Below are 71,625 nucleotides of genomic sequence, written 5' to 3' on the forward strand. Positions count from 1 at the left end.
ATCCTGTTGGTAATCCCTGTTTTTACTGACTGTAACTGTAACCTAATAAACTCTAAATAGAACACAGTTACCATTCTGTGCATCCTGATTACACGCCTGAGTGCGACTTTGAGTTGCTTCCTAACAACACTGATTATAACTCAGATGACGGCGGTGAGCGATTATGAACATTTAAGGATAATAATTTCTTTTTGCTCTTGTAATGCCAGAAAAAACAACAACAAAACAAAACAGGAAAGCGTTCACGTGCCTGGATTCTGAATGTTATGAGCAGCTCTGCTCTGTGATTGGCCCAGTGAGGCTGCTATTGATCCCCATGTGTTTATTATCCAGAAGAAGAAGGAAAGAAAAGCCTTCGTTATAAATAAAAACATATTTTTTTCTTCTTTTTAAAAAAAAAAAAAAAAAAAAGCCCTTATTGCGCAACACTGACCTTCCTCTCCTCCCCCCCCCGAAACGGCTCAATCACTCATTATTGATCAGCAGTGATTGGATATGGCTCCGACTGATTCACCTCTTGGGCGGAATATTAATTGTGGTCAAACTGCCGACTTCTATTCCTGTATAAAGAGGGTGGAATTGATTTGCCAGGGTTTCATTGTTATCCTTGTGGCGCGCTGTTGTTGTTGTTTTTTTTTTATTATTATTTAGTGTTTTTTATTTATTTATTTATTATATTTATTGGGGTGAGACAGTCTGGGGCTGTGAGACTGAGACTGAGCTGCAGCGACAGATCCGAGCGGAGCTGCGGACGCTAGGTGTCACCCTTGTGACTTTGAAACCGGCCTGAACCTCGATGAGGATGTGATGGAGGCTGAGAGAGAGAGAGAGAGAGAGAGGGGCTGCATGGGAGGAGTGTGTGTGTGTGTGTGTGTGTGTGTGTGTTGGGGGGTGGGGGCGGCTGGTGTCACACTTCTATCTGAATGACTGGAGTGGGGACACTGGAGGAACTTTATATTCACCCTCCACCTCTCCACATCTTTTCTTTTTTTTTTTTGCCAGCAGTTTCCTCACTTTCTATTGGCTGATCCGCGACAGGGCATGAAGCGCTCACGTCACGTCACGTCACGTCACGTCAGGACGAGGCGCCTCGATATGATGTCAACCTGAGAGAGAGAGAGAGGGAGAGAGACAGGAGGGACTCCCAGAAATAATGGCTAATAATTGATTTGTCGCTGCTTTTATTATTATTACTATGATGATGATGAGGAGGAGCGGCGACAGACTGGAGGTCAGAGTCCACCCACCTCGTTATTAACCTTCACGAGCACGCAGCTGACGAACACAAACGATTTAATTACACTGAAGGCCGTTTGTTGCGTTTGGAATCTTTATCATCCAACAGGCTGCTGGTGACGCGTTTATCCAGAAGGCACTGAATATAAAAGTCGATCTGTTAACCTCAAATGAACTGAGGGCAATCATTACCCAGCACGCTTTTACATCTTTTTTTTATTTTTTTTATTTTACAGATTCTAAAAGAGAATGATAAATATGTAACTCCGTGTGTGCCACAGTGTTTTTTGTGTAATTGCTATTATTATTATTATTTTCTTTTTGTATTTTTTTTCTCCCCGTGACATCCAAGACAGAAAAAAAACAAAACGTGGGTTATTGCGTATTGATTTCGCCTTATGGCAAGAGATTTCCCTCTTTAAGCTGCAATGTTAGTCCATCATTGTAAAAAAAAAAAAAAAAACTCCTCCTGCACAAGAGAGAGAGAGAGAGAGAGGAAGAGAGAGAGAGCCACGTTGGGGTGAGAGTGATGTAACAAAATGCGCACGGTTGCAGGAGCCACTATAGATCACCGGGGCTGCGCGGCGCGGCGTGTGGTGGCACCCCGGCGCGCTTTAACGCTTTGGCGCGGCCGCACAGGTGGCCAACACCAAACTTTTCCACACGCGCGCTCACAGAGAAACCGATCGATTCTGATTCTTGAGAGTACGACTTGTGGACTCGTCGAGAGTCCTGCAGCAACAAGGACAAACCAGAGGAAAAGTTATCCATAGCATCTCCTCTGCTGAGAGAAATACTCATACCACCACCACCCCCCTCCCTCCCTCCCTCTTTGGCACCCCTTCCCTCAAAGACCCCCACGGGCCCCCATAGCTTTTTTTTATTTTATTTTATTTCGGATCCGCCGCCTCTAACGATCATCTAATACACAGCCCCGTGTCTCAACTTGCGCGCTTGTAATTGCCCGTTGAGTCGTCCATCTGCAGAAGAACAGGTAGTTGGCCCGTGTTTCATTGCTGTACTTTGCCCCACCCACCAGCAGCTCCCAGCCCTCCCGTGTAACCCCTGATTGGCTGAGGGGATTGCGGGTCCTGAGACTGAGCGCTCGGCTCGGAGCTGCGCGTCCGCCAGTGTGCACCAGTGAAGCGAGAGGAGCGCTCGTCGGAGTCAACTAGACAGCCTACTGGCAACGAGTGGTGATTTCTTTTTTTCTCTCTCTCTCTCTCTCTCTCTCTCTCTCCTCCTCTCCTCTCCACTCCTCTCTCTGTCTCTTCTCTCTCCCTTGCCTTCAGCCGGGCTGGATACAAGCGCCCGGTGCTCCTACTTCTCTGCTGCAGCCTCAACATGAGAAGCGTTTTGTACATACAGTAGAGGCTCCTGCATCGGGTTTTTTTTTCCCCCCTCTCTTCACCGGCTACATTTTCATCGGATTTTTGTTTGCGTGAGCGTTGCGAGGACTAATTATCGGGATACGTTGCAGCCCACCTTCTATCTCCTTTTTTTCCCCCCCCTCCGGAGGAAATTAATTAGTAAGTAAAAAGACTTGCGGAGGGGACCGGAGAGCCAATCTGCTGGAAATAAAAAAAGGACAAAAAAAAAGGAAAAGGTAATCGGGACTTCAGTGATGTGATGAGACATTCCTGCAACTGCACCCTCGTTCTTTAGGCTCAGATATCCGGACTTGAAGCTGTTGAATTATTTTGTCACTGCAGAGCCTTTCTCTCTCTCTCTCTCGCTCTCTTTCTCCCCCTCTCTCTCCCTCTCTGTGTGTGTGTGAGAGAGCAGTTTGAAAGCCCATAGCTGCCGACCGAAGAGGACATTTCACCACTGCTTTGCAAAAAAAAAATCACCCAAAGATGAAGATGTTTATCCAAAACGCGTCCTGAACGTCCGCTGGCACCGAGGCGGAGAATTTAACGCAGGACTTCTTCATCACTTCATCCGCTCGGAAGATTTTTTGCTGAAATTTTTCTGGACTTCATTATTATTTTTGTGCGTGTGGCTCACTGGAATTCTCTTTTACGCAGTCCGAGCCTCTCTCTCTCTCTCTCTCCACCTTGACTTGAGCAAAAAAGAAAAGAAAAAAGAATGGACAGTTCATCGTGAGTCATGTGTAAGAGCAGTTTGCTGCTTGAGACGAGCTGCGGGGATTTACACGGCTAAAGCCAGAGCTGTGAGGAAGGTTCAGCATGTTTTCACATCTCTGTCGTCCCCAATGTTTCGCCCGCTGCAGTAGACCGGAGGATGTGCTCTGCCTGAGAAGAGTAAAATAGGCGAAGGCACTTGTTACAAATTACAGCTCTCTCTCACACACCATGATATAATTTACGCACACACACACACGAGCTATTCGTCGCCCATACACTTCTTCTTCTTTTTTTTTTTTTTTTCTCTCCCCGGACACTTTAAATGAGATGATTCATTTGGAGCCGTTTTCCTGTTTTCCTCCGACGCGCAAATCTTTGTGCGTAAAAATCTTGGTCTTTTATTAGGCAGAGGAAGAAAAGAGAGAGAGAGGAAAAAAAAACAACAACCAACAACTCAACAGGTACAATGCAAACCAAGGAGATGGAATTAATACAACTCATTGCTGTGCTGCTCTTGTTTTGGGTCGGGGCTGAGGCTGTGATCAACCTGAAGTATGGAATAAACGAGGAGATGAAGCCCGGGTCGGTGATTGGAAATGTGACAAAGGACGCGCTAAAGCAAGGATTTCAGATCGCACCGCAGCCCCCGTACTTGAGGGTTATTTCCAATTCAGAGCCGCGATGGGTGGAACTCAGTCCAGCCGGAATCCTTACAACCCAGATGAAAATAGACCGGGATGTAGTTTGTCGACAGAACCCGAAGTGCATCATTTCCCTCGAAGTGATGTCAAACTCGATGGAGATCTGTGTCATCAAAGTTGAAATTGAGGATTTGAACGATAACGCGCCCAGATTCCCGACGAGCCACATTGACATTGAGATTTCTGAGAACGCCTCCCCTGGTACCAGGTTTCCCCTAGAGGGGGCAAGCGATCCGGACTCGGGGATCTTTGGAGTGCAGTCGTACTCCATCACCCCGAATGAGCTTTTCGGACTAGAAATCAAGACCAGAGGGGACGGGTCCAAAATTGCTGAGCTCGTCGTGCAGAAATCGTTAGACAGGGAGACCCAGTCCCACTACACGTATGAAATCAGCGCGGAGGATGGAGGAGACCCTCCTAAGATAGGCGCGGTCCAGTTAAACATCAAGGTAATTGATTCGAATGACAACAACCCTGTTTTTGACGAGACGGTGTACACGGTGAACGTGATGGAGAACTCCCCCATGAACACATTAGTCATAGACCTGAACGCGACGGACCCCGACGAGGGCACCAACGGGGAGGTCGTGTACTCGTTTCACAGTTACGTCACCGAGAAAACGAGGGACGCGTTTAAAATTGACCCCAGGACCGGGATCATCACCGTCAACGGGGTGTTGGATTACGAGACGGCGCAGATCTACGAGATCGACGTGCAGGCCAAAGATTTGGGTCCCAACTCCATCCCGGCTCACTGCAAAGTCACAGTGAACGTGATGGACACGAACGACAACCCACCTGTCATCAGTTTGCTCTCGCTCAACACGGAGATGGTGGAAGTGAGCGAGAACGCGCAGCGCGGGTACGTGATCGCGCTGGTGAGGGTGTCAGATAAGGATTCTGGGGCGAACGGCAAAGTGCAGTGCAGGCTGCAGGGCAACGTTCCCTTCAGGCTGCAAGAGTACGAGAGCTTCTCCACCATCCTCGTGGACGGCCGGCTGGACAGGGAGCAGAAGGACACGTACAACCTGACCATCCAGGCGGAGGACAGCGGCACCCCGCCTTTACGCGCCACCAAATCCCTGGTAGTCAAAGTCACAGACGAGAATGACAACCCTCCCCACTTCCTCAAGCCACACTATCAAGAGATGGTGATGGAGAACAACCTCCCCGGGTCGTGTCTGCTCGCGGTGTCGGCAGAAGACCCGGACCTGGGCATGAACGGCACAGTGTCCTACTCCATAGTCCCCGGCGAGATTAAGCACATGGATGTAAACACATACGTCAGCATAAACCCATCAGGCCGCATTTACTCCATGAGATCCTTCGACCACGAGTACACCAGGACTTTTGACTTCAAAGTTCTGGCCAGAGACAATGGCAACCCCTCCCTGTCCAGCAACGCCACGGTGCGCATCGTCGTCCTGGACGTGAACGACAACACGCCCGTCATGACGAACCCCCCGCTGGTGAACGGCACGGCGGAGGTGTCCATCCCGAGGAACGCCCTGGTGGGCTACATGGTGACCCAGGTGAAAGCGGACGACTACGACGAGGGGGAGAACGGCCGGCTGACCTACACCATCTCGGAGGGGGACAGGGCCTTCTTCGAGATCGACCAGGTGAACGGAGAGGTGCGCTCCACCCGGATGTTCGGCGAGAACGCCAAGTCCACCTACGAGATCACGGTGGTGGCGAGGGACCACGGCAAACCCTCCCTGTCCGCCTCGGCCTACATCGTGGTCTACCTGTCCCCGGACCTGAACGCGCAGGAGCCCATCGGGCCCGTCAACCTGTCCCTCATCTTCATCATCGCTCTGGGCTCCATCGCCGCCATCCTGTTCGTCACCATGATCTTTGTGGCGGTCAAGTGTAAGAGGGATAACAAGGAGATCCGGACGTACAACTGCAGGTACTGACGACAATCTCGTGTGTGTGTGTGATTGTGTATGTGTGAGAAAGAGCGTGCGCCCGTGCCTTGCCTTTTGTCATGCAGCATGTCGAGGCCCCGGACTGTGAGGACTGCAGATTTCTTTTCACCACACTTGGGAGTGAGGCGGCTCTGCCGAGGCCCCCGCTGCTCTCCGCTCAGGAAAAAAACGTGATTGATTGATTTAATCCGTCCATTGTAACCAATTGGCTCATAAATATGACGGTTCAACTGTCATGTTCAATTTGCGGGTGTGTTGCCGGACAATTAACGTCCCACCGGCTCAATAGCAGTCCCAGACATTTATTATTTAGCGTCCACCATGGCTGATTGGCTGCTACCAGCTTTAATCTAGTGTGATTATGGACAGTCCTCCAGGATCAGTCGCAGTTCTTCTTCTCCTGCACTGAGGGCTGTTCAGACCAACTACATTGAAAAAAAAAAAGTAGACCAAAATGCAGTTCAGGCGATAGATTACAATCTCAGTCATTAACTGTTTACCTGGTTTCCTGTGAAGGAAGGAAGGAGCAGATTATTATTTTCCAGACTTTTGCATCTTGAGCATTCAGGTTTTTTTTTTTTTTCTTCATCAATCTGATCATCAGCCCTGGCTTTGATTTCCCTGTGCCACATTATACTACCGTCAATTTACATATAGATTGGATTTGAGAATATAACCTGAAGCTATCATCATATTTTGCTCCAAACATAATTTTGTTAATTTTCGAGTGAACTGGGGCTATTTTCAAGCGTGCAGTCGAGGAAAAAAAAAAAAACAACACAAAAGAACCAAACAACAAAACTCGACTTGCCAACGTTGCTCCGGTTGTTTTCTCAAAACAGGTCAGGGATCAGGGATTATGATTTTTGTAAAAAACCCCCCAAAAAATCAAACCAGTGACCTTTAGATTGTTAACAGGAAGCAGCCACACACACACACACACGCCGCTCACAGTGCGTTTTGCTCGGCCCTCGCAGCGTGCTGACGTCTCGATCACAACAGGTTCCTCCTGCAGTGTCACGTCTCAGACTTCCACGTCTGATCTGCAAACAGTGATGGACAACAACCAATCCCACATTCAGAGCCGCTCTGAGCACTTTGCTCTGTTCGTGCGAGCCACTCTCCCTGCTGGGAGCTTTAATCAGCACTGATGTGCTCTGCTTCTCAGTCGCCACCTCGAATATGAGGAGCAGTTATCTCCAATTTATTGCTTGTCCTCTGCCGGTCTTGCCTAACTCTGAAGATTTTCCTCCTCCCCAGATTTCGGTTTCGGTTGGGGCTCAGAGCAGACAGACAACATGTTCAAAAAAAAAAAAAGATAAATGAAAAAGAGATGAGGAGTATTTTCTACCCTTTCACAGCCGCCCATTTTCTTTTCCTCTGAATCGAAGGGGGGGGGGGGAGCAGAACGGGGAGAGGGAGGGAGCTGTTTTCAAGATGCAATCGAAAAAGAAAAATGAAAAAGACAAACTGCAGCGCTGCTTCTAAACCAGTGTGATTTCAGAAGCGACGGAGGATTAGGGGGCTGCATTTTAGCGAGGAACAAAGGCCAGTGGGGGCCAGCGGAGTAGAGACGTTCAGGAACACACGAGACACATTCCAGATATTTGCAGGTTTCATTTTCTGAGCTTTAAACGGGGAGAATAAACCACATGCTCCCAGCTCCCAGGGTTAGAAGTAATGCAGGTGGTAGAAGACATCACATATTAAACGGAATATGCCGAGTGGAGTCTTTTAGCCATCGCTATAGAGTGCATAGCATCTGTTCTCCTGTGGAAAAAAAAAAAAAAACAAACTGCAAAGCTGAGCTGAAGAATGGATATTTGCCCCGGTCCGAGGATCCTTTGATAAAACATGGCCGCGTTGCTCATTTGCTCTTATTAAAGTCAAAACACTCGGCTCAAGTTTTTTGCAGCAACCACCGAGAGCGGCTAAATGAATTTGAATCTGCAGTTCTCCTGCACTCCGCGTTGCTAGTGGGCTCGCTTGATGATGAACGAAAAAAGAAAAAAACTGGAATTAGAGTGGGCTGTGTGCTTTGAATATGATTGCATATACCGGTAGTGGTGCTGCTCAGTACCAGTGTGTTCTCTCTTTTTTTTTTTTTTGTGCTTTGCTTCTGTGGTTTTTGGCATGTTTGCATATCGTCTGCCTGTTTGTGACATGTCGACTGTGGAGCATGCAAATGCAAACAAACAAGGGATGACAGCTCCATTGCAAGCCGGGGGAGTGGGGGAGTCACTTAAGTGTGCTGTTCCACCCCTGGACACGGGCAATGAGCCTTTGTCTGGCGCCCATGGTCGAACAGCGCCCTAGCCTGGCATGGCGTGGCGAGCCGTTTGACCGTGTGGCCAGGGGAGGGGGAAGGCGGAACACTGCTTTATTGAGTCTGTTCAGTTTCTTCTACTTGCGCAGGGTGGCGGAGTACTCATATGGCAACCAGAAGAAGTCCAGCAAGAAGAAGAAGCTGAGCAAGAACGACATCCGCCTGGTGCCGCGTGACGTCGAGGAGACGGACAAGATGAATGTGGTGAGTTGCTCATCTCTCACCTCCTCGCTCAACTACTTCGACTACCACCAGCAGAGCCTGCCGCTGGGCTGCAGGCGCTCCGAGAGCACCTTCCTCAACGTGGAGAACCAGAACTCGCGCAATGCCGCCCCCAACCATGGTTATCAGCACCCGTTCACTGGGCAGAGCCACCAGCAGCCAGACCTCATCATCAACGGCATGCCACTGCCAGAGGTGAGATACAATCCGCTGTGCTCTCTCCTAAAAATCCTTGGCTGGTTCTTAGAAGAAAAGGGGAGGCTTGGCTTTTTTCTTTTTTACTTTTTTTTTTTAAATGATTCAAATCACTCACAAAAACACCAGTCAGCTCTGTCAGACTTCTTTTCCATTAATTGTTATCAGCAGGCCCGAGGTGCCGAGATGTAGGCATTTAACGCAGCACCCTTCAACGCATCTCAAGGTCTAGCGATGTTTAGCATTCTATCTCAGCACAGACTGTAGTGTCAGTGAAACGTCCGTCTGCTTATTGATGGAAAGCCGAGCTATTTGAAATGGCATGTGTGACGTTATGTCAGTCGATCCGGGCGGAATCCTTCGAGGCATTTCAAAGGGCCGAGACACTGAGCCTGACCTGTGACTGAGAGCGCTTTGCCAAGCAGAATTTGGAGGCCTGACAAAGTGGATTATTTGGCCTCTCCTACACCACTTGTTTTGTTTTTCTCTTTCCTATTCGTGTGTGCTGAGCTATTGCAAAAAAAAAAAACTCTAAAAAAAACAAACGCAAAAAAACAGGAGCAGGAGTTTGAGCACCTGCCAGATGTATTGACCCGACTAATCAGCCCCCGCTTGCACGTCATTTCAGGTGCTAGCAGAAAGAATAATCACTGCCTAAACGCTTTATCCGCGTGTTGACCATTTGGCTGCGGCGTTACCCGCATGGCCGCCCCCCTGCACAAGCCAGCCACCGAATTACCCCTGACGCTACCATGCGCGGCTCTAGCAGAGCGGCGAAGGTCTTGACTTGAAAGACATATCGAGGCTGACAGAGTGTACGCCGACCAGCTGATCTTTAGTTTATAGATTTTTGGTGTGTATGAACTGGTCTATTGGATTCTTTCGGGGCAGCCTCTCTCTTTCTCCTCATGACCCACTTCTCCTTGATCCCGCGGGAGAAAAGGGGTGGGGGGTGGGGGGGGGGGGGGGGGGGGGGGGCGCATTTCATGTTTGTGTGTGCGCCTGACGGAAGAAACTGTGCATCCGTGTCCGTGTTTGTGTGTGTGTTTCTTGTGTTTGTATAAGAATGTGTGTCCCCGCTCACTCCTGCAGACAGCAGCAAATAAGCTCCAGGTCCTCGCACACGCACACACGCACACACACACACGCATGCACACACTTGTAATTGATGACTCCAATCTCCGCTTGACATTCAGTGAGAAGGAGGTGGAGTGCGGGGTTGGGAGCGGGGGTCTTAAAACAAGAAACACAAGATGGATATTGATGTATTGACTGGATGATCCAGAGAGATCCAGGCACCGATGGATCCTGAGGGGTCAATGAGACCTACTTACAGGCATGCTGATTTACTGGGCCTGTCTGAGCTGGTTCCGACCGAGTGTGTGTGTCTGTGTGTGCGTGTGTGTGTGTGTGAGTAACACAGGTGGAAGGAATGTTGTAGGGGGCTGTCCTGTGGCGTTATCTGGTCAGTGGAGGCAGAGGTGGAGGTGGAGGGGGGGAGGGGGATTCAGCAGGTACACGCAGCGATCCGTATGCTGGGATTGTATTTGCTGGTAGGAAGTGCAATGCAGGTCAACACCAACCTCTTCCCAGCCAATAAAGAATAAAAAAAAACAAAAAAAAAGACTGAATGCGTGCCCGGCTACACAGAGAAATCGACCAACGTTGTAAAAAAGGGTCCAGCAGCATCCTGTCTCTGCGGCTTAACCGTCCAATGAAAGCACATTCGCCGCAGGATTAGCAGAGCCTTTATTTGTTTCTCCTCGCGAAAGAAGTGGAGAGGGGAGACAAATGGGGCCGGAGATTGATTCTGATGATTCCATACGCAAAGGGCGGCAGATAGAGATGCGGGGAGAAGTGGACGAGGCCGAGAGACTTCTCAGTGCCAGGTGTCCGAGCCCCGACCACGTTTTCTCATTTTCTTAGAGGCGGTTGATCGGCTTGATGGAGGCCGGGCCTGTTTAGCATGCAGCTTCCATTGCTGTCCGCCTTGCACATGATGTCGACAAACATCTCTTTGACCCGGTCTTTGCATATTCCCCCCCCCCCCCTCCCTGGACTGAGAAAAGAGGAACGTGTGTGTCGGCGCGCGTGACTGAGAAACTTTAACAGCAGGCGAGAGCGCGCCTCACCCTCTCCGACAGCCCAGCGCCACGACAGTTGTCATTGTTTTCCTTCCTCCCCATTGTGACATTTGCGAGAGGCAGAGGCTCGACAGTGTGCACAAATGTTGCTCTTAAATAAAAAATGTTTTCGGTATAATTACGGTGCCATTTATAGCACAAACAAACAGCGGTGAAATGACTGATAATTGCTTGGTTACAATGAGCAGGCCTGGGCTTGAAACCACTTGACTCTACAAGTCCTCAGCCCGTATCCCATTGACTGGCTAGGACACACGATGGGCTGCACTGTTGTGATTACTCAGGCTGCTTTGTCCCCCCCCCCACCAAAAATTGTTTTCATCCTGAGGGCAACCTCATAATTATCCATGATTCATTTATCCTCGGCGGAAGAGCTTTTTTTTTTTTTGGTTTGTTTTCGCACCGGGGCGCAATGATGTCTCCCTGTTTGTTTATCCTCCAAAAAAAAAACGTGCAGATTAGAGCGACCGCTGGCACCGGCGTGCGGGAATACGTGGTCAGATCAGGCCTCGGGCCGACGGACGTGAAGAGGATGTGAGCCTGTTTGCGAATTCTGTTTCTTGATCGATGCGAAAGTTCTGCTCCATTGTTAGTTTATGTGGGGCAGCGCACATCCTGCCTGCATCAGAGCAGCTGGAGTCGAGCTCTTCCTGCATCAGACAAAGCACGCTGGCACACACACACACACACACACACACACACACGAGGCAGCCTTGGCCAAGATAATAGTGACAGGTCTCCCCAAAGGCCTCATACCTGCAATTGCATTGTGTATATTGTATTCTCCCTTGTGAGAGCGTGTACCGGTATATACCCCCCTGAACATGGCTGTCCATTGTTTTGAAAAGCATCAGCTGTGAGATGTTTGTTAGACCTGCCGGTGGTAGGCACTAATATGAACGCTCACAGGAGAATAGAGCTGTCTTCCATGGCTTAATTATAGTGAATCACTTGGTGGGGGAGACAATTATACAGTAAAGGAATGGCCTTTGGCTAGAATGTGTTTTTGAATTTGTAATGTGCACTAAGGCTTCGCACACCTGTGATTCCAGATAATGAGCATAGCGGGGAAAATAAGTTATCTTACTCTATTGATTAGCCTTATTCGGGGAAGGGATTGCAGATTTTTTTCATTTTTTTTTTTACTCTGATGATAAATGGATCAGAAAAAAGGCGATAAATGAATTGGAATTTAAAAAAACAAACAAAAAAACGAGGGGCTGGGCTACGCGGTGTAAATCGTCCAGTGTCGGGTTTGAGATTGCGCCTCGCGCGTTGAGTTAATTGATAATCGACGCGATCATCCTCCAGACGGCCCCTGCGATGTTCCCTTTAAAGGTGCTGCAGTGAAACCGTATTGCATCGAGCGCCTCGGTGTCAGGTTCTGAGAAAAGAGAGATATGGATAGTACGGTTCGTCTGTGTTTGCTCGGTCGCTCAAAGGAACCTCAATGAGAAAAAATAAGAGTCGGAAAAACAAAACAACTGACAACGGTGCTCGTTTCTCCCTTAGTTAGCGGGGAAGAGGTTGGGATGTTGACGCGGCGGAGACGACGGGGGGAGTGGTCCCGGGGAGGCTGCGCTTCCCTCGCCATCCCTTCACATCGGGACAATATGCATGGGAGCATTCAAACGTGTCATATCGAGCATGCAAAGTAGACGTCATGCTGTCAGCGCATGCTACACATCTGTTGAGAACTGCCAATCTCCTCCCACACACACACACACACACACACACACACACACACACACACACATACTCATGAATACACACGCACACACAGTATTTCTTACGGAGTGACACATTTATTTGAAATATGGGCCGTGACATTATCATTTACAGCGTTACGACCGCCTTGGAGACGGAGAGATGAGAGGCATAATCCGGCATTTTTTCGATAATCAAACATTGTTGTGATTCTGCGTCTAAAGTGCTCTTTATAATGTTGTTTGGATATTGTCATCAGTCCCTGGTGTTTAAGACACGCTCTGCTATAAATGTTGCTAATAAGATTTCCTTTATAGTTCCTTTCGGTTTTAGTGTTGGGTTTTCATTAGACGACTCGAGTGTTAATGGGTGCCGCAGCTCGCGGCTGTATTTCCTCAGCGCGGACGGATCCGAGGTTTGCTTTGTCTGAGCAGCTCTTCGGTTGAACTGGTGCAGAACTCGAGCTTCAGTTTTCACGATCACCTTGACAGACTTCGTCAGGCAGAATCGGGGTTTTGTTTGGTGCCTGGAACGCGCTTTGACTGGCAGAAAGTGGAGAACGCCAACTTGCTGGTTGCAAGTGTAATTGGGAGTGGACAACATGGAGAGCAGAGAAGCACGAAGGGCGTCTCTCGTCTCGTCTCAGCTGTCACGCTGTTGACGCCGGCTGGAACTTCTTTCAGAATCTAAAAAGTTCAGTGCCGGATTTTCATTTTTGTCTGACTGTCAGTTTCACTATTCAGACTTCAATGCCATCTTGGAAGTGAAAAGAAGTCGACCAGACTTGGCATGTTCGGCAAACTAGTTCCCTCTAGACGTTGAAATGAACATCATAATACGGTTTTAAAACGTACAAAGCGATCTCTTCTCACTGCCGGGGAACAAAGATTAACGATCTGGTGAAAAATAAACTAAACTCTTTTTTTTTTTTTACATTTAATGATTAAGCGATACTGAATTATTCTTAATTCATTATACAATGCGAGAAGCTGACGGGCACGGAGCCAATGTGTTGTCAAAAAAGCTTTGAGAGGAAAAAAAATAAAATATCAGGCAGATTCTCTGGTGATACAGAACACGTTCGACTCTGAACAGTTTGTCAATCACGGCGGAAGCGAAACAACAACAGATCTACAGATATTGTGCAATAGGAGGAGGGATACATAACCGCTTGATCTTTAGAGTCAGTGTTTTTTTTCTTTTTCTTTAATTAATTTTTGATGTGTGGGAAGAGTGGGAGGTGCACGGTGCGTTTCTTTAAAGTCGTCTTCCTTTCAAAGGATTCGAGGGAGGAAGCGTTTCATCTCCCGACGCTTCAGAAACGCGCTGATTGAGTGGCAGATGAACCTGTTAATTATTTAGAGAGGTTATTTGTAAGGCAGAGACTTCAGAAACGCTTCAGCTTTTCAAGTGTCAGTGTTTATAAGGTGAAACGAAGTCCCGTCTGTCAGAAATGAATTAGCGGCGGTGACAGCGAGGCGCTCGGCTCCTCCCAGTCGTGTTCAACACGCCAACGCCGCCGAAAGCTGGAGGGTGATTTTGGTGACATTACTCAACAAGATGGTTTTCACTCCATGCACAAACCGGCGCTAGATTTACACTCGGTTGGGTTTTTATAGCCTTGACCCCCCCCCCCCCAACCCGCAACGCCCCATCACTGCATGTCACCCTCGATAGTGCAGAGGTACGATTTGAAATGACATAACGACCCCAGGCGGCCAGTCAGAAGCAGCCCGGCCCGCCGGGTTGCCACCCTCTCGTCAGGATCGGAGCATCCAGCCAAACAGCTTAAGAGTCAAAACACGAGCGGTGGCGTCTGACGTACACATTTCACTGTATGTGTCCTTAACCGCATGTGACTGGTGGGGAGCACGCAGAGGAAGTAACAGCGTAGAGGAACGGCGAGGCCTAGAAAAACGAGGAGAGACGGAGAGAGGAACAGGGGAGGGGAGCGAGGTCTATTTATAGAGCGCCAGTGATTTTACTCAACCTGTATTGCTTCTGCCTGAAACATGTTATTTTTCTCTGTAAAATGTGCCATCGGGATGAGGAGGATGTTTTATTGCAACAAACCATTTTCAGCCTCGACAGAATGCAATAATGTCAGGTTTCTGCTGTTAGCGCAAGATGTCTTCTCCCCCCACCCTGAAAAAACACCCTAAAGATTCTGATTTATTTTTTTAAAAGTAGTATTGATGAACAACGGTGGGTTTTTTTTTAGAATAACTTTTAGAGTTTTTGCCACAAACTTTATTTCCTTGAAATCTACCAGATGAAATCATCAAACGTGTTGATAACATCAGCGGGCTAAATACGCCACGACAGACACGTTTTTTTTTTTTAAGCTGCTTTCTACATCAGTAGGCACAAACAAGCACCCGGTTACATCAAAATAAAGAAGTAAGAACATATGGCGCTAATCAGCTTAATCTGTCATCAATCGTTTTGAGATCATTTCACCCAGTTTGAGACAACATCTCCGAAAAGAGGAAAATATATTTGAATTGACTCTAAAAGCTCCTCCGTGTGGAAAGAATTCACTGTTCTCGCGAAACCTATTAAACATCAAATGAAAGGCGCCAAAGACACAACGACGGCCTCGGCTGTCCACGAATTTATGTCGAAAGAGTTCTACTGGACACGTACCCGAATGCAAAAAGGGCCGTAATGGGCGCCGGGCTCATAGGTTGATTGGTGCTCACGTAAATGAGAGACGGCTAAATGGAGTGAAGGGAAATGGACATTGTGATGATGTTTATCGCCGGGGAAGGGGGACATCATTACGCACCTTGTTAAGCCCCGCAAGCAATGCTGCGTGCGCGTAATTACCCATTTAAATGAGTTTCCTGCGGCGTTGTTTTTTTTTTTTCTTTTTAATTCGTCAAATGAAACTCTCTGACACGAATACGCTTTCCTTTCGTGGAAATCCTTGGACTCCCGACTCTCTCTCCCAACACGGAGGCGGTCAAACGTGTGGAAATCTACCATCGAGAGAAAAAAAGGGATTCGTTTAGATGTTTTCGCGGCGATCGGCGAGAGACTCTTTTCACACATTTCCCAACAAAGTTCTCGTGTTGCAGTTTAAAGTTGGGGTTTTTTGAAGGGAGACTAATAAAGTCTCGGGGAAAACTTATGACAGGAGCTCCAGGATCTCTCATTAATGCTGGCTGTGTTGAAAACGCCTGTAGTTGCATTAATATAGGAGCGGAAAAGGTCAGCTTATATATTTTTAAAAACACATAACCGAAGGCTTTTTATGGCCAAGAGTGAAAATCTCATTGCTGTGGAGGCTCACAATACATTTCCAGCGCACGTCAAGAGGAACGTGCCCATCTCCGTTCCTCTGGCTTAAGAATATTATTAAAACAGAAGCTTTTACACAGAAAAAGGAAGAAAAAAAACATCGACACGCTTTAATATTTGCGTCCCTCCTCGCAGATAAGAAACAACGAGAGACGTGCAATCAGTCTTTGGGGAAATTATTTCCTTGTGTTTTTTTTTTTTTTAATTTTTCCTTTTCGGATCTGTATTGCAACAACAAAACCAAGAATGTTTCCCACAAAGTAAACACAGCGAGAAAAAAATAATTACGATTCTCCGGTAATGACCGGCACGATTTGAGTGGGCCGAAGAGCTAATTTCATCCAAATGTGCAGAGAGGGGAGGGGAAGGAAAAAACTGAAAAAAAAAAAAAAGGCATTCATTAAAATTCATGGATATCAGTCATTTTCTGGTGGCTGTCCTGTCTGAGCTGAACTGCAGGTTACCAGACTTGTTGCCACATTGTTAGGAGATTTCCCAGGGCTTTCTCCTCAGTGCTGATGCTGGGCTTTTTTTTTTTTGAACGACAGGGAAATGAAGAGGAGGGGGGGAGGGGAAGGGCGCCTGTGAAACGTAATAACAATACTCACTGAGAACGGAAACTTTTCCAGCTCTGACACCAGGGAAGAATGACCTTTCCGAGTGTCCTGTTTTTTGCCTAAAACAAAGAGGGAGCAGGAGGATGTTAGTTAGCATTTCCCCCCATCAGATTAAATGTCAGCTACTGCATGCATAATTGTGTAAAAAAAAAAAAAAAAAAAAGGGGGTGGAAGACTTGAAGTGAACCAATTTGCTGGTGGACAGAGTGGACAGATGAATCCTGAGCTCAGTTATTCGCTGCATTGCAGATATTGTCACGGCTCTTTTCCGAGGTAGTCTGCTCGCACTTCACGCTCTTTTTACTTTGGCGAGATGTTCCCGTAATCGTGACACTGAGAAACTTAATTCAGCTGTAAACAAAAAGTATTATCCCTTTTTGTCACATGTCTACCTTTTTATAGAATTTGAAGAAGGCGGCGCAGACAAAAGGCAGCGACCGTCATTGTATTGCACACACAAATGCTGCATTATACCTTTGTTTTGTTTGCTCCGGTGGCGGAGCAGCCTTTCCTGTTTTCTCTCTCTCTCTCTCTCTCTCTCTCTCTCTCTCTCTCTCTCTCTCTCTCACCTCCTTTTCATTTTCTGCAAATTTCATACGACGCCTTTTGTTTCTAGACATAAACCTGGATGCGCATTAGGGAGCGCATGTATGGGATGTTTGATGAGCAACAGAGGCTGTTGGCAGGCGAGCCGCCATAGCAGCAGCATCGGCCGCCTCAGAGGCATGCAGCGGTATGGCTGGAGGAGCAGCAGGGTAGCGTAATTGTGCATTGTTCATCCACAGAACAGAGGCAGAGCATGTAATGAGCTGTAGCGTTTTCACCAAGCCAGCCTAATGGGCTATGACCGAGTGTAGGCCCCTCGCGCTCCCTCCTGCCCTGTGTGGCCGGTGTCTCGGGCCTCTTCTTTTCTTTTCCCCCCTTTTCATCCACCCCGATCAGCGTCAACCATTTCTTCACCCCTGTTATCCCCCTCCTTTATCTCCGCTCCCCCCCCCCCTGCCCATTGTCCCCCTGTCTGAGGAGACGGTGGGACCCCTAATGTGTTCAATGTGTGGCTCCTTTTCTCATTCATGATGTCTGTAAAGCTCCAGGCAGTCAGTCTGATTCGCGCTGACATAAATCAGACCGGCTCATTGATGGAGCGCCGTATGCAGTGTGATTACATTAAAAAAAAGCCCCAAACACGGCCTACAAATAAAAGTTCAGGTGGAGAATGTGCTGATGTTAGGTGAAGGGGGATTTGTTGTTGGAAGTCGGCTCATTTTTCTATCAAAGGCTGTTTTGCATTTTGATTATCTAGTTTTCCTGAAAGCAATTCAGGTGGGCCCTGTTTCGCTCAGGTTTGTTTTCCTGGGATTAGGGCTTTTTTTCAGAAAAAGGGCCTGTTATTTACGCCCATATCTGGTTTCCAGGGAGGCGGGAAAAACCATTTTCTTTGCTCGAGTGATGCCAGGTCAAGTTGGAAAGAGAAGAATGTGTGTCAGGGAAAAGATTAGATATCTGCTCTGGGCTGAGCTCGGAGGATGAAAACACCACTAATGATAATAGTTGTGATTGCCTTGCAAGGGAATTGATAACGACTTCGCCCGCCTCTTTGTGCTCTCTTGTGGCATCAGAAAACAATATTCGGGGGTTGAGTCGGCGTCTGGCTGCGGAGCACAATGGGACGTCAGTTTTGACTTTCTCCTCACGTCCGCCGTTTTGACATACCACAGCATAGGCGGCCACGTTAATGAATGAAAAGCACTTGGCCCTCCGTCAGAGCTCTGAGTTCAGTACTTTCCCCAGTAACCTCCTTAGTTCAAGATTACTCTCCTGTACCTGCTGTCTGTTTGAGAGCTGTTCCAGGTTCAGTCTTGTGGGGAGCGAGGAGGGAAGGCCACATATCTTTACTTGTTAAACGGAAGACTGCTTCAATCTGTGTCCTTCAACAACAGAGGCGCTGCGGGAAGGCCACTGTGGAGCGCAGTTTGAGTGCCCTTATCTAACTCAAGGATTGTTAAATCAAAGCGGGTTGAAAGGACTCTTAATGCGACGACATCGTATACGATCTACTGTATGCATGTGCACACAGGCGGACGGCGGGAGACGAACGCGCTTCCATTCAGATCTTTTTCTGTGAAACATGAACTGGAAATGAATCTGCGTGACTCGGAGTACAATCGTGAGATACGATGTTTGGGAAATTAAAGGTGCAATGTGTAAGAATCTGCCACCTGTTGAATTCAAAACTAATAGGGGCAGTTTATCGCTAGAGTAACCGCTCTCTGTTGCTAACTAGCTGACGTTAGCTATTGTGCTCTTTTAGCTAAGCAGCTAGCAGTCTGGTTTGGGAGTTCGGAAAAAGAAACAGTTGACAGCTTGTTCTCGATCCAGAAAGACAAAAAGGTTCTGATGGAGTATTTAAATCTTTTTGTAAATGCTTGCTGTGGGTTACACGAGGAGACTGATACCGATTCTATATTCCAGAACCAGTGACTTTTCATTGCGTTCCTCCTTGTTGTCTCCATTTTCTGTACGTACTGCCAGAAACCAGATTCAGTGTGTTAATTAGTTCACAGGAGTAACAGCTAACTGCTGCTAACTAACTGTACCTTTAGCCTTTAGCCGTGCATGTAGTGGTCTGGACTGGGAGCGTGGGACACCAGAAGAGCGGTGGTGTTTAAAATGTTAGCACGGGAGCTTTGGACTGGGAGGGGACGGGGCTAGCTGGTTAACATGCTAAGTTCCGTCTCTGCAACACAATTAACCAACATCATAACATCAAAACTGTTATTTCTTCACATTCTGGGTTCATCTTTGAATGCATTCAACTACAGTTCTTACATATTGCACTTTTAAGCTGTGCTGGTATGCAGATTTGTATTTTTCTTTTACCTTTGAACGGAGCCGAGCTGCAGTAGCTGTTTCCTCCTTGTTGTGCTAAGCTAAGATAACCGTCCTAGCTTCATATTTAATGCATAGATAGGAGAGTTGCGTCTGTGTTCTCTTCTGAATCTGAATAATAAGCACATTTGCCCCCCCCCGAAACTGTTGGTGCAAAAATGTGTATTAGCCTGGAATAAATGGTTTATTCCAATATCCAGTCTGAGCTTTGTTTTTCTCTCAGTAAGCATCATCAGGCCAAAAAGCTTTCCATCCTAAATGCTAATGTGTGGCTGCCCCTTTTTTGTTTGTGTGCGATAGGACAGCGGACAAAATACCAAGGGTGGTAGGGGAGTACAGACATGGGAGTAGTGTTCTGACTTTTCATTTGTTCGCTACCCAGTAATGATTATTTTAGCCTCTAAGCCCCAGATTTGGCCTTGTTTTGCTGTGGGAAGCAGCATCAGTGGGGACAGAGCGGCCTTGCCCTGGCTGAGGAGCTTGTCTGTGGCTAAGCTGGTTGGCAGCGAGAGTCAGGTACACAGCACGGAAGACATTTTGAGTGTGTTCACATGAGGGTCAGACGTGATGTGGAAGGGGAGAGAAAAAGGCAGAGTGTCGGGTGTAGGTCTGCTGCATTACCCGGGTTCGTTCGCCTGGCGGCCGAACGAGAGCGGTTTCTAATTATACACCTCCGCTGTTTTCCTTGTTAGTCGCGCTGGTAACGAGCCAGTCGCCAGCTTGCATGAGCAACTGCAGAAAGCTGACTTTTGGTTTAATTTGGAGGACTAGCTATAATCCAGACTAAATCCCTTAAAGCTGAAGGCCCCCTCCCTTCCCCCCCCCACCACTGTTGGATTACGGGAGTGTCTTTAAAAGGATAAGGACCTGCTTATCACTGCTTCCCTCAACACTTGTTTGGGACTTTAGATGTGGGGGAGGACAGCGCGTCGTCACCCAATGTGGCCGGTGTAGATATGAGTCAAAAGAGATTAGGCATCTGATGACTGAGATCAATGATAATCACAATTTGCAGTTTTTAAACCCGCGCAGTCACAAAGGCATATGGATCAAAGCACATGCCTCAGCTCCCATCGCAGTGACTCTCATCCGGAAGTTTACAGAGTCACGCTGAATAAAGCGGCTAAAGTCCAGCAGTGGCTTTTTTTCGGGGTCCGGGACCGGTTGCCTGTAATAATTTCCACACAACCGCCCATCGACTGTCGGCACCTCCAGCCCGTTTGTTTGTCGCCGTGTTGGATTTGGACCATTGGAAGGAATCGGAGATCACCCGTCGCAGATAAGCTGATGACAGTAAACTTTGCAGCGCGGCCGCATTTAATATTATTTCCCTTGTTCGTAAATGTTCACAACATAAAGATGGTCATAAAGATAACTCATCTTCGGTCAGTGCCAGTGGTGCTGAGGACACAGAGTGGACGCTGGGAGGGAATCCGCTCTTTTTTCCTAAGGAGAGCAGGGAATCCCAATGCTGCGGCGAGCGTTACTCTAATGATCACTGTGAACACCTGACCATTAATGCAACAAGATATTGTTTTAATCCCCCTTTTATGTATTCAAAGGAACGGTTCGACATTGTTTTTGTCGTGTTGTTTTCACCGTGAGTTTCCAAAACGCGGAGTCTCCCCCGGCCAAGACAGAGCCGCACATAACTCTCATTAAAACCCCGGCTTGTTGTTTTTGGACTTCGGGTTTTGCACAGATTAAAGGATAAGTTCGCCCAAACATGAAAATTCAGTCATTATCTGCTCACCCCCGTGCTGCTGGAAAAGTCGGGTGAAGTTTCTCGAAACTTCACAGCGAGACGGCGTCGCCGGTTCTGCTGAACAACTCAGATAGATGGAGAATTGTTTTGAATTTAAAAAAAAGAATCAAACAAAAAAAAAAGTCAGTTGTTTAGGAGAATGCTGTGAATCTCCAGAAATGTTTTGTGGGCTACCGAACTTCACACGACTTCCATCGGCACCGGGGGTGAGTCGATAAAGACTGACATTTTTGGGTGAACTTATCCTTTAAAACAAAAAGGCTGAAACATGATTATTAATAGCTCTTTGCTGATGGCGATCTGCCTGGCTGTTCCCCCCCCTTTGATGCTAAGCAGAGCTAACTGTCTGCTGGCCGAAGGTATAAGTGGCATCAATCTTCTCATCTAATTCCCCGAATGTCCAACCGTATCCATAACGCTGCGGTGAAATGAATGCAAACTGTTCCTGCCTGCAGGGCGGGAAAGCCCACTCAGAAACCTAGAACATAAACAACGGATTTGTTGATCAATGCAAAACATTTCATTTCTAATAAATGAGCCGAACGTGGCGGAACAGCGATGCGCGGGAGCGGCTGTTTACATGGCTGAGACGGGCGAGATCGGCGAGCTGAGGCAGGAGCTGGAGAAAAAGGCTTCGTGCTGCCAGGTCAGGGCTGTTTGTATCAGCCACTGCTAATGACGTGTTGTTGGGGAGCTGGGAGGGGTTGGGGTGGGTGTCGGCACTGCAACGGGGAATATGGACCAATCTAGCACACATAGGCGTACGTGTTGTTTGAGATGCTATATTTGAGGTTGAGGCTGTTACTTATCTCATCAGGGTGCGATGGAAGCGAGGTGAGGGAGCGGAGCGAATCCCTGGCGGAGCCGGGCGGCGAACCTTGAGCTCCCGGCTTAGGAGCGGCCTGGGAGTTGCGCAGCCACACGGGGGGAGCGTAGAAATAGAAGCAGCGCGGTGTGAGCACTTGTTTACCTCGGCGTCGACATTTTTGGACCCTGCTCATTAACCTGTGCGCTTGGGTGAGGCGTCACATCTCGCTCCCGCTCTCTCGACTCCCTCGCACACACACACACACACGACGCACGATTAATAACGATAACTAAGGGGGGGAAAGCGTAAACACATTAAACTCCAGCTAATGAACAGATGCAACAGCGGGGGCAGCTATCGCACCTCAAAGGCAGCAAATCGATTGCAGCTGATACCAGTTCACAGATACACCCTGTAGCACTTTCCTCAAATCTAATCACGGATCCATTCAAACTGCGTTAGCTGGCAGTCTACCTGCCATTAAAATGGGTTTTCAATTTCTATTATTTTTGAGAGCGTTGCTTAAAAAAAAAAACGAAGCGAGCGCAGAGTGAAAGTAGCAGCCATACGTCTTCCATCTCTGAAAGACGGGGGAGGGGGGGGTGGGGGTGAAGAGAGAGGAGTCTCCACCCGTCATCCCGGCTCTCTCCTCCCTCTTGTCACCCCACCCCCCTCCTCCCCTCTTTCTCCTCCTATTACCCATGCAGCCGGCATCCTCTCTAAATTGTTTTGCATGACCTTTGCTACAGTAGCTCTAATTATTACCATCACACAGGCCCTGTAAGGCACACAGCTAATTATACTGGATTTATCTGAAGGGACATTGGTGCCATTCTTCATAGACATGTCTTGGCTACCATCGGCACGGGTGATCTAGACCCAGAATAAGGTTAATTTGGGTAATACAGTAATAGTAATTAGAGTCACAATAATTACAAGCACAGTTGTAATAACAATGAACACCAGGTTTTTTTTTTGGGGGGGTAATAGGGACCCAAATGAACCGGCTACACGTATGCGATAGCTTACGTAATTGAGAGGAACGGCACTGCCAGGAAAAAAAAAAACCAAAAAGGGTGAGGGGCGCTGAGCAATATGCGTAATGACATTATTACAGAGGCAGATTGTTGCTGTTTCCTCCCCAGCGCTCTGAATCGATGTTTGACAGTGGTAGCTGAAAGATGTATTTTTCAAAGGCATTGTAGGATTACCCGTTAGTGTAGGTACCAGGACCTCTAGTCATCGCATCTCATGAAGAGTTGTTACCAGAGGAAGCGATATTTTTCAAAGCCCCGACATGAATGGAGAGGGGCAGTTGGAGCCGTCTTTTGGCTGGCGGGCAACTCATGTAATGAGCCTAAGAGGGTTCCAATTATTCCACTTGCGATCAAAAAGGAGAAGGAGATTACTTCTCTTGCCTCTTTTTTCTTTGACATTTTACACAGTAACATCTTTTGATAGGGGCTGAGGGAGAGAGGGAGAGAGAGGGAGAAAAAAAAGAAAAAGAAAACGATTGCTAGTGAGCGCCGGAGAGTCTGTGCAGGCTCCGGCAGTACAGTCCTCTCTGTCGAGTGGAGACAAAGCAACGTGGTTTTTTTTTTTGTGTGTGCGTGTGTCAGCTCCCACATTCTTTTCTTTATGTTTTGGATGTTTTTGTAATAAAAGTGCTTATCCCAGTGCACGGTACATTAGCTTTCTCTCAGGCTGTGTCACCTGCACAAGACAGAAAGGACGCTTTGGTATGACCGCGGGCTTTTGGCTACAGCAGGCTTCATGGCTGATCGCTGCCATATTTCTTCTCACAAAGCTATTGTAGATGGTGAGGAGGCATGTTCGGTGCTCGCTCACTCGCCGCAGCTGGTTTTTTTTTCCTCCTCTGCTTAAAAGTGTAAGTCATGTTCCAGCAGGATGCAATTGGGAGTTGAATTATTCGATTGTGCAGAGATTTTCTGTTTTTTTTTCCCTCCCCCCCCGTTCTCCTTTTCATTTATTAAATTCCCAGATTACAAGTAAAAGCACATTAGATGCCCGGCGATGACTGAAAGGGTTTCTCTGCTATAGGATATCAAACTATATCAGCCTTGGAGAAATAAACGACAGGGGGGGAAAAAAACCAAACAAAAGACAAATAATATTATGTACCAGCGCGCTCAGACAAAGAGAACTCCAATCTGCATCAGCAGAGATAAACATCCACCCCTAAGATATGTTCATGCTAGATAACAGCTTAGAGTAACGCAACACACACACACACACACACACACACACACAAGTGCACAGAGCCGAGCTTTGATAAGCACAGAAAATTACTACATGTTGTTTATGGTGGCAGAACAAAAGGATTCAAGGTGTTCATTTCAAGAAATCAAGCTGTGGAAAGGTGGATGCGGGCGTCTACGATGCATCTCAATGGGGACAGACTTGACTTCATAATATAGACATAATTAGGGGGGGAAACAAGATATCTGCTCGAGTCGAGTGTGCATATGTGTGTGTGTGTGTGTGTGTGTGACTGTGGTCTGGGAATATACAGTGCCTTGCCGTCCCCTGTGGATCCGCTGCAGGGGTAGGGAGGCAGAGATCTGCCGTCTGTTGCTGTTTTCCATGACCCCGCGTATCCCCCCGCAGTGAAAAGCGATGTTTGCCCCCAAAGACGGCGCTAATACAAATTAAATTAAATGAAGTCAGAGCGGCTAATCCCTGTGTGTTTCAGCTGGCGAAACAAACCCCCCCCCCCCCCCCCCCTCACGAATCAGTGGGTCAAGCTCGCTGCATCTGGCCCCCTTCTCCGCTCGCCCTGCTCTCAAGCTGCCAGGCTCCCAGTCCCTGACGGAGGCGACAGCCGGCCCCCCGCTCCGACTCCCCTGTCCCACTGCGACCGCATGTGTCGCGTGTTTGCGCAGGAACTCGTGTGTTTGACTGTAAATTTGCGGCGTGTTCGTCTCCCTTTCCCGACTCGCTCGCTTGTTTGTTCCCCCTTTTTGCTTCGCTCGTGTCTGCATGTGTGCGTTTCCCTCAAGATAGATTTAGTGCTGTTTGTGACCGGCTTACACGTTTCACGCGTTTCACAATTCGAATTCGAATTTACAGTCGAATGTAAAACACAGGGGCCTCGCGCTAAACGGCGCCGTAATGGGAGCCAAGCGGCAGCATCGGACCACATAATGTCGGTTGCTGTTTTGTTCCGCCCGCGCCCCGATGGCAGCCTGTCACTGTCCTTGCTAACAAGCTGGATTTACAGATGCGTTGGTGATGTGCGAGCAGCTAATACTCTGCTGTCAATCCCGGCGCTGACAGCTGCCTAGAAAGACCGTCCTAAATATTACCAGCAGATGTGCTTCACATTGAAGCACCGGCAAACAGGATCAAAAAGCTAACTAGGCTTCACTTGATAGGAGTAGCTTTGTTGTGACGCAACCTAAAAAAGATCTCGTACGCCCATCTGTTTAATAAAAAGCCCCTTTTTCTATGATACGCACTTTGGCACCGAGCCCGATTGTCTACCCCTGATTTTTTGAGCACCGGCTCTTATTTGCGAGACAAAGTGCGTCGACTGAGATTCAGCAGCTGGTGCACACTGATATTATGTTTTGGGAGGTTGTGGGTTAGGAGGGCGGCTGGCTTTTTTTTTTTTCTCTCTCTTTTTTTGATGATGAGCTGGAGTCTGGAGTACATGTTTGTGTGTGTGTGTGTGTGTGCGTTGCGGATCCGAGCACCTGCACACATGCCCTTTGAAAAGCTCCCATCACCCCTTCCATCCAGCCAACGCGCAGTGTAAACACGGTTTGTTTGAGCGAGTGGCCTGAGGTAGTTGGATTAATGAGCGCTGATGAAGTTCCACTTGTATCCTGGGCGCTGGCTCTCCTATTTGCTGGAGTGGCTGTGATGTGGTAGTGTGTCTGGAGGCGGTGACTCATTCCCTTTACCCAGTGTCAGATTAAGGCATGTCAATAAACAGACCCACTCAATCCATCTCCGAGCGACTGCATCCGCTCACAGAGCCTCCCAGTCTGTAATGAGCTGCTGCAAATCTCCATCCAACTAAAATGTCTGGAAAGATGCCTTGTCACAGTGAGCGAGAGGGAAAGAGAGAGGGAGAGGAGGAGGAGGAGAGAGAGAGAGACAGACAGAGAGACTACAGCAAACACCGATGTGACTGGCAGCCGCCGTTAAGCCGCTAAGAGAAGGGAAAAAAAAAAAAAAAATGCACCGCGCTCCGCCGTGTTTGTCGAGGCGCGAGTCGAGTCGACCGGCTCTCCTCGCGCGTATTAGAGTTGATCAAAAATTAATTCTAAGTTTACTGATTTTTCAAAAGGGACTCAAAGTCGCGCTGTTTATTCAGTCGCTGCTCTCATGTAAGCGTTTAAGTGGGGAACGTGTTTACATAATCACGCAGTGTTTTCTGAATGTTTATTTTTAAGGCCCCGGCCCGTGGGGGAGGTGGGGGTGGGGGGGGGAACCTTTGGGAATTCCTTGTGCTCTCATTTAGCGTCCTCCCCCTCCCTACCCCCTCCCTCCCTCCCTCCCTTCCCTCTCAACACGGGCTAATATAGGGCACAACTGAGGAGAGGGGAAAAAAAAAAAAAAAATGCTATCTAGTAATTCTCCCACAAAACATTAAACCATATGTTTGTAGTGCCGATTCCCAGGCGGCGCAGGAACCACAAAGTGTTACCTGGATTAGACGCTCAACCCCCCTTCGACGTTTTTTTCCGGAGCCACCGCCTGCCCCCCTCTCATGTGGCGCCATACGCACATTAACGGATTTCTGGATGAGAGGAGTGTGCAAACTTTTCAGTCTGACATCCAAATTAAAGAAAATCCCTCAAGTCTCGCCTAAAGGGGAAGTTCCTGCTATTTGAGTTTGATTAGGCTCCATGGGCTTTAAGAAAAACTAAGCCGATTTCTTTAAGGAAACGGCGCAGATAGTCGAGTCTTTCTCCTTTTTTACTATGTAAAACCCGTGAATCGTAATCTCACGGAGATACTCTGTTTTTTTTTTCTTCTTCTTCTTCTTCTCCCCTGACTTGATGATGGAATAAGTCTGGGGAAAAAAAGCGCACGAAGACCTGAGCGGCTGAACAGGTGTTAAAACTGAAACTCTATCCGGCCTCGTTGCGCCTGGTGACACCGCAGACGCCTGTTCGTTCTAAACGGACGCCGTGGCTCCGTTTGAAAGGCTTAAAAAGCGCCGGGCATGTCTCTGAAGACAAAGACAAAACAGTAAAACGCCGGCCCCCGGAACCCGCGCAGCCACCGACAGCTCGAGACACGTTGGTCCTGAGCGGTGATTCCTCGGTAAGACAACAGCTCTGACTTAAGCCTCTTTAGCGTCAGCCGACTCCGCTGGAATGCAGACGTCTGCAGAGGGGGCCTATTATTTAAAATCTTTTCATCATGCTGAAAGGGAGGGAAATAGCTTTGACGTTGAGGAGCTCATGAATAATGAATGTTGTTTCTATCAATGTATGTATAATTAATCACATCTCTACTAACTGGACTCTGTGGCTCGGTGGAGCCTGTAGGCCTGAGTGACATGGAGACTGGTCTGAACTATTGTCTCTGTTTCAGAAAAGAAGACAGCCGCACGATCTGCAGTTTCCTATGCGGTGGGCGCTACACAGGTGGAGCCTTGGCCTTTTTTTTGTTCTGTTCCCTTTCAGAAAGCGGGGGGGGGGGGGGCGACTGTTTAGGTCCCGAATGAGCAAATATTTGTTCAGTTTCACACGGACAGGCGAGAGAAATGAGGGCGAAAGGCGGGCAGGAAGTCGGTGTTGTGTTTACGTATCTGTTTCATTGTGTTCCCGAGGAGCTGTTATTTAGTTCGCTCAAACAATGCTCGACACTTAGACCACGCGTGTGGTCAAGGGCGCAAGCGACCTCAGAATAGCATTTAATCCACGCGCTTTTCTCGGCCCCGGCAGAAAACGACCGCAGGAACGTACGCGCTGCAGCGGCGGAGCCAGGAAGCTTTTAAAAACCTCTTTTTTTTCTCCGCAGAATCACTCACTTTCATAACATGATTGATTCCCAAATGGGCTGCTGGGTTTGGGGTGAATTGATGGGTGATGAAGTGAAATGATGCAGAGAATGTGGCAGGTTATTTGTCACACGTGTACCCTTCTGTCACAATTGATTGTGTATAATTTGAGTTTGCAGGGGAGCCAGTTGATATTAAATGGTAACAACTCTCTGTATTCATCACAGCAGCCCCCCTTTAGCAGGCAGAAATAGAAAATGTAATCTCATCCACAAGCATGGCTGTGCCTCAGGCACTCTTTCACCCTTTTTACCGCTGATCCTCCCTGAGGGGCCCTGCCCTCTATAAAGGAAGAGGGAAATCTATAATCTAGCAGATGGCAGAGGATCTATGGGAAATTCTATAATCGGGAAGATGGTGGTGATGATGGTTGGGGGGGGAGGAGGGCAGAGGTGGTGGTGGAGGGTTACAGCAGCACAGCAGGCCAAAGTCCGTTTCTCCCTCCTTCGGATGTCGGACGAAATATATAAACCCACTCCGCGCAGGTGTGCCTCGGTGGTCCGGCGTCTTCGTCGTGGGTGTCACGAGCCGCTTAGAGGTGCTGCACCCAGAGGCGTCGTGGTCGCGCGCCAGCTCAGCCCTGCGAGTCAGGGATTGTTGGAGCTGTGCGCTTTTGTTTTTTGGTTTTTGTGTGGGGAAGCGGGGGAAGAGAGAGAGAGAGTCTGTGTGTGCAAGAATGTGGATGTGCAAGAGGCTCAAAGAGAAGCATTCCCTTTCACAGTCGCAGCGTATAGGATGAGAAAGTCACCCGAGTGCACGCGGCGCGCACACTCCTCCGCATCCTCCCTGCGAAAATTACACAAGGGGAATACATGCTTCTGTAAACAGGCGCCGTGCGACACTGACCATCCTTCATCCGGTGAGGTTTTCGCTCTGATTTCCTCCTCTCTCTTAATTTATTTTTTTTTCACGATTATTTTACCCATCGCCACTCTCTTAACTTTCCCACAGCCGAACCTAGCCGGGTAATGAATCCTTTTTATTTCCTAATTGCAGCCGACTCGTCCTGTAAACCCCCTGGATCTCTCTCTCTCCCCTCATCTCTTCCTTTAGCAGTGGGATATCAATAACAAGGCACGTAATGTGTAACATTTCCTTCCGGGACCCGTGGGGAGTCCGCGAATGAGCTGCAGCAACAATAAGCGAATACTGAGGCGCAAAAAAAAAAAAAAAAAACAAACCTCCAGACTGCTCAAACATGGAACCGAGCAGCCAAAATTCGATCTGACAGTTTTAATTGATTCCGTCTGGCCTGTTGTTCTTTATGTTTAAACTGTGCTTCTCGGTGTGGCAGTAAGAGCATTTTGTGTCCACAAGGAAGCGTGCCTGGATGTCGTCTGTCCGCTAAATTGACGATGTTAGAGAGTCGCATCGCACGACAGACACAAAACAGTCGCCTCTGTAATCAATTTCTCCTCTTTTTAAGATGTTTTTTTTGTTGTTGTCTTTTTTTAGACACAGCCTCGTACATCCAGCCCCACCCTGCTTACATGATGCCTTCTGTTTTTTTTTTGTTGTTTTTTATAAGCAAGTTTAAGTTATGTTTCATACCAAATATAGTCTATCTGGTAATTAATCCAGACAGAGATGCAGGCTGGCGAAGATTTCTTACCACAACCGCGGCATTCTGCATCCACGACAGCCCTTTTTTTTTTCTTTTTCTTTTTAAATGTGTAAATGGACGTAAGAGGAAGCCGCGTCGTCTGTGATTTAAAAAAAAAAAAACCCAAATCCCTTCTCCACAATAACATGTTGCTCGTGCATGCTGCTGCTTCCCTGTTTAAAATGCTGCATCAGCCTCAATAATGCATACAGTAAGGCAGCTGTGTGACATTTTTTTTTTTTTTCTCTCTTTTTCTCCCCTATCTCTGTGACATCTGCTGAACTTGTCGGGTGTTTACTGGTGTAACAACTGGTGTCTTCGCTTCCCCCCGCCCCCCCACCCCCTCCCGTCCTCTCTGCTGCTCCCCGTGCCCCCACACAATGAATACACTTGCATCCAGACTACAGAACCAATTGTCACGCTGGGAGGAAGGCAAATCAAATCTTACGGCAGCAACTAGGCGAGGAGATTGCTTTTCCTCTCAGTGGCGGAGGAGCGAGCCCGCCGTCGCCCCTCGCCTCAGGTTTTACTGGAGAGGGTGAAAAGGGGAAAAGCTACTGGGCCGCAGCAGCTGGACCTCGAGTCTCCCGCAGGTCAAGTCTCACCCATTTCCTCCCCATTTTCACCCTCTCCCTCTCTCTGTCTCTCGCCACTCTCTTTTCCACTTCCCTCCACACTCGTCCTGACACTACCTATCAGTCACCCGGCGACATCGGGGGACTTGCATTCCTCCCTCCAGTCCTCCAGATGAAACGGAACAATAATTATGGGGATAGAGTGGCTCTGGCCGCCAAACTGGGGCCGCTCGGATCACAACAACACATTGTCCAACCTGATTAAGGAGCCATTTGTGGCGTCCTCGCTGTAGTTAAGCAGTCCTCATCCTCTGGCCTGAAACTTGACCTCCCGGCGAGATCTATTGACATGTCCTCCAATTTGAGGTCGCTCAGAAATGTGGGGGCAGACATTACATTTCTTTACAGGAAGCCGGGGCTAATGCATCCAATTCCCCCGTCCTCCCAGATTAGGCACTTTTGAGTGACTCATCAATGGCCAAGGTTATGCCCTCACATGTTGGTTGTTTGTTTATTCCCACTGACAATTTGATGAATAGAGGAAACGTTGTTATCAGCCGCTTGAATCCTCTGATTAACGAGCAGCTGCTGTGCTCTCGATGAGCTACAGGGAAAGAGATGGTTGAATACTGTGAAGTGTCCCCCATCGGTTGTACCTACTACACGTTTAAGAGAGCTCCATGTAGAATAGGAAGAAAAAAAAACTGCAGAGACTGAGAGAATTGCATTAAGGAAAGGAAAGTACAGTTCCATTTCTGGACTGGAACAGCTTGAGAGCAGGGGCACGCCGCCTTCCCCTCTTCAGGCCGCGGAAAAACCTGCCATCCAAACCAATTACAGGCTGCAGCCGGAGTGACATCCGCGAGAAATTTTCTACCTTGTCTTTAAATAAAGTTTTCCCCGTGTTACCCATGCCTCGCGATTTCATTAGCCTCCGGCTGGATGTGCGCAACCACTGCAGAAGACGAGGCGGTTTCATTTTGGTTCCCTCGGACAAAAGTGCAGCGCAGGCGCAACGCAAAAAAACACGCGCGTTCACGATACGGCGGCTGGAAAACGCCACCGATCTAAACCCGCCAGGGATCTTTCAGTTTTTTTTTTTCTTCCTGTGATTCAAGGCCACATTACGTATCTAAAATGTGGCGTCGTTTCTGAGTTAATTCAATAATATGCGCTAATGTCTGATGAATAATTTAATCCGAGTTGCACTACGTTGCCACCGTCGTTACCTTTGATATTTAATGGAGTCGAGCTGAACGGGAACAAAAGGAGTCAGGGGTAATACGAGAGAACAAACATGGCGCGCTCCAAATTAAGGGCTAATAATAACATGATAATTAAATTCCTTTTTATGAATTATCTCCTCTATAGTAATGAGTTAAAGTTTAATTAGGGGTAAATGGTAAAAAGGGAGTCGGACTGATGCTAACCTTCAGCGGGGAAAAAAAACACGTTGCATCGTAATTTAGCCAACCCCAATCAGAGGCCTGCCCTCGCTTTGTTGCTTATCGTTTTTTTTTTTTTTTCCCTATCCTTCTGCAAAACAATAATTAGGCGTCCGCGAGGTGAGAGATGGCAAACAACGGCTTATCTTCTCTGATGATTGAAGGTATAGACCTCTGCGCTTTGGAGAATACTGCAAAGATACGAGCCCTTTTTCAAAGTTTACAGCAGCTAAAGAGACGCGAACAGCGCCTGCGTGAGTCAGATAATAATGCCGCGCAGCAGTTTTGTTGCCTTTGAAGCCACGAGGAAAAAAAAAAAACGTCTTCAGTACCAGGAATCTAAACAAACAAAGACGTGTATTTGGTAGCATTAAGCTCTTACATTTTTCATAGACTGCAAACAGGTCATGGGAGCGCTTTGCCAGAGGTAAACACCACACATTGGCTGCTGTGATCTGCCAGCATCGCTTTTATTTATTCCTGCGTATATTTATTTATTTCAGAAGAGATCCAAGAAGACTGGGTCTAATGTTTGACAATTCCTCCCCCCCCCAACCCGTCCTCCTCGCTGCTCGCGCTCCTCTGCCGTGCTGCGGTTTCACTTCCACGCGGAGACGCCCGCGAAAAAGTTCAAAATGCTCGACCCAATTAACATCTGATGGGGGGGAGAGAGCGTCCGCACAGTCGCACGCCGAGTTTTAATCCAAATCTGTTTGGTCACCGCGTATGACAGCTGTGCGGGGCCGCCGCCGCCCCACCAGCAGGCATGTGTCAAACGCAAGAGCTCGCTTGATAATCAGCAATTGTGCTCCAGTGCCTGCATTAACCTTTCTTATCATAGGGGTGACTCTGGTTTTTTTTTCCAACGGGTCTTTGATACGGGTACTGTAGCCTTCCCCTCGGAAGTCAGCCATTGACTCGTAGCTTTTATCGGGACACAGGATCTGCGCCGTGGAATTTTAAGTGAAGGCTCTGCTTTCTGTCTCGGCGCAAAAAAAAACACCTGCATCTTATCAGAGTTTGTCGAAAAAGGGGGTCGTATCCTGGCTCCTCTCCGCGGGACTGGGAAAGTCCTTTGAGAGGCTTCGATACCCTTTGGCCCTCTTGACGTCTCACCTAGCGCGAGGAGACGCTCGGCAGACGCAGGAGGGGCTACCTGCTCAGCGCACTCTAAACTCCTCCGTCCGCGCTCTCTTTACTTGTCAAGACGTTCTCCTCTGCTAAATAAATGTTGGGAGGGGAAAAAAAAAAAAAAATGAACGTAGGATGCCTTTGAACTGTGTTCTCTAATGTGGGTCAGAGATCTATCGTATGCATATTCTGAAAGCCTTTTCATCTGCAATTGCGGAGTTAAGATTCCCCTGATGCGCTCTTAATTTCATCTACTTCTCCGGTTATTTATTAAATATTTCTACATTAATATCTCCTCAAGCGTGGTCAAAGTGAAGAGTTCAGAGGAGAAGAAGAAGAAGAAGCAGCAGAAGAAGAAGAAAAGAGGAGAGAGAGAGAGAGAGAGAGAGAGAGAAAAAAAAAGGGAAACTTTTCCTCTCCCTCTGTCTGCATGTGAGCCTGTCCGCCCTAATGACTCCATTTTAAAGACAGTGGGCCGACCGCCAGTGGAGGGAGAGGAAGGGAGAGGGGAGCGAGGGATGGAGAGAGCGGGGAGGGTGAAGAGGAGAAGAGAGGCTGCGCTCACTGCAGCACTCTCCTCGGCTCTCAGCTCCCAGTCAGCCTCTCTGTGTGTGTGCTTTGAAAGAGAATAGGATTCAGCCCTTTGAAAGCCGAGGCTGCTCACCGGGGCCTTTGTGTAAAATAACATTTCTACTGAAAGCCAATTACTGGTAACATTATTTTGGTTGCTTCCATTATTAAAAGTACCTCTCTCTGTTGCCCCCCATCATCCCTCAACCACAACCCCCCCCACCCCGCCATCTCATCCACACCCCCGCCCCCTGCATTGCTCTGTTGCAGACGGAGAATTATTCCATCGACTCCAGTTACGTGAACAGCCGAGCCCACCTCATTAAAAGGTATGTCTTGATTAGGAATTGTTACCAGCACCTCGTTACCACTGTTATCTGTAATTGTTTTATCTAATGAGTGCACAGCTACCGTTTGCAAGTGTTTCCTGCATGTGTTTTTTTTTTTTCCCCCCAAATCAGTGTAATTGCGACGGGAGGATCAGATTTTTTTTTCGGGGGTGGGGGGGTGAATAGAATTTGCTTTGTAATGCGTTTAGCGGTCACAAACCTCGTACTTTCGAGAATATTAGATCACACGGAGCGGCAGAAATGGGCGCGTAATGATTTTCACATCCACAGATAACCTCATTAGGTTCATTAGCGAACACGCGTGGCTTGAATCACGTCGGGTCTCGGCTTCGGAACAACTCGGCGATGAAGCGATATTCAGGAGTTGCTTTTCCTTCTGCTGTTTTTTTGTTTTTTCGTTTCGAGACAGCAGAATCATGAATAGCCGGTAATTACGTTCTCTCTTCTTTGTTTTCTTTTTTTTTTTTTTTTTTTCTCGGTGAGGAAAAGGGGAAGGATAACTGTTTTCATTGTGCTTCACCTGAGCAAGGGCATTAGATAAGGTTTGCAGGAATGCAGGTGTGGGGGGGGGGGGGGGGGGGGATGGGGGATGGAGGATGGAGGATGGGCGAGGGGGGGTGGGGGGGACACATAATAATTCCCTCCAGCCGCTGAGGCTTCTTGAACTAGCCTCACTTTTCGAAAAAACTACAATCCTCCTGTCTTTTTCCCTGCAGCCGTGAGGCATTCCTTCCTTTCTTCTGTTTGAGGCCCCCCTTTTTCTTTTAAAACCCATTATGCCAATTTCCCCCCCCCCGAAAGATTCCCTGCATTAATGTAAACAAGGAGCATTCAAGTGTGGGCCTCTGCAGCACACTACAAAGAAATCCCCTCAGGAGCCGGCGAGCTTGTGGTCTGGGACAGGTGCAATTACAGTGATAACATCAGAGAGCCGGCATTACCTGCAGTCCTCTCTCCCAGGCTTGGAGAATGCGAGGCCGGTGCTGGGGAATGCAGCTACCTTGCGCTGTCCTTCACTTTCTCCACCTTTTTTTTTCCCCTCCTATTCTTCTCTCCCCTTATGCGAACTCGCTCGTATATATTTTTCTTTTCCCTGCCGCAAGAGCACATGTTCATATATTCACCCCCTATTTAGTGTTGTTTGTAAAAGCGGAATTTGTTCCAGTGGGATGGAAATCAAATGAAGGGAAATCACGCTGTTACTGTGCAGCTGTTGATTGTGCCCCCCCCCACCCCTCCCTCCTCTTTCCCACCACCACCGCCACCGCCACCGCCACCACACCGCCCGTCTTTATTGACTGTGAGCCCCAAACAAGACAGATGCTCAGTTTGTATGCTTCCAGCGTTTCCTGCATCCATCTTCCTTCCAGGAATTCCTGATTACTGCAGTATTTGTTTGATTGCAGTGAGCGAGCGCCTCCTGTTTGTTCAACGCGACGTCCTTGAAGTCGGGCGCATCCATCCGAAATGTCCCTGTCTCAAAAACGCCAACCCCGCGTCGCCGCCTCGCTGTCTGTGCGGTTGAAAAATGTCCACTTAATCCGAGGGGAAAAAGGCTCTCAGCAGATTTAAACTTCCTTCTTATTTCACGGTGGCTGCAGGCGTGGAGGCTGGAGCGAGGCTTTGTTTCTCCGCGGCGGTCTAGTGTTTAGCTAAGACTTACAGCGACGACAACAACAACAACATAAAAAAAAAAAAACCACACGCACCCTCACCGTGTGTTTTGAACTCATGGAAACGGGCGACGTAAAAGGGCAAAGGATTCGCACAGGAAAGGGGACGGCGGTGGGGAGGAGGTTAGAAAAAGACGGACAGCCCGTCACAAACCATCAGAGACACGGGGGGACGGAAGGAGAGCGTCTGAGAGAAGGAGATGTGACAGTTAATCAACGTTCCCTCTTCTCCTCCCTCCTGGCCCCCATGTAGCACGTCGACGTTCAAGGACCTGGAGGGGAACAGTCTGAAGGACAGCGGCCACGAGGAGAGCGACCAGACCGACAGCGAACACGACGTCCAGAGAGGACACTATGTTGACACGGCTGTCAATGACGTGCTGAACATGACCGTCCCCCCCAATGTTTGCCAGCTGCCAGACCAAGGTAAGGAAACCTGGCCTCATATGTGCATGCGTGTGTGTGTGCGTGTGTGTGTGTGTGTTGAGAGGACTTCGCCGTCCTTTGGAGTGTGTTTTGCCAGTTTCGAGATAAAGATTCTGAGAGTCGGTTTTTTTTTTTAATGCCACCGGAGCATCTTTTAAGGTGCATTAAGCCCATCGCAGGCTTCAGATGTGCAAGTATGAATAACAGCACAGTTTTTTTTTTTTTTTGTCTTTGATGTCCTGCCGGAGCAGCTAATGTGGGGGATCTCTGACAGCTCAGGCTAGCCTTTGATACAGGCTTAGGCAACATTATTGACTGATAGTAGCCATGTCTGCTCTTGAAGCGGGGCCCGACTTCTGATGTGCCTGAATGGCAGCAATTAGGGCTCACAAAGGTAGAAGGTGGAAAAATCTACATATCTCCACGTGCCCTCATCCATTATTCAGCGGGATCATTTAGCGGGGAATTAATGTTGATGTTTCGTTTTTCTGACTCACCGTTTAAAAAGACATCCACTTGGTTGGCAGAAGTCGGCGCGCGGGGTCATGTTCGTTCTTAACCACTGCCAGTCAGACCGGGGGAGGAGAGCGGGTCAGCGAGAGGGAGGCAGGGAGGGAGGGAAAAAAAAAGGCAGGATGAAGCTGTCTGGAGCGGGCCGGGATGTTACGATATGCACCTGAGGGTATTTACTGAGCCAAAAAAAGAGAAAAACACCACATGCACAGGTGCAACAGCTCAGCAGAGCGCCGGAGTCAGGCGTGTGTGAAAATTGCAGACATTTTAAGGATGACTCACATTAGCGATTTCATCCTGAGCGAGGAGGGGAAGACCGGACATTTTATTTTAAAAGCACACTCTGGAGGGCAGCTCTCGTCTCGCAGACGCCACTCGCCGGGTCTGAACTTCACATTTTGCACCGTTCTCCATTTTTAGTGGGGGGAGGGGGGACTTGTGCCAAATTTAGGTTTTTTCTCTTCTTCTTTTTCGCAGCTAACGTCGACATCATTTCGGTTCCCCCTTTTTTTTTTTTTTTTACCAGCGCTGCCCTAGTGAGGCTGCCGACGCTCTCGCTACTCTACTTTTCTTCCTCCTCAGCTCGTATCGGGAAGAAATTTTAATGAGCGAGCGAGATAACGAAAAAAAAAGGAGCTCCTGCTTGATAAAAATGCATAAAGGGAGGCAGATTATGTGATTTTTATTTAAATTATTTATCCGACTGTTTTTTTTTTTCCCAAACATTTTTTTTGTATCCATCAGTGGACTGTGAAGTGCGTGGGTGTGGCTGAAGGAGCAGTAATGGACGAGTGTCGGCTCTTCCTTGTCTGCAGCCTGGCGTGTTTAACTCACCAGATGCTTCACTCGGAGCAATTTGGCTGCTGAATGTCGTTTGACTGCGCTGTAACGACATCAGCAACCTACACTTTTCTGTTAATCAAGAATGGAGTCAAACAAAAATGGAATCCGCCTTGGTAGATGGCAGCGACTCGGAGATACGGATGGAAACGCGCGGGGACGGGAGGCGTGGTGACCAGCAGGGGCGATAAACACTGAAAGAGCACGATTCGCTGACCGCCGGTGTGCCGGGGGCCGAAATTACTCCGCAACCCAGCGAAAAGGTCTTAAAAAATAAGCATGCTGACAAGTCTTGAAGTAGTGGGATCTCATTAGCGGAGACAATTAGAAATGATGTACGCGAAGAATATTACAAGTGGGGGAAAAGCTCTCTGAGGCAGTTCTTTTTTCATTAACACCGGCGATGATTGTATCTGTTTCAGCAAAACGGATGCATGCCTCCTGAATGTGTAATGCAGCAACACACTGCTGGTAAACAGCACAAGAGGCTATTTCACAGTGCCGTCCATTCTTTTGACCAGAACAAATAGATGATAACAAAGTGTCTGTTTGGAATTACAATTAGGCGGTTTGTTATTGGCTTTTTCCCTCCTCCTCCTCCTCCATCTTCTTCTTCTTCTTCTTCTTCTCCATCGCGCACGGCTGCACGACTCACTTTTGGCCGGCGACTTTCCCCTCAGTAAGGACTCAACAGAATGGCTCCACTGGAGTCTTCCCTCCCCTTTGTGTTTTTGCGAGTCAGTCAGCAGCAGTGGTCACACCAGAGAGTAATGAGAGGGCTGTTCATAATTATTAAATGAATTGACCAAAGATCCTTACACGTGCAGAAATGTAATGACAGAGCAAATGAAATCGTCCCTCTATTACCATCTCGACGGCCTAATTACATAGTTAGAGGGCATGGTGGGCTGACAGCGATGGGCAGATTCAGCATGACGCGCGGTTGAGTCCGTCTCTCCCGTTGTATGAGGATTTTTCATCATCACATTTTTTTTTATTATTATTTTTTTTTTTGTGGGCCTCCTCCGGAGAGCACTAGCTTCCTCTCCTCCCTGCTTTCATTTTCCTCTGTGCAAAAGTGACTCGAGTGCGAAGGCAGAAATAGAACAGCGGAGGTTTGTACAGTGTGAGAGCAGGCGCGGCGGTTACACTCGTGTGACGCTGCGGTTTTTTTTGGTTTTTTTTTCTTCACTTTGAGCTCATCTGTCTTAATTGACAAAAAAAAAAATGGACACTATCTGCTTGGTTCTATTGAGCGAAAAGAGGGAATTGTCAGAAAACAAATAGGCATGTTCGCTCAACACCCCGCTGCTAAGATGTCTTCTGGGAGTCGCTCTGTGGTACAGTGCGCCTCTCCTGCCAGCTAAAGCAGAAAACAAGTTGAGAGACTGCAATTGCCAAAGGACGACGACAACACACACAGGATAGAAGCGCCTTGTTGTATTGTCTTTTGGTTTTTTTTTTTTCCCCGTGCTTTTATTGTTCTGTTTTCATGTGCTGATAAGCGGCGAGAACAGAGCAAAAAAAAAAAAGGGGGACTTGAAAAAGGGGGAGGAGGAGGAGGAGGAAGGGTTAAACTCTCGGGCTTTTACAGTGCAAATGTTTACTGTTCCCAGTGTCGTGTAAAGGTGCTGTTTGCCCGGGAGACGAGCCATTACCTTTACACAAAGACGCTGCGTCCACATCATCTGGTGGGCTTTTCATGTGGGAATGCATTTGTGTGACAAGACTCGGCTGCTAACTAGCCCCGGCTCTGAACCACAGGGGGCATCCTTTTTTTTTTTGTTGTTGTGTGTGTGTGTCCGTGTGTCCCTTTCTGTATTTGATATTTTGGCTTTTGTCCATCAGAGTTCTGCCTTTTTTTTTTGTTTGTTGTTTTCTTCTTCTTCTGTGGTTTCAACAAAGCTACTCATTATCCCCCGGCCCCGGCCACTACCGAGGTAACTTTCATCGAAGTGCCTGCGAAGAGATTTTTCGACTTAAATCTGATGCCTCTCCGCTGGATCCCTGCCAAGGATCTACAGACGGCGTGCGTGCGCTCTTTTTTTTTTTTTTTTTTTTTCGGAAAACCTGACCTAAAATATCCTCACCCGGCGGATTAGCTTAGGGGGGAAGTATCTGAAGAGCCAAATTACATTAAATCTCTTAAAATCTATAAAGGAAGGGGGGCTATCTTTAACATGTAATGGTTCACTCATATCTGCCAGTGGAATATAAATGGGCGGTATCGCTGTAACTAAAAAACTGAGGAGCAGCTATATAAAATGAATTCGTCTTTATCTTTATAGGCATGTCTGTGAAGTTGGAGAAGGGGGGATTTGGTTGAAATGTGCGACATGCTAGCTTTGGCTCTGTAGAACCATTAGTGTCAAGGGAGAAGCGAGGGAACAGACTCCGAGGGGGCTGGTGACAAAGAGAGAGAGAGCTGAATCTATTTTTTTTTTTTTTTCTCCCCGACTTTGCTTTGATTGTCATAGCTCACACTTTAATTCCCCCCGGATATATGGATGAGCCATGGTTTTTTTTAAGGATTAAGATTCATGTATTGTTAAATCGCTCGTGTTATCTCGGCGGGGGGGGGGGGGGGGGGGGGGGGGAGAGCACGAGTGGCCGATTTGCGGGTTTAGAGTTTTTTTTTTTTTTCTAGCGGTCTTGGTTTTGGAATCGTTACCGGGTCAATATCGAGGTGTTCTTCAGGAATGAAAAAAAAAAAAAAAAGAAGCCCCCTCCTCGCAGCTTATTAGGCTCAAAGGGATCCGAGACTGCTCAATTAGGTGGAGCAGGGAACGGGCCTCTTTTAGTTCTGACACATCGCATGGCCTCCACCTCTGGAGAATATCTCTCATCTATCTGTTAGCCTCCCTATGGGTGTGTGCCTGAAGCTGGAGCCCAGGAATGGAAGCCCCCTCCGTGGGCCGCAGATTTCTCCGTATTCCCTCCTTCCATCAGCAGATCCGCAGGGTTTCGCTGTTCCTAATTGATTTCATCCCACCCACCCCCCCCTCCACACACCTTTCCTCCCTCTCTCTTTCCTTCCCCTCCCCCTCCATGCGTCTCTCCGTCTTTCCTCCTCCGACTGCAAACATCTCCAACCCACAGCTCCCCAACTTTGTGCCAGTCAAGCAGTCCCCCCTCCTCCTCCTCCTCCTCCTCCTCCTCCTCCTCCTCCTCCTCCTCCCCCTCCTCCCCTGTTGAATTAAAGAAAGAGTAAAAAAGCACCTCACATGTTCCTGCTGCAAAAAAACTTGCCCTAAATTCAACACGGGGAACATTTCTAGTTTGCAGTTCTCTGATCTACTAACGAAAATGCTGACAGGTGTCAGAATCAGGAAAGGCAACAGGAACAGGGCTCTGCTGACAACAGGAGAGAGAGGTGGAGGAGAGAGAGAGGGAGAGGGAGGGAGGGAGGGAGCGAGACAGAGATGGAGAGATGAGCTGAGAGTGTAGTAAGCAGTCTGAGCGAGAGGGGGGAAATAAAAAGAGCAAAAGAGGGAAACAATCTCTCTGACAGGTAGGAGCGATTTTTTTCTTTTTTTTGCTTTCATTCTCTCGCTCCACGGCTGTGAATGTGCGGAGGGGATTTGACTGATTCTCAAACAACATTTGATTGGATTAAGCTTGGAAAGTCTTGGCGTCATTCGGGGGGGTTGGGTTGGTGGGGGGGGGGCTGACGACGACACGTGTTGCGTTATGATGTCTCGTGATTAGGTTAACATACAAACCCTATACCGGGACCATCCATTTTGATTTGGATTTGCCTAATCTAATGTGTAACCCATGGTGGAGGTAAAATGGCTGACAGTGACAAAGAGCCCGGTGCAACGCGAGCATTAAGGAAGATGGAGTGCAAACACACAAAAACACACACACACACACGCACACGGACGCACACGCACGATCAACACCACGAGAGAACGCTCGCAGGCAGGTGTGGTGGAGTCTGTAATGAACCACCACGATGCAGATTCCGCCTCTGAGAGGAGGCGACTTGAGGAAGTGTAAGGAAATAAAATGCCGTTTTCAAGCTGTGTCCATCTGTGCTCGTCTGGTTTATCTCGCTCGCAGCGCCGGGTAAAATTGCGCGACTCGGCGAGGTCCTCTGTCTTATTGAAATTACACCTAATGTAATAAAAACAGAGCGGGCCGATATTGATTTTCCAAACACCAGAGACCCTCTATCGCTTTTGCTCTCCCCTCTGGATTTTTTCTGCGCGAAAAAAAAACCCACCAAAAACTCAGCTGCTTTTTTTTTCTTCTTTTTTGCTCTAAATTAAAAAACGCGTCCGTGGCCTCTTTGGTGGTGTTTGTTTGCGGTACTCGCACAAGTAAACACAACAAAATTACTTGAAAAATCGTGTGCGAGCGCATCCCTTTAGCTCTCTCGTTAGCTCCGAGAGGGAATAAGTTAAGAGATGTGAAGAAGCACCTAAACAAACTTGACATGTTTTGATTCTCTGCTAAGTCTTTACGAGCGCTGCCTCCAGCTGCTCTTTCACGCCAACACAAGACACAAAAAAAACAAAAAAAACAAAGAAAATACTCGCGGAAGGTCTTCTCCTCCAGCCCCCGGTCTGCAAACATATAGTAATGTTGTAAAACTCTAATGGCGTCTCTCTCTCTCTCTCCCCCACCACCACCACCACCACCCGAACCCTCATTCTGCCAAAGCTCTCCTGAATGTACCCAGTGTATTTAATCAGCTCAAGAGGGGACTGCTTATCTCTCTGCACTTGTCATGGATAGCGTATTGAACATATCAGAGAGAGAAATGGGAATAGTTCATTATTTTCTAGGGCTCACAATGAGCCTGATGTATCTCATTGCGGGCCCTCCACTGACAGCTCATTTTCGAGACAATCCTGGCATTCAGTTCACAACGCGGCAGGGCGAGAGAGAGAGAGAGAGAGAGAGAAAGAGAGGGAGAGACGGAGGGAGGAAACGCGGAGAGAGGGAGAGAAAATAGGGCTCCGGATCTCCATTGCTTATTCATGATGCTGTGGCATGCTAGGTGTGTTAATAATCTCCGCAGAAACCGAGCGAATCACAGTTGTTTGTTGAACACCTAGCCAAGCTGGGGCCCCGATCGACAGCAGATGGGAAAACAGGGGGATCAGGGTGATCCCAGACAGAGGGAGGGAGATTAAGAACAGGTAATGCGCCGAAGTTGATGGGGGCCGAGTGTGTGTTAAAGCGAGGAGGAGAGAGTGCCTGAATTTTAAATCTCGTCTGGAGAGTGTGTACGCGGCGCGTGGAGTGCGTAGGTGTGGCTGCGAGTGTGTGTCTTTAAAGGTTAATCAGAGACGGAGGGGGGGAGAGAGAGAAAAGAGGGAGAGAGAGAGAGAGGGGGAGACAGATAAAGAGATGGCACGAGGGAGAGAAATACTGTGGCTAAAAGGGGGAAATAGAGTGAAATCCGAGCAGCAGAGCTGTAGCGTCGCCTCCAGCCGACTCGCCTTTTGTGGCTCCGATTGATTCTGGTTCTTGTCGGAGGAGCTGAGACAGCGGCCATTTTTTCCCTAACTGCACCCATTGCGGTTCAATTCTTCGAGGTCGCCGCGTGGGCACGACCTCCTCTCCACCCACCATACAAGCCCGAGCAATAATAAGACGGAGGGTTGAAACAGAGGGCTTCATCGCTGCGGCACCACTTCTACCTCAAGCACGCGAAAACATAATGGACACGCGTTTCTCCTGATAATTACGTCGTGATCCGAACGGGATCGTTTCTCTAAATGAGCTCGTTGTACTCATTATGTTTCTTAACAGTCACTCTCCCTAAGCCATCAAGTCATCGCCTCTCGGCGCTCTGCGGTTCAGACGTTCTCACCCGGCACTCCTGCCGTCAGTGGGACGGGGATCTCGTACCTCCAGGAGTCTGATGTAGGCCCCGCCGCCGCGGATTCTAATCCGAGCTGAATTTACATTTTACAGTGATAATCTTATCTACCGAGATAAGATGTAAATTCAACATAATGAGAGGTTAACAAAGCCTCCTCTGCCGTAGTGGTGCTTTATGTCTCTCCCACCCACAAACGGTGCGAGTGCAGAGGCAGAGGCAGCCATATCCTGGCAGTGAAATTGATGTCAGTAATCAGTGTTTTTTCTCCCTGCCTGCCTGTTGAATTTTTATGAAGTTACGCCGTTAAAGAGACCGTCCAAGGAGCATGACAGCGCCAGTCCGCGCCGTTAATGCTCCCAGATGACGTCTGTTTACTCTGAAGTAACAAAGACCGCAAGCAGCTGGTTAAATATGACAGAAACAAAGAGGACGGTCAGGTCGGCGCCCAGCAGAAAGCGTGCCAGATCACCAGGTCATTGGTTCTGTGCCCTGATAACTGTCTTTTACATGTTCAAGTCTTCTTCACCGTATCAGTAGAATTCTTAAGCACGGTGATTCAACAATACACCGCAAAAAAATATAAAATTCAGTCTGTGTTCTGAGGTTCACTATCTCAAAACCCTCTTCTCATGAATCTCTCAATCTTCTCGCAGAGTTACCTTTGCACATGTCAGTTGTTTGCTTTCACACACACACAGGAAACGTGTCTGCGAGTGGAGCTGCAGGCTTTCTACTTTTTCCTTTGACTCGGACTGCGCGCGCGGATTTTCGCCCGCGGTATCGCCGAGGCTGTCTTTGAATTTGTTATTAAAAATGAAAAGACTTGTTGTTGTTGTTGTTGGAGTTAAACCAGGCCAGTACCTGTTGCATACGGAAAATTACACATTACATTACCGTATTGGCTGAAAAAGAATGATTTGATGGCGCTAATGTTTCGCTTAACGCCGGTCTGGACATCTTTAGTCTCCGAGATTTACTGGGGCTGAGGAAACTGGAGTAGAGAAAAGACGTTTGCGGCGCTGCCAGGGGGAATGTGTCCCCAACTGATTTGCTATTGTTGTCTGTTGCATCAGGAATGCAACTTGTGTGCACGACAGTGAAGTCAACAGTACAACAGATAACTCCGGGCCTGCTCCTGATCCTCCAGTGACAGCTTGAGTTCCTCTCAAGAGTCCTTAATACACCTTCACAAAAGCACGACTTACCACAGCATTGTTGCCGAAATGGTATGACTATTAGACTGGATACCATGTGGAGTAAACAACCTGATGAGGACATACTATACACATAGACTAACTCAAAGGAGCCTCAGTGTGTGGCTGGAAGTGGGCAGAATAGTCACCGAGTGACTGCCAAAGCAAGGCTTGTATTACAGGGATCCCAGGATATCAGACACCAGGCGGCCTGTGCTCCCTCCAGGCAGGGCAGAGTCTGGCAGCTGGCCCGTAGCCCAGATAGCTATAATCAGCTCCATTACCTGTAGCACTGACTCCCATTTATGAGCCCTCATAGTGGAACCATACCGGCTATACTGCGGGGATTTAAGGATGCTGGGAATTTTCTTTTTTCTTTTTTTTTTTTTTAGGGAAAGCGCAAACGGCACGGAGACGCCGCACACGCCGCGGCCTCACCTGCCGCAGACACGCACGAGGCTCACGAGCGCGTTCGCAGCCGCACGCCGACAGAAACGCGTCGGCGAATGGGAGAGAGAGATTTTTTTTTTTTCCGGGCATTATGTGTCTTTGGCGCGAGGCTTTTGTTTTATCTTCTCCCCTCAGTGACGAAGGGGAAAGATTAGGAATATACTCTGCTCTGTTTAAGAGGAAAATCAGCTGTCTTTTGACAAGTACATTGTAGCCCGCAGTTTTCTGTCCGGAATACAAAGAGACATTTATCACTGCAGCTGGGGTGAGGGAGGAAGAGAGAGAGGAGGAGGAGGAGGAGGAGGAGGAGGAGGAGGAGGAGGAGGAGGGGAGGAGGAGGGGGTCTCCTGTGCCGCAGCAATGTGCATTTCTTTTTTTAACCCCTATTACTTCCTCTCTGTGTGAAAAACACGAGACATACATCCTCTTTAATCCATCTGAGATTTCCCACTTCCTATTTTTCTTTCTTTGCAGTGTCTCCCCCCCAATGCCTTTGTCACCCCCACCTCTGTTTTTTTTTTTTTTTTTTTTTTTTTTTTTTTTTTTATCTCGGTTGGCATCACCTTGTTTCCACTGACAACACTGTAACTCAGACGGAATATGTAGCAGGAATATGTAAAGTTCTGTCGTCCTCCTCAGTTGTGGCAACAAAAGGTTACTACCTCAGGCACGCTGCTATAATATTTCCATATTCCGCTCCCCTCATGTATATTCAGTCGGAATAATTTATTCTCTAACATTTTATGGCCGTCGAAATGCAGAGATTCCTCCTCGCACAGACCGCTGAATGCACCGCGAAGCCCAGCGTGGCAGAAATGTGCTCTTTTGGATTTGTTTCTCAGCAGAAGTTAAACAGAGGTTAAAGAGAAGTCGTCCAAATCACCTCCATCATTACTATCCTTCATTCGCCAATTAGTGTCAGCGTTCCCCACGCTGTCCCCGAGATGACCTTGCTGGGATGAGCTCACTATGTTGTAATTCAACATTCTGAGTTTCGGTCTCAATAGTTGGAGGCGCGTTGTGGCTGCTGGTGACCCAGATTATAAACTATTGATGAGAGAGTGAGGGCTCAGAAACAGAGAACAGGGACCTGGGGAGCTACACCTCAGACCTGGTCTTGGCCAACCGTCTCCGCAAGACCCCGCCTGGACTTTGTCTTTCAACACGTCTTCATATTGAAGAACCTCCCACTTCCCTGTGCTCCGCGTGTCTCTTATTCAATGAATGAACAAGCAAACGTGCATCGCAGCTGAGCTTAACATGGTTATCTGAGCAGGGGTGAAAATCAGTGCACGACCTGAATTCAGGATTTGATGCGGGTCACGCAAACAGCATTTTCCGTTTTGATATCCTAAATCAGGCCTCACTCCAACTGTTGCATTATTCCTAATGCCGCGTTCGCCGGCTAAGGCGCGTGGGACGTGCCGAGGTTATTTGGGTTTTAGGAGCGTTCCTTGGACAGCGTCTTCAGAAAATGCATCTGAAATTATGTTTTTCACTGCAATTTGCGACACTTGGCCTCTCGTCTGTTTATGGCCGGCTCTGCGCGAGGGAAAAAAAGGCACATTTATGATTGGAAGGTGAAACACAAAGGGGACGTATTATGCTTGTTTTCAGCTTCAGAATTGTATTTTGGGTTACTGCGTAAGTAGGTTTACATGCTTTAGTGTCAGTCTGTCCAGGGGCCAGCCAACGCCCAGCCTGCTCTGATTGGTCAGCTCACACACGCCTGACCCAGCTGTGCTAAATCGATTCTCACACACAAAATTAGCCACCAGGCATTAATTCTGCTGATGTGTGACTCTGTGACGTCGTGTGATGTCACGAAGTCGCAGGACTTAAAGGGACAGCTGATGAGGCGTTTCAGGAGCAGTGCTTTCTGTGGGAGAGAGGAGCTTCTGTTGCTGTTGGTTGCATTTAACTTTTAAGATCTTCTACATGCACAAGAACAGATATTGAACTCTGAAGAAAGAGTCTGTGTATGTTAATCAAAGTATGGAAAGAGGGAAGGTTCATTTGATTTTCATTAGTAGGAATATTCTCTTTGTTTCGGAATAAGGGCAAAAACAAACTGGATATTTTTGTGCGTGCAAACACAGGGAATGAGTTCACTCGAGAACCTCGGTGACCTTGTTATCGACACGCCACTGTTAGATTTCTGCCTGTTTTTTAAGATTATCACTTTAAATGTTCTCTCTCTGACTGTATTTACATCATGTTCATGAGAGGTCACGAGCCGAGCAGGATGCAGAGCGGCGTAGCCGGCGGTGCTGGATAATCAAATTAAAGTAAATTCATCAGCATTAAAAAAAAAAAAAACACATCTCACAAAGGTCCTCTGTTTTTGTATTGTGATTCTAATGAGACGTTCCCTTAAGGCTACCACACATCTTTCTTGGCATTACTTCACATTATCATGTCACATTAGTATATTATGTAAAATTAGGTCAGTGTGAGCTATGTTAATGTGCTAACTAACTCACTGGCACATTCATTTGCTTGATACGTACAGTAGTAAGCTTACAACAACAACAAAAAAGAATACTTTCAATACACCCCGGGAGGCTTTCTTGTCCCTCTGATGTGCGATTGGCTAAAAGGACAGACTCCATTCATCGGATGTCTCCTGCCGGCCGAATGTGACTTTTCAAACCCTGCTGTCCCCCACCTCCTTAAAAAGGCAGGATAAAAGGTAATGGGAGAGGTCGGTTGTTAAGTTTAATGGCAGACAGGAAAGTCTCAGAGTGGCTCTTTTTAATGATGTGCCTGTTCTCATGCGGTCCTTGTTAAAGACGGGGCCCGGGATGCATTCAGAGGACGGAGGACGGAGGACGGGGGGGGGGGGGACACTGTGCTACCCTGCATGCTCTGTGAGATCTGCAGTGGGGGGTCCCGGGGTCCTTTGTGTGTTCTCCGGCACATCGTAGACATCCTGCGCTCCTTCTGTATTCAGCTCACATTAGCATCAGGAAATAAATAAAGCAAGCAATCAGGCCGTGACCTCTTATATCCACAGTGCTGCCAGCACACCCCCCGCTCGCTCAGCCTCCCTCCTCCTCCTCCTCCTCCTCCTCCTCCTCCTCCTCCACTGCACTCCACGCAGGTTAAACTTGCCTGGATTTGCAACTGAATGTCAAGCTTGGTGTTTGGCTTTACCACAGGGCAGGTTGTTCCTCCACTGTCTCCAGAGAAAGGGGGCTCGAGGATTCGAGCGGGAGCGAGGGGAATTGGATCTTTGACACCTGCCACTTCCACTCGGCTGCACCTTGCTCCCTCGCCACACATAAGGACTTTTCATGTCACAGCTCAGCATGTTATCACGAGTGGGCACAGGGCCTGAGAAATCCAATTACTACCACTGTGTCAGACCCCTGCCATCATTCTTATGTATGCTATAGTCATGTTCCTCAAAATCAGAAAAGATGTGCCTATTAGTTCCTTCTCTTTTCTTCAGACTCAAGTCTCCCACCTCCGTTTCAATCTACAGTACGAGCTGCAGCTCTTGCTCGCGGACTGCCTCGCTGCTGACAATCCTCTGTATAGAGCAGCGCCGGGTTGGTGGGTGGCTAATGCTACGGACATTGGTTCTGACTGTCTGATATTAAGTGGTATCATGGTGCAGGCTTCACTGCGGTGAATAATGGAGAACCTGGGAGTGAAGCAGCATGCCTCCCAGATGCCAAACTGAATGGGCCCTGTGACGAGGAAATAGGACGCGTTAGAGCGGCCTCCCTCTCGCTTTTCTGCCGCCCAGCAGGAGTAAATCTAATGCAGCCGGGACCTCGCTGTGTTTCCTTTATTTTCTTTCATGAGCCGCTCAACCCTGAGTGACACTGTCAATCTGGTTCAGTGGGAAACAGGGGGACTGCCTTTTCAAATCATGATCTGTAGTCTCAATGCGGCCCCGGCCCCCCCCTCGGTACAGTATGTTGTTTCTGCTTTGCTGAGCTAAACCTGCCCACCACACTACAAACCGCCACACTCACCACCACCATCGTGTTACAGTGTCCTACTTCCAGAGGTTGTTAAAATTGTAAGGAAAAGGGACATTTTTTTTTTTTTTTTCCTTCTTTCTTTTCTGAAGGAAGGGGAAAAAGTGGAGGGGAACGAGGGAGAGTGGGGGGGGACGGCGCTGCTGCCTCTCTGACAAGATAAAATGGAATATAAAACACATAGTCCTGGATGACACAAAGTGAACATGACTGAATGAGAAGCCACGTTGTATTAATTATGTAAGGCCGAGTCTTTTGAGGCGAGGCCGAAGCTCACCGAGAGGGAGACGAGATTCCTCAGATAGCCGGACGTGCTGACAGCCGCTGAAGTATTGCGTTTATTCCAGGCGGCTAATAGAAATAGCACTTGAGAAAAGGGAACAAGAAATAATCAAAGAAAGGGGGGAAAACCATGAGGAATATCTTTTTATGGCAAATGCCAGAATGTAATGGGTTCTCTCTGTAGGATGGTTATGAGTTATAGATCGGTCAGAGCCGTTAAATCATAAATCTATTCCCCCCACGTTTGATGGGCTGTGTTTTTTGTTTTTTTTTGTTTTTTTTTTGACTGATGAAAACGTGGATTCACAAATAGAAAATCTCGGTGTTGGTGCAACATCTTTAATTTGTCATGGGACTGTTTTGTTAAAGGGGAACGCCGCCGATTTTCCACGTTGAAGTGAGTTGACAGATCTTGGGGAGCGCTGCTGCATATGTGGAAAAACGCAGTTTAAAGACATCTGTGACGACCTGTAAACTCACTTTAACGTGGAAAATGTGGAAAAGTTGTTTTCCATCATCCAGCGTTTCATTTCCTTGAGATCTGCAGTTTCTCCCCTGCCCGTTAAAATTCCCACGATTCCAGCCGATAACAGATTTCATTCATCGTTTTGCTTTTTTTTTGATTGTCTCTCCTGGTTTGGGAATGAAGACACAGTGACCTGTTATTTCCTCCGTGTTTTGACAGCACTGATCACATCCTCCAAGCCAACATGTCCTCCCTTCTCCATCCCTTGCTTCCCCCCCCGGTACATCTACCCTCCGCAGCCCCCCTACCCCATTCACAAATGTAATTTAGGAGTCTGTTTCTGTCCCCCCCTGCTTCTCCCAGACTCAGGGGTTTAGGAGCAAATTAGCTTGCTAGCTCGGTCAAGCTTAAACACAGAAATGCTGCGTTTGTTCCAGTGTATTTAAAGATGTCCTCTGCCGATGCATTGTAGAGGAAACGAGCCAAGCAGACAGAGGCAGGCAGGCAGGCGGGCGGTCTGGCTGGCTGGCTGGCTGGCTGGCTGGCTGGCTGGCATGGCAGAGTGAGCAGGTCTGCATCTGGGACGCCAGCGGCCTGCTGTGCTGAGTTTTGGGAGTGCATTGTGCCGTCGCTGTGGGTCCGGGGCACCGGAACACAGGTTAATTTGAAGCCCATCATTAGAAGGGGCAATTTGGACGCCGCGAATTGACAAGGGTGACATTTGCTGTGTCATTATGGTTGAAGCACATCACATCACAGCACAACACAGCCGCTGAACTTCTGCCTCGCTCCAGAATGAATACAAAGCATAATCAGTCTGAATGATTTGTATTGTTAATATTGTTATTTAATCATTGTGACAGTCACCTCTCGTTATTAAGGGACAGTGCTTTGTGTCATGAAAGCAACAAAATACCTGGAAAAGCGCCAGTATATCCTGTGTTATATTAATGGAGCACCTAATATCAGAGCTCAGTTATTGTAGATCATATTATCTTTTATCTGTTATAGTGCTGCGAAGGTCAAGATTGACCCCAGTTGACAAGCAAGCAACCGAGCATGAACCATAATTTACTTCGAATTTGTCTGGAACCCAGTAACGACCAATAAACGCGACATCGCGGCGAATCTTTTAACGAGAAACGGGCCTTCAATCAAATAAAACGACAATTGTCTCACTTCTAAACGATTCCCCCCTGCGTGACTCTTCCCCGCGATATCCCACTTCAACTGGTGAACGTATCAAATTATGCGAGCGAGATGAGCTCAAGTTGCAGTTTCATTTTGACTTTAATTGGATTCTTTTTCTTTTTTTCTCCCCCCATCACTAACTTTCATATTTTAAAATAATTATCCCTTTTTTTTTTTAAATACTTACAACCCAAAAATGAATTTTCTCTGATGAAATTCATCAGTAAATTACATCCTTGATTAGTTTTTCTTGGAAATCTTATACACGGCCACAAAAAAATAGATAAATATCGAATTTACTGCCACGAAGTCGTTAAGCGTATTTCTGGTTGGAGTGTTGGTGAGCGACGTTATGTCGGAGCAGAGGAGAAGCACAGATGTGTTACAGGTTCTTTTACAGTTTGCAGTTTTTAATCTGTCATTTTTGTTCATGTGAGTTGACATCAAAGATAAATAATCGGTGGAAAACATAACGATGCTAGTTGCAGTTTTTGCTTCCCCCCCACAAAAAAAAAAATAAATCATGACATTTTTTCTGCCTCTTGCTTTAAGGGTACAAAACATTCATAGTTTTTCACTCTTGAGGCGGTAATTTTTTGATCTTTTCATTCTGGGGTTACAGACACACACACACACACACACAAGAAGAGCCCTGAATTCTTTACCGTCTCTCTGTGTTGCTTCCCAGAGGCTTTTCTGATGTTTCGTGGACACAAGAGAGTCTTGTTTTGGAACCTCGATGCAGCCTCTTTTCTTCTCTGCGTAGCCACGCTGAGCCTCATGCAGTCGGACGACTTGGTTTGTTATGCTCTTCTGCCCGGGTTAAATCCAGTCCAGCGTTCACGCTGAGAGATTTAAACAGTTACTAACTCATGTGATGTATGGAAACTGTCTAACGCACGACACGAGCTCTGACCGCCGTGTTACGTCCGCCAACCTAGGAGCCGGGGGTGACGCTCGTGGAGCCTCACAGAGCTGTTAGCGAGACACTCGCACCTCTGGGAGGCGGTGATGGCGGGAGCGGGGGGCACAATGAGGCGAGAGAATCCTCCCGGCAAAACGGTATTTGTTGCCGGGGCCTTGAAACCGGCGCGCTCATGTATGTCATCATGACAACCGGCTCGCGTGGTTTCCACTGCATCAAGCAGTCCATTGGCTAGCGGTCCTGCTTTTGAGCAAAACAGTGCTCTGCGATGACATAGTGATTTATAAAACGGCATAGCGATTGCTTTTTTTTCCCCCCGCTGCTGTTACACAGCTGTTAAACAGATGCTGTTTGTACCAATTTAGAAGCTAGTGCATTGTTTGTCAACACCGGTTTGGAAATTCATTCTTTATAGCAGGACCTGCTGCAGAGTAGAGAGGCCGGGCCTGATGGGCCGGCGGCGGCGGCAGCCAGCAGTGAGGGAGGGGATACAGGCAGTGGGAGCAAACATGCAGGTTTTGGTTGGAACCGTTCTTTGAGCTTTAAAAACAATAATCGGCAAAGCGTAGCCACTGTAAGATTTGGCTCGAAATGAAGTCAACTTGCCATTTTGCATGAGCTTTTTGGGAGGACAGGGGCCGGCCCGCTGGAAGTGACAAGCTGTCAGACGCTCCCTGCAGTGCTGGATGGATTAGACAGTGAATTCGTTCTTGACAAATTGACTGGTACTAATGCTCAGAAATAGAACCGGGGCCACGTGAACCCCTGGCTTCAGCGGCGGCAGTACGACAGTGCTAACAAGGCTGCCCAGTGAGTCCAATTTCCTCGACAATTAATATTTGACTGAGAGGGTTGAAGGAAATCTGGTCGGATAGGCAGAAATGAGAGGAAGAGATTTTTGGGTGAAGGATTTATTTAATTACGCCGATGTACGTGAGACAGCGGCCCTGATGAGATGAAAGAGGAGGACAGAAGGAGGAGAAGCATAAAGGATGGGCCTGTGCGGAGAGCTGCGAGAGATGAATCTGGGGGTGTCGGGGGGGGGGGGGGGGGGGGGGGGATAGCTTGATGTGACTGAACCAGATGCTGTGGGGAGAAGGAGAGGACTCGGCGCTGTGTAGAGAATGATGGCTTGCGTGGCGCAGTAAGGGTGCCCCACTACTGTTTGTAAAAACAAGACCATCACACTCCATCTTGCCGCTCCCGCAGGAGCCAGGCCTCCAGGCTGATTTATGGCCCACAGACTGAATTGGCTGGCTGGGATGACAGCAGTGCTTGGACTCTCCCTGGTGAGTAGTGTAGGAGGCTGCCTGGCCAAGCCTCGGCCTCAGCTGGCCGGAGAACTGCCCTCCACTGTAGTTAGAGCAGGCTAGATTCTAAGCTCCGTCCCCAGTGTTAGGATCAGGCGGGGGCCAAGCCTGTTAGGTCTCGAGCACACTTTGGACTCGGTAGCGCCAACCGACCGCTGACAGTCATCCTCTATTCTGCCGGTGCCATATTTTATGAATATTTCCCTTCCCTCAGCCTCGGCTTCTGCATCACAGGCTCCATCAAGACTCCGTAGTAACAATTTAGATTTAATCAATCTTTGCCATGTGACTGCCAGGATGGAAAATTAATATGGAGAGCAATTAGAAAACAGCCATCTCGCTGTCAAAGATACACCGAGATGAGAGCAGAGGAGTGGATGAAAATCCGTCTGTACACGACTCAGACGCGGCAGCGCCGGAGTGTTGTCTTTCCCAGGCCGTCCTCAGAAAGGGTCAAGAGCTGCCGGGCCGCGTTTATTTAATTTTCTGTAGCTTGAATTCTTTTGGATTTTTTATACGAGTCCCCCTCAGCAGCGGATTGAGACGCATAGTTGTGATGTCAGAGTTGCTGTTGCAGATGAATAATTGTCTTTTCGTATCTGGGTTTAAATAGCTCCACATGATTTGCTTTTCGTGACATCACAGTGACATCTTCATGACGCCGTCTGTTCAGGAGAGGATCTACTTTAATACGACAAACAGAATCAGGATATTTATTGTTTCGGCTGCAACAAAATGCCAGCATGCAGAGGAAATGCACAAAAAAAAAGTAGTTTAAGCAAAAAGTGGCAGACAGTCTTTTGTAAAGAAAAAAAAAAAAAGATTTATCACGCCACGCTGCTGTTCCAATTTCTTTTTAGGGTTCATCATGCTGTAAAAACCAAAACTGACTGAATTGTGTCACGCTGCGTGTCCCCGTCGCCTCGTGGCTCCAGTTAAACAGAGAAAGACAGAATGAAGACTTTGTCACCTGAATCTGGGTTCACATCAGACTCCGTCTCCGGCCCTGCAGTCCGGCCTTCTGTTTCTTGCGGCTGCTTACACTCATTTTATCGGGTTACATCATTGTTTTCAGCCCTGAGGCTGTGTGTGCGCCGCTTTTGGAGGGAGAAGCGTTTTTTTGTTTTTTTTCCGAGCCAGGCGCCATGCGTTAGCCAAACACAACGCAGAATAGCTGGCGAAGGCTCAGGGAGTTTTTTTACCAGGGGTGTTGCTTCTCTCAGTGAACACTTCCCTTCCCCTTTATGTGTCCCTTTTTTTTTTTTTTTTGCTGATTCCTCTTCTTCCCTACATTAGCGGCAAACAAATAGCCGTGTGACATGAAGGGATCATTACACGCGGTGCACCGGGGTAAATCGAGCAATAAGCTTGTCAGGTTGTGGGAGCCCCATGCTGGAGCTGAAGGATCTGTCTGCTGCAGCTTGAAGTTAAGACGCCCTCATCTGATTGAGGGGAAGAGACAGGATTGAATCGGCTGCTGGCAGGCTTGCAGACGCGAGACGAAATGGCAGGGAGCATGTGGGTTTTCTCCCCGCGCTGATGCAAAGTGATGCTATTTCAGGTAAACAGACAAACACGGGCAGCTTTATCAGGAGGAATGTGGCTTTTTTTTTTTACGTTTCGAAAGTGGCGGCATTTTTATCAGTATGCGTATTTAAAGTGCTTCCTCGCCTGTTTTTTTTTTTTAGGGGGACCTTAATTCAGCATTGCAGCACGTCCGATGCAATGGCAGCTTCGTGCGACTTGATTCGTGGATTTCGGCGCCTCCAGAACAGTGGCGGTTCTAGACCAGTTTTAATAGGGGGGCCAGGTTGGGCCAGCTTTTTTGTTAGGGGGCACATACAACCCGGAAAAAAGGATAAAGGGTCACAGGGGGGTCCAGACTCAGAGTTACGGGGGCACTGGCCCCTGTTGGCCCCCCCCTAGAACCGCCCCTGCTCCAGAACCATTAGACTTGCTTGTGTTTTAAATGGGGAACGCTCAAAAAAAAGCGCTCCCTCTGTAATTAATAGGTGCTAAATCGTAGACAGGAAATGTTCCCAGTGACATCCTGCACTGTACTGTACTATAAATCGGTTTCTGGGAAGTGATTGGCAAGCTTATTTTCCCGATAGCTTCGCAGCGGGAGGCGCCTTCACCCGTCTTCTATTCTGAACGTGTTGACTCCGAAAAAAAAAATCAAGCGCCGCTGCAAAAGCCATTAACTCATCTCTCTATCACGGCTCGTTTTTTTTTAAGAAATTGGAGGAGATTGTGTTTTTGTTAAGAGGTCGATGGCCTCTCACTTTTTTTTTTTATTAAAATCGTCTCTCTTCCATTTTTTTTGTGTGTGGCTCTTTTGGAGCAACATCTGCGCTTCATGAAGCTCTGAGCAGCGGCAGGATGTGTGAGCGTTAATGGCACTTGGCTTTCATAACAATGTCATTTACAACCCAGTTGCTCTCCCATAGACCCATGAAGGAAAAGAGGGGAGGTATTCACTGCATATGCATGCACTGCTAAGTAGAGAGCATACAACTTGTGTATATTTCTTTGTGCCTCGAGGCTTTTCATGCTTTAGAAAGTGCTCGGGGCTACAGGAAAAAAAAAAAAAAAAGAAGAAGAAGAAGCCAAAGCATTTAGAGGAAATTGCATTCATTACCAATATGCTTGTAAATCTTTAATCAGCAGGGAGGGGGAAAAAAAAAAAAAGATCTACTTTGTCGAACATGTCAAACAAGATTTGGGGATAAATGCGAGTTAATAAATGTAGTTTGAAATTCATCAAACAACTTTTAACTACGTATCACACCCAATGGCAGCAGGTGCTAAAATATATTCCCAAATGCATTTCTACGTTGACATAGGACCGGTCTCGAGCTTTTTTTTTTTTTCTTCTTTAATAGTTTTTCACAAAAAAAAAAAAAAAGGCAGCAAAAAAAGGGCGAAGTTCAAAATGCATTAATGACAAAGCAGTTATGGAGGATTAGGAAGAGAACACGGGATTTAAAGGGGCTTTAAAAAATACCGTCGCAGTGGACAATCTAATCCAGCGTGTGGGCATGTTTTTGCTTTTTTTTTTTTTAATGATTATTATTACTCATCGGCCTCCCATTATGTTCCTGGTACCTGGGAAAAGACTTTCTGTTGTGATTACATTATTACATTCTGATTGCATCCCTTCTCTTCAAACAAAACCGCCGGCTTCTTGCCCTTTTGTCCGCTTGATTGCCGACCAGTGGCAGCCCTCATGCAAATCTCCATACATATGAGAATGCAACTCGCGGAAAATATATTCAATTTGCTCTTTTTTTTCACGAAATCGTCGTGACCGTATGGGGATTTTTTTTTATAGCGCTGCTTATTTATGCTGCGGTATGGTTGTGGATAATTGCGTGTGGTAATATTTCGAGATTTGGACGGCGAGAAATCCTGTAAGATGGCGTGCGAGCGGCTGAATTGGAGATGCTTATTACAATGGCGCCCCTTGTAAGGAAGTGGATGTCTTGGTCTGCATTTATGGCAGAGAATGCCACGTCTGTCTGTGTGCGTCAGTGTGTGTTCATTATGTGAAGAATGGAAGCTAATTCCATCGCGTCTGACTCACTCCGAGGCGTTCGTGCGGGCGCCGGTCACTCGTCATCTCGCTGGTGTTTCGTGTTTTCGCCCCGCGAGCGCGATGATCGTACGGCGGGTTCAAACGGCCAGTGATACCCTCTACTCGCTCATCCAGTCATTTAGTCACCACGTTATCTGTCAGTCTCATCAGATTATACTTTATGAGAGACACCCCTGGCACATCTGCCCCTGAAAAGCCCGTCTCCGATCTTTAAATATCGATCCCCAGGGCCTAAGCAGAGGTGCCTCTCATGAGCGCAGGAAAGAAGGGAGAAAAACAGATCATTAGTGATTTTAATTAGGTGATCTGTCAAGCTGCGATTGCCAGATGTAAGCGTATGCATTTGGGTCGATGGCAATCCCTCTCACAATCCCCTCTTGTCACCTTGGGCCTCTGGAAAACGGAGGATGGATCTCGCTCGGAGTGAAACAAGCAGTAGGGGAGCGTAGAAAAATGTGTCACCGTGAATCTGCGTGGCAGGTTTCTTTCTCAAAGACCGGAGCAGGTGGGGAACACAAAGGCGCCCCGAGCTGAATCGGTTTGAAAGCGAGGACTGTAAAGATTAACTATAAGACCAAGATTTTTTTTATTAAAGCAAATCTTCATCAGACAAAAGCGCCTCCGAGCTGGTGAGAGTGGACGGATGTGTGACCCGGAACAAACTTTCGATTTTGAGACCCGTGAAACTTTTTTTTTTTGCTTCGTTGTGGTCGTTGCAATGCAGACATTGTCTTGAAAGTCCTCCCCCCTCCAACACAACAAAGTATAAACGAGTGCAGTTATACAGACTCAGGCAAATCTCTTTTCTTTTTCTTTTTTTCACTCCGGCGTTAAACATCATTACATATTTATAACTCGGCGCCAGATGACAGAGACGGAGAGGGAGAGGGAGATGAACCAGGCAACAACACCGCAACTCGTCTGGTGTCTCTCGGCGAGATATCTGATTGCACTGTTTAAACCTGCCTTTCATCCAGTGTTGCTACAGAAAACCTAATTATACGAGAGCTGCAAATGGACTTTTGATTTAACAATACATAATTTAATTGGCATATTAGAAGTTCCCCCAAACATCCAGCTCTAGTCATCATCGAGCAGTGCTAACAGGACGGCGGTCTCGAGCAGATGCGGGAGTGCGTTGCGAGGGAAAGCGAATCGCTCAGAAGTGTTTAACTTGGGCTGTTTTTAATTAAAGACAAAACGCGGCATTGTTTGTCATTTATTTATTCCGTCGTGACGGGCTTGGCGTCGTTAAATCAGTGAGAAGACGTGGGAGAAAGAATCCGATGGAACCTGTGTGTGAATATGAGTATCTGAGTGGAACGTCGAAAAATGTAAGCTGGAGAAATCTAACAGCCGCGTTTTTTTTCCTTCTCTGTCCCCTCACAGATCCCAGCGAAGGCTTCCACTGCCAGGACGAGTGTCGCATCCTCGGCCACTCCGACCGCTGCTGGATGCCCCGCGTCCCGATCCCGGCGCGCGCCAAGTCGCCCGAGCACTCCCGCAATGTCATCGCTTTGTCTATCGAGGCCACCACAGTGGACGTGCCCCACTACGAGGATGGCACCATCAAGAGGACTTTTGCCACCTTCGGCAAGGATGGGCCTGAGGACGTGGAGCGGGGAGAGATAAAGGGGAAGCGGACTCAGGAGTCTCAGGTGTGTAGCCCCAAGGCCAACGGAGGGGCTGTCCGTGAAGCTGGCAACGGTCGCGAGGCAGCCAGCCCCATCACCTCCCCCGTGCACCTGAAGAGCCCGGTGTCCAAGCCGTCGTCTGCCTACAACACGCTGAAATGCCGCGACGCAGAGCGAATCGCCAACCACAGCCTGCTGCGGCAGCCGGAGGGGAAGGACAGTGAGCCAGCTGTCAGGGAGATCAACACGCTTCTCCACGATGGCCGAGACAAGGAGTCCCCCAGCAGCAAGCGCCTGAAGGACATTGTGCTTTAGCGAGCTTCTCTACGACACACACCGACACGCATACACACATACAGTGTAAACTCACATATATGTACCCCGCAATAGCTGTGTGTACACTGAAGAAAGTCAGGCTGTGGAAGTAGAGAGACACACCCATTTTGCAGTATACAATATTCACGAACCAGCCCGGGCTGAGGATGATGAACTGTAGTATGCTGCAGCTAGTTGTGTGCTCAAGCCGAGGTAGTGGATGTGGCTTTGTTGTAGTCGCAGTACTTTTTTCCTTGTTTGCTTTTCGTTCAGTTTTCTTTCTATCAGTCTGCAATCAGTGGACAGGCAGGTTACTGTTGACTGCATGGACATGGCCGACGGAGCTCTCCAGCCCTTTTGCGCCAAAGCAGGACACTGCGTGTTTGGACACCCGAGGTGCCACTTCTTTAAGTACAGTTATGCCTTTTGAACTACTTTTGTATCACAAACTGATATTTGCCTTCTTTGGTTTTGCAGTTTGTTCTAGCTGTCAAAATCGCTCTTTGTTCCTTTGTATAGTGAGCTTCAATGTAACAAACCACAGACGTACACAGGACTCATCTAAAAATATCCTCAATTTACTCCTTCAACAGTTTTCAGTGCTTTCAGGAGAAGGGAAGGGAGGCCTCTCAGTCTCATTTGCCATTTTTTTTCCTCTGACTAATAAGAGAAGCTTTCTCCGCGTATTCCCTGAGGACATCCTAGTGTCATCAGACTGTGAGGTCTTTACAGTATTTATATTTTATCAAGGATGGAGCTAAATGAACTCTCGCTATCTGCCCAGCCGCCCCTGAACGCTGGAAGTGGGACAGACAGATCCAAGTGTTCGAAATTGAGTTGTGTGAAAAAAGACTTCCTGCTTTTGAAAAATCTCCTGTGCCCAACCTTGATTGTAGCCAGTGGAGCGCAAATTAGAAACTTGTGCTCTGGTCTTGTACTTTTTTTGACTTTTGACTATGGGGCTAGGATAGAAGGGATCGTCACTCATGTCTTGCTATGTGAAACTCTCTATAGGGTTTACTATTATCATTTTTAATAACCCGTTGTTATGTGACAATCCCTTTAATGTTTTGTTTCAAAAGAAGAAAAACAAATAAACATTGGTGTTCAACTGAAGCTACAGTAGCGTTTGTTACACAAACACAAAAATAAAAAAAAACATATATGCCAAAATATATTTTATAAATAATTTAAAAATGTATAATGAGAATATTTAATGCTGTGTAGTTATTTTATGAGTAAGTTATACTTGAAATTAACTTGCTTTTGTTCATTTGTCTTTTGCTTTTATATTGAAAACCTGATTTTGTTTTGTTTTTTTTGTTTTTTTTTCAAAAATGGAACTTGGATTATTATTTTTTGTTTACCGTGTGACCCCGCCCCCCCCCCCCCCCCCTCCGCCCCGCCCCTCCTGGCAACTGTTGCAGTCTACCTTGTTGTAAAGAGTTTCTTATTGGTCAGTTCTCGTGCCATCAAGTTTCTGTGTGGGCTACTAGAAAAATGTACAAAAAAAAGACAAAAAAAAGAAAAAGAAACAACAAAAAAACGAAAAACAGCGTTATCAGCACCAACATTAGTGTGTCAGTTCAATGAGCTTAGAGTGAGATAGCAAAAAGAAAACCAAAAAAAAAAAAGATGCAAACAAAACCTTGACGATTGCAGGATGTTGCTTAAATCTTAGTATCTAAGGAGGAGAAACTAAAAAAAAAGGCTCCCAGTGTTCTTCAAGCTGGTAACAGGGTTCCACCTATTTTACCTGTCTAATGAGTCGGCCTCCCTCTTGTTGGGCCCCGGTCGAGTTTAAACGAGACTCTGTCAGCTTTCAACTGAGGGCGTTTGGACGTGCAGACTAGCTTTGCTCAGCGCCGCTGTCACCATGTGCCATCTGTGTTCAGTTGATCTCAAAGATAGGGTTGAGACCAGAGTGTTATGAACAGGGCCCCCTCCCCCCTCCTACGAGCACCGCACAACAGACTGGGTGGAATCGTGTGTGAACGAACTAAGGTCTTGAAAGAACCGTGTTGCGCATCAGCAATGTGGTTTTATGTTGCTTTGCAGTAAACTGTGTACAATGTGGAAAAATATGAATGACAAATGGACAAATTGCATACAACAAAACTAGATCTTGTAGCTGAATGTTTTGCTGGTCTCACCCATGGCTTCTGGCAACATGAAAATCGGAATAATCACTGAATGTATACAGCAGCTTATAATTAAACTATTAAATGTTCCCCGCCTTGTTTCCTTGTCTTTACTCGACGCGAATCGATTTTGAAAAAGTTGGGCTGAGATTTGACTTCTCCTCACTGGTTGGAACTATAGATTGTGATGACTCTGGAGCGAGAGAGGATAAAACAAGTTTTGGACTTATTTGTGGAGGTGGTCTGTGAGCATCGGGCGTCTAAAGATGAGTTTGTTTACTTCACAAAACTGGACTGGCCGTTGGATTATTTTTTATTTTTTTCCTGCATTGCTGGGAGGCGAGCCGTCAACTTCCGTGGTGAGTTACCGACTGGAGCGCTTCGCAGCCCCGTGTAGTTAAAAAATATGTTTTGCCTTCGGCCAAAGAAGCTGACATTATGTCGGTTTGTGACTTATACCATCACAGTGAAACATTCAACATTTGGAGTTGTCGGTACCTGATCCATACGGGGCGGCCCGATCCGTGCCTGAAGCAGTCCCGCCAGTCAAGGAAGGTTACTGTTAATACGCCGGTTCAATTTATTCTACAATTACAAGACAAAGAAATCTTATGAAAAAAAATGTTTTCACCATCTGTGTACCATCTGTGTTACAGGGTTCGTACGGGTGCTTTAAATCCTTGAAAGTGCTTGAATTTCAATGTTGTGTTTTCAAGGTCTGAAAAGTGCTTGGATTTTAGTTTAGGTGCTTGAAAGTGCTTAACATTATAACTCTGTGTCTTTTACAAAATTGGGATCAGACTGGATAATTAATTTCTGAAGTTTTTGCTATTATAGAATATAATTTTAGATGTTTACAGCATAATACAATGTACATAATTGCGATAAAAAGTGAAGAAAAAAATCACAAGTATATATATTCCTTTAGATACGTATTTTACCCCAGCAGTAAGGTGCTGGAAAATCTTAAAAATGACCCTTAAAAGTGCTTGAAAAGTGCTTGAATTTGACCTTGAAAAATGTGTACGAACCCTGGTGTTAGGACTGTCATGGTCTTAAAGAAATATACATTCAGTAATTAACATGTTTATTAATTCAAAGTGTCTTTGTTCTTTCAAAAATATTATTCAATATATGAGAATGACATGTTTGAGACCGTTTTGTTGCTGTTAATATCCATCAGAGAACAAAATCATATTCTTTAAAAAGCCCAAAAAAATCATCTTGCTCATAGAGTTCTCAATTTCTAATTTCGATATCAGGCTTCTCTCTCTGTTTGCTTTCCCTTTATTAAAACAATACCTTCTGTTCTTCTAACCGTATTTAATTGTGGCTTGGTAAGAGCACCTTCGGGTGTCTCTCTAAAAAAAAAAACCCAATGCCTGTCGAATTCTATCTAATTAACTTTTAGTTTTATTAAATTATTTTTTTCAATCCTTTCTTTCTACATGGCCTCCTGATAAGTAGAACAGTAAATTCTGAATACTTTCATTCAAGGAACGTCCAATAAGATCTTTTATAACGTGACAGTGAATTCCCTGTTGCAAATACAGAAATATTACATTTACAATATGAGAAAACATTTCATTCAATAGAGTTAGAAGAGTCCAACCTCATAAGTTATTTTGGACAGGCACATTCGCAGTGACCTTTGAATGTATCGAGCGGCCGTTACAGGTCAGGTACTGACCAAAGATCTGAACAGAACCCGTAGGAGGACGGCGCCGCTCAGCCTTGCTTCCTTCCTTCCCTGGTGGCCACTAGCGGTACCCTAAAAAAGCATTTTTACCCACAGACTGCCATTATAAAGGGAAGGTCTGTAAAACTGTTGACAGGACACCACAAACTGCAAACGAGGTCAACAGAGACTCTTCCTATTGTCAATTTTTGCGGTGACAGCTGTGCTCAAGTCCGTGGGAGACGTATGGCGAGACACTAAAACCCAACACTGCCTACGTCTGGTGGCTTCTGATGAAGACAGGCCTCCGCAAAATAAAGAGACGCACTTCAGAGAGTCAGTTAACGCCTGATTTTTTTGATTGACAGGACTAATAATATCGTGACCAGCCGGGCGCGTCTGATTTCCGCCGATGAGACTGCAGCCGCACCGCCAACAGGATCCTTTTCAAACACAAAGTCGAGGAGCGATCGGCGCCGAACTTCCAGGTGAACTTAACTTTTTTTCGTGGCTTTTTTTTCCCCACGCTCGCTGAGTGAGCAGCAGCTCACGCACACACACACACTCACATGCTGTGTTTCAATTCAGGGTCTGCTGTCCCACAAATGCATCCTCCTTTTCCCTCTTTTTGGAGGACGCACCGCTACGATCCTTCGTGGCCTCACATGTCCCAAGATTCTTTGCGCGCCCGAAAAAGAAGAAAGAAAGAGAGAAAATGGCGACGTCGCGTGGCGTAGATCGTCACTTTTGCGGGCCTTGGCGGCAGAAATCGTGACGTAAGGGTAAAACATCGGGTGACGCAACCAGGAAATGCTCCAAAGGCTAGACCGTCACATTTAACAACGGCTGACGCGGTTAACAAGGTCTCTCCGAAGGACTCGCCTTCGGAGACCTCAAAGGCCGAGTCCTTCGAAGGATGCAGACCGTGAATTGAGACACAGCAACAGTGCCACATCATACACGAGGACGGGACTTGCTAGCGTAAGCTTTCTTTATTCCACGCGTCCAGATGGTAAACGGTAAATGACCAGACTGTCAGAACTACAGAGCACCAGACCTCCTGTAACCTCAGCACTCTGTAAATGACGTGATTTAAATCACAACCTTGGGAAACCGCCGCACAGAGTCAATCATCTAATAACAGACGGGACGACGCGTTGGCTAGCGATGACGGTGAGCTGGTCGACTGCTTGTGTGGCTGCCGCTGCTCCGTACATGAGGAGTGAGTCTGTTGGAAATTGAGTGATTTAACTTTGTGCCCTCCGACACAGACAATGCACCAATCAGATCGCCAGTGTAGTTTGTACTGTCAGCAGGAAACCTACAAAAAAAACTGAAATTCCTTCTTTCGGGACAAGCAGAAATAAAAAAAGAGGGCATGCAGCAAAGTTGCCATGAATTCACTCCAACGATCTAAAAACCAGCGATCACATGCGTGCAACAAGTTCTCTGTTTCCAACCGGATTTACGTCGGCTATAATATGATGTGTAAGCCTGAGAACTGCTCTTGAAAAACAGCACGATAACACTCAGAGTGATGTCTATCCTATTTGTCATGTTAAAACGGAAATTAACGGTTTGAGTTTGAGGCCGGCTCCCCCACTCCGCATTAATATTCCATGCGTTTGGCTGTTGCTCTTTCCCATTATTTCCAGAAGCAGACCTTTGGGAGCGGCCCAACGAGCGAGGTGAGCGCGTGCGTCGTATCCGTCTCTTGACAGGCGCCGCTCCTTTCATTTGCCAGAGTGGGTCACGCGTGCCACTTCGAGACATTTAACATCTCGAAAATGTCTCTCAGAAACACCGCAAACACAGACGCCGATCAGGCCCGCGTAGCCGGTCGCTGAGCCTCGCATTCTGCCCGGCGGTTAATGTGCTTTCACAGCCGGCGGTATGATGTCATTCCAACACCAGATCCCACTTGAAATATTGATCTGCTCGTCGACGTTGAGAGGAAGGGTCTAAAAGCTATGAAATAAGTTGAAAGGCAGACAGAGCCTGATTCTTTTCTTCTTCTTTTTTTCTTTTTTTCCTCTGCCGGTCTACGCTGCAACCATCTCTATGACATTTTCACTCAATAAAGACTCCACTTTTCACCTCCCCCGGACGCGGCAGACCTCTCTCTTGAGTAAGTTTGTATGGATTGACGAGGAGAAGCAGAGAGAAGATGTAGAACAGGACACATTCCAGCGCTGGAGAGACTGAAGAGGAAGGAGAAACGGGCGAGGAGGGGGAAACACACAGCTGCCCTCTATGATAAGAAAAGGAGGTTGGCTTCATTTCTATAATTAATTTGCCATTCCCTCTGTACCCTCTGGTGGAGCCAACATGAAAGCTGGTCTGAAAGCGCTCTTGCTAACACATCCATTAGTCTATAAGGAGGATCTTGTTTCTTCCAGCTAAGTTCTCTACTCATGGGCAATACCACTGTTGGAGCCCCTGCCCCGCTCGCATGAGTTACTCATGCCCTTTCAGTCGTGTTTAGACCCCTGGGTCTCCATAACAAACGCGCCCCAGCTAAAGGTACAGTCCTGCCTCAAACTAAAGGGCAAAGTATGCATTTTGAAGGGAGAAGCCGCTCTCATTAACAGGAACAAAACTGACCTGGTTGCACAACACTGCAGTAACTCTCGCGCAGAGAAAAAACTTTGTCTCCCATATCAACAGAATCCCCCCGGGTCAAACCTTATTTGTAATGCAGGAGCCGTATTTGTACATCCCCAAAATGGTGCTTGTCCACGCATATTTAATTACTCCTGATTCATGGTGGTCATGGAGAATATTCTCCATTACGGCGAGATTTATATCAAAGGTTACCGGGACACACATCCTATTAACATCCTATTAATGTTTAAATTATCATTTTGCAAAACGGTGAGAGGGGGAATCAGAGAACAATTAAAGTGATTTATTCCCGACACAGACATGCATTAGAAAGGGAGCAGGAGGAGGGCCTGCAGCCGCGCATTCCTTTAATACAGAATAGTTTGTCGCTGGTTCTTTTCAATGAGACCCCCCCCCCCCCCTCCCGTTCGACCAACCCCCCTATCAGGCGCACTGATCTCTGTCGCTCCAGTGACCTCATTCTATCAGAAGGGCTTGCAGCTGCTCCTGCCTCATTATGACCAAAACTACTCCTTTTCACTAACCGCTGGTGGTGGAGGCGGCTCACCATGGGATTAGGTGACAGCTAACAAAACGTCTGACGGCGTTAAGTAACACTGATGTCTTGCTATTTCACGTCAGGGATCGTAAAAATAAAAGAGTCAGCTGATGGTAGGTTGGTGACTTCAGAACTTTGTGTCCGTTGCTACGGAGAAAGAAGCTGATTCAGTTTTATCCGTTATTCGACGTGGCCCGGGGAAAGTCCAATGGCACCTCGTGCGATTGTGTGTTTCAATGAATGCGCCCTCAAGTACAGTATCTGCAGATAATGATTTCCTCTCCCTCACCGGCTGCAGTTTGCCAGCCTCATTTTATTTCAGGCATGCAAATGAGAGCCTGACTTAGGGCGTTTTAAAGCTCACATCTCTTCTCTAATTTTCCTCCGCCGAGGAGCAGGTGAAGTGGTCGAGGCCTCAGAGTCACGAGGTGCAGAGGTTCGCTCAGACATTAAAAAAAAAACCTTTTCACCCTGACAGCTATTCATTGAAACTCTGGCTCAAACTCCCCGTATTTAAAAAAAAAACTACTAAGTATCTTCAAAGAAAGCTGTTACTACTCTTTAGTCTCGAGCGATTTCCCCAACTTTTCTACATTCTCTCCGGATGAGCTGCTAAACAGATAATGGTTTTGCGCCACAGATCCACACCTTTAAGCGAGACGATTATCATCCCTGCTGGAGGGAAGTCAAATCGGCCCAGAGCTGGGTTCACCTCTCCCCGCGTGTGTCCTCACACCACAGCTGCACAGCTCTCGCTCTGGGCCTGGGCGGAGATTTGAGGTCTTTAGCGGACGCTGACTGGCGCTGCGCTGTGGATTACAATTCAGAGTTCAGGCTCTGCCGCAGTTGCAGCCATTTGAAAGCAGCGAGCTCCATGAATGAGATATTAGCTCAGAGACCGGAGAAAGTAGAAAATTATGAAGACTCTCAGGGATGCACTTTTTCTGGCCTAAAGACAAGGCAATCCAAACAAGAGGAATAACCCTTTCTCGTAGCTTTATATTGTATTGAAGAGGTTAGTCTCTGTCACGGACAGAAGTGGGCTGGTCATTGCTATCAGTAGGAAGACTGATTACCCTCTCCGCCGCCCCACCACAAGTACATATCTAATGGGCCTGGCCAGTGGCCACTTCCCTTTGTGGTAGTCACAAAGGACCTTTGATCGCCACTGAAATGAGTCTCTCAAACAATAGTCTACATTCACTGACCACTACTGAGCCCTCGAGTGAGATGGGGAGCTGCGGCTGCCACATTCCCCCAGCAAGCTTTAATTGGACGTGATGCTAGACAGATCATATCATAACCATTACTGATGCCCTGATAAAACTGACCTGGGAGCTGCTTTGTAAAGCCTCTTTGTCGGAGACGGGTCCAAAGAGCCCCAGGAACCCTTCAGTCTGCCATCTCCAGCAGCAATCACATCCTGACCTCGGCCACCTCTCTCAGCCCTTAATGCCCAGGATGCTGGCTGTGGGGCTGTGGAACAGGGGCAGTTGACCTCCCCCTCTCCAGAGGATAAAAACGCTGATAGCGGGGACAAGAAATTAAAGACTGTGGCCTTTGAAAGCCTCCGTTATTGTCAGCGGGAGCACAGCAATGAATCTCACGGGCCCTCTCCACGGACATGCATTATCAGAGGGGTGATTATTTGACCCAAACTCTCTGCTTGCCAATGATTAATTTTGCCCCGGCACAGGTACGTCCTCTGACCTCTCTGCCCTGTCGGAGAGAAACATATTGACAGGAAACACCGGGTAATAAATGTTACAAAATGTTTCAAGCGTCTTTAGGAACCATTTTTATTCACTTTCTGAGTTCCCTCAAATATGTTTTTTTTTTTTTTTTCTGTCTCGGTGGAATTAAGCCTTTTCCAGGAACGCACGGGGGACTAAAAAGATTGGATGAGTTGTTCCACCGCTACAGTTATTCAGAAAGATGGATTGCAGCCCAAAGTGAGACCAGAATGTGCTGTGAAAAGCTAAAACCAAAGGAGTGTGTCACTTCAAATGTCAGTTCTCATGGTTATTGAAGTATCCTTTCAGACAAGAGAGTAGTTTTTCTAAAATATGTAATATCTCCAAAAGCCTTCGCAGGGGGCGAGAGGTTCTCGTTTTCTGAAGGTTTTCTTTTAACCAAAAAAAACAAAACAAAACACACACACTGTATGTTCGGTTTGAAGATTTTCAGACAAAACACAAATCGAGCCAAATAGTTTTCAAGCCTTTTATCTTCTCCTTCATTTCAACCGTGGGACTCACACTGAAACTTAATTCGGCCCTACTTTATTGATCATAACTCTATGCATTTGATGACATATTGATTTAGTTTTTTTTTCTCCCAGCGACTAGATAACATAATGTTTTTAAGCAAGCTGTACGGTTTACACGCTCCGGCGCTTGTTTCTTTCCCCTCCGTTCTCATACGGGGGTGCTCAGGGGAAATAATGCCTCCATTATGTGCAGGTAAGGGAAGAATGCCACAGTGGGAAAAAAAAAAAAACAACCAACAAAACTTCTTGGTAGGCAGGCTTGTAAAGCTCAATACTCTGCAGGGGCTGAGCTAATGGTGAATGAAGATGAGCACTTTAGAGCCGTCGCACACCGGCGTTTGTTGTGCGACCGGCACCGCTTGGCTCCTGTTGGCCCACATCAGCAGTCAATGAGCGAGACCTGTCTGACGGGCTGCTCAGCCAGGTAAACAGCCATTACAGCCATTCGGTACCTTTTTTTTATTATTATTCTAGAAGCAACAGATCACTGGCTGACAATGGCAGTTGTGACTATTAAGCTGACAGTACAGTTGACAATGATTTCTTGGATTAGACATGTTCAAAGCGGAGTGGTAGGTTAATTTGATGTTTTTCTTCTCACTCCGAGGTTCGAATCATCAGTGGAGACTGCTGACCAGAGCTCCTGCACTTCAGTTTTCAGCTGGTTAACGTTGCTTTTTCTCTGAGGATTGATCTTTTTTTTTTTTTGCTTTACAGAAGAACTGAGCTGACCACAAGGCAATGAAAAGTCTGCCTCTGTCTCTCAGTTGTTAGAAAAAAACGACATAAAAAATGTCACCTGTTAAGAAAAGAAAGCTTTTCTTTTCAACTTCAAGGCTCGGGCTCGACTGCTGCGAGAGACAACACAAGTGTTGAGTTTGCCATTGCCACTACAGCCCTTTATACACCAGGTTACCTATTGTGATCTGTTATTTGGCTCCAAGAGGGGAAAAAAGACAGCTTGAACAAAAGGCATATTGTGCTTAAAGAAAGATATAGTGTATGTCTCTGCTGGCACAGCAAACAAAGTGATTTAAACTGAGGGAAGATAAAAGGCTGGCAGCTGGAATATGAAAACCACTTGTTTTGTCCTGCATGTCACCTAATTAATTTCCCTCTGATGTCCCATTGTGACAGAACAAGGCGGCTTTTTTTTTCTCCTGAGCTCCACGAGAGAACAAAAATGAGTAACATCAGATACAAAAAAAAAAAAGGTTATTAACGACCATAAATTATTCATGATTGTTTTCGTTATTAATATGAAATGTTTTGGAGATAGTGATATTGGCCTTTACGTGGTTCAGCTATATTCCTATGACCAACAGCTGCAGTAGAGATTTATGCTAAACTGCTCTTTAGAATCTCAACAGAGTACACAGTATCTCGGTCTACGATGACGGCGAAGCTTTTCTCACACAGCTGTGTTCCTGCCCTCAAGTTGAACCAGGTAAAACTTTCAGCTGCGAGGCAAGGAGACGTCACCTGTCACATAAGCACACGTTCCTGTGGATTGTAACGTGAGCAGCATATTTCTACTGTTTACCCCTTGATTGTGGGTGCCAAATATGAAATAGTTGCAGCTGTGACAACTTTCCAAACGTATAAAATCATATCAGGGAGTATCACAAACAGCTGCACAAACCTTCAGACTGATTCAGCCGATTCATGAGTATAAAATATCAGCAGCCAAAGTTTCTGCAAACCACGGACACGTTCAGATTTGTTTGTGTCATTGGAAACGTACCATATTGACATTTCATCGCAAAGTTTCATTACGTGTTCATCACCTGACTTTCATGTCGGGAGGTTAAGAGGACGGTGGTGGCGTTACAGGGCGACATGGCTGCCAAGCTAATGACCACAGTTTGCGTCTGCACTTTGACATTTGTAAGCGTGACTCTACTGGATATTTTTAAGGAGATCTGTGGACAAATTCCAGCCACGTTCATGGAAGTCTGGCCATCTGAAGCCGTGTTTGTGGCGACCATAACAGTTATTTTAAGCCAAAACATGATATTTTCTGAACTTTAAGCAAATGTTTTTGTGCCTAAACCTACAAGGAGCATTAACACAGGGTCTTAAAGAGACAGAAACTTGCAACATAAAGAAACTTAACATTTATTTTGTAATTGAGTTGTGCCCACTTTCTGTATTGTCCTTCATTGTGTAAAAAAGGCAGGAGTGCGTTCCTCCCTTTAGCCTATAATGGAGATGTGAAAGCAGATAGAAGTGGTGCCAGGCTGGCTCGCCAATCAACCCCCATATTCCTGTGAGATTTTGTGCCCGGTGGCAGACAAAATTGCAAAGCAAAGCGAGGTATAGGGAACCAATCTAAACGCTGATGGTGTCATTATTCTATAGCCATTACATTGTGCAATCAACATTTCCGTTATAATGGCGTTAAAGAGAAAACGTATTAAACTATTGCCGCTTTAAACAACTACCAACGCGGCCCTTTTCTGTCTGAATTTGCCTAAGGATGGAGGTTTAGGTTAAATGTTAATACAGTTACCGTCTCCTGTGACTTTAACAGTGTTTAACAAATTAGGATCTCGCCCTGCCCTTTGCTTTGAGCTTTATGTGATATAATTATACTAAAAAAGCTTTGACAATGCTTTGTCAGGGACTGTTTTGCAAATATTTTCAGTAACAACATATAATATGTCCATTAAGAACATTTCTGATAATGCTAGTTTTCTTTCAAAACTGTTTTCTGTTGCATCACTGAGTTACTCTTACTGCTAGTCCTCGAAGCTCGTTACCTGTGCATCGGCTTCCGACTAGCGAGTTTGATCTGACTATGCAAACCTAATTTTCCTTCCAATCACATGTTAGTTTACAAAAGGTGGAGATGCGAGGGAGCATCATCTGTTTCTGTATCAGTATATGGAGACAAAATATTAAATATGAATCAAATGATCAACCAAATTAAGAGATGATATTCAAACAGAATGGTAACAAATATACGTATGAATACTGAACACAAAAGACAGCTGTAAATAAATGCTATTGTACTCCTTTCAGGAGGCAGTGATTAAAAAAAAAGAAGCTTGAATGGATTTCACTATTCTACCAAGAAGAATAAGAGATTACTCAGAGTTGGAATTGGAGCGGTGTGTATAGCGCACGCTGGTTATTGTTCTCTATGTTATTTAAATCTCGGAACAAAAGTGAATGGCTCGCCTGGAGCTTTGACTACAGGTGTGTGTAGCTTCTAGTGCAGCTGGTGGAAGAAATTGGACATGTTTCCCTTTTGTTGAGCCCAAGTCGTAGAAATTGTTCGAGACATATTTCTCCACAACACAGAGGGAGAACATGAAACGGTGTCTGGAATAAAGCGTTTTCTGAATAGAAACACGGTGCTCTGGCCATGGTGGCGAGTAGCTGCATCATCAAAAATACATTTTCACAGATTTCTTGTGGGTGGTTTATGTAATATGTTACTCGACACCGGATAGTCAGCACAGTAGAGTATACTGTATATCTCCATGCTATGAGTGTTTGCGTCTGTAAAATCCCCAGGTTCAGCATACAATAGCTGAAGATTTATCAAAGCTTGAAGCCATGCTATTCATTTACAATGCAAGATGTCCTCATGTGTGTTTTGGACTGATCATTCTTAAGGTTCCTGATAGTTTTATTCAGATGTGTTCGCCTTAGTGCTGATGACTGAATTCAAATTGGTGTGTAAAGATCTTTGCTCCTCTGTGGAAAGTTGCATCCTGACTTGCATAGCCAATGCAGCACAGTCTAGCAAGGTAATGCTTTTGGAAGCCACAGAAAACCCCGGGGAGTAAGTGTCTGTTTAACGTGACCTCATGAAGAATAAGTAGCCTGGTGTGAGGTTTTCCCCCCCAAGAAACGCTAGAACAATGGAAGCCCAGGGTGATACCACCAACACTGCAGGAGAGGGAGAGAGGGTCAAACCTAGCGTGGATTGGCAAAGAGAAATGCGCGCATTAGAAACTTCCCTCCCCCCGTCTCTGGTGAGTCTCTTGGCCTCTCGCCATGACTCACTTGGGAGCTTATTCTCAAATTCAACAGGATGGATTCTAATGAACCTGCACCTCAATTTCAAAGCA

General features: G+C 47.1%; 1 protein-coding gene across 8 annotated transcripts; it reads left to right on the forward strand.

Moving 5' to 3' along the window:
• Positions 1–2,180: 2,180 nt before the first annotated feature.
• Positions 2,181–59,441, forward strand: pcdh19 (protocadherin 19). Of its 8 annotated transcripts, none has more exons than XM_030395976.1 (5): positions 2,181–5,936; positions 8,371–8,485; positions 33,566–33,624; positions 35,560–35,744; positions 57,733–59,441. In XM_030395976.1, exons 1-5 carry the CDS (start codon positions 3,790–3,792, stop codon positions 58,290–58,292), a joined length of 3,066 nt encoding a protein of 1,021 aa, XP_030251836.1. In that variant the 5' UTR covers positions 2,181–3,789; the 3' UTR covers positions 58,293–59,441. The 8 variants fall into 8 exon arrangements, with proteins under 8 accessions (XP_030251836.1, XP_030251833.1, XP_030251831.1 ...); XM_030395973.1 differs by having other exon boundaries at positions 2,182–5,936; positions 8,353–8,485; XM_030395971.1 differs by having other exon boundaries at positions 2,183–5,936; positions 8,371–8,698.
• The last annotated feature ends 12,184 nt before the right edge of the window (positions 59,442–71,625 follow it).

The sequence above is a fragment of the Sparus aurata genome, chromosome 18 (assembly GCF_900880675.1).
Source record: "Sparus aurata chromosome 18, fSpaAur1.1, whole genome shotgun sequence".
Taxonomy (NCBI): Eukaryota; Metazoa; Chordata; class Actinopteri; order Spariformes; family Sparidae; genus Sparus; species Sparus aurata.

Excerpts from the sequence above, each read along its gene's own strand:
- pcdh19 (XM_030395969.1), top strand. The coding sequence starts at position 3,790 with ATGCAAACCAAGGAGATGGAATTAATACAACTCATTGCTGTGCTGCTC. Across the intron at positions 8,699-33,565 it reads ACGGCATGCCACTGCCAGAG|ACGGAGAATTATTCCATCGA; the intron begins GTGAGATACAAT and ends GCTCTGTTGCAG. Across the intron at positions 35,745-57,732 it reads TTGCCAGCTGCCAGACCAAG|ATCCCAGCGAAGGCTTCCAC; the intron begins GTAAGGAAACCT and ends GTCCCCTCACAG.